The sequence below is a fragment of the Pagrus pagrus genome (assembly GCF_965226575.1).
Source record: "Pagrus pagrus genome assembly, chromosome: 8".
Classification (NCBI taxonomy): domain Eukaryota; kingdom Metazoa; phylum Chordata; class Actinopteri; order Spariformes; family Sparidae; genus Pagrus; species Pagrus pagrus.
This window is the reverse complement of record NC_140192.1, coordinates 21,945,260-22,015,245: the sequence shown is the minus strand read 5'-3', so window position 1 is coordinate 22,015,245 and position 69,986 is coordinate 21,945,260. Positions and strand designations below refer to the sequence as shown.

At 41.4% G+C, this 69,986-nt stretch overlaps 3 protein-coding genes across 5 annotated transcripts in view; 1 reads left to right on the top strand and 2 right to left on the bottom strand.

The window, feature by feature from the left end:
- Positions 1–9,900: 9,900 nt before the first annotated feature.
- On the bottom strand, positions 9,901–37,655 carry LOC311261342 (DNA repair protein XRCC4-like). Of its 3 annotated transcripts, XR_014623135.1 has the most exons (9): positions 37,555–37,655; positions 33,621–33,762; positions 32,525–32,727; positions 21,605–21,771; positions 20,838–21,002; positions 19,236–19,336; positions 15,811–15,943; positions 10,145–10,432; positions 9,901–9,979 (listed from the first exon to the last, which is right to left on the bottom strand). XR_014623135.1 is itself a non-coding variant. In XM_084359876.1 (8 exons), the coding sequence occupies exons 2-7, from the start codon at positions 33,757–33,759 to the stop codon at positions 15,819–15,821; spliced, it is 900 nt and encodes a 299-aa protein (XP_084216002.1). In that variant the 5' UTR covers positions 33,760–33,762; positions 37,555–37,655; the 3' UTR covers positions 10,082–10,432; positions 15,811–15,818. The 3 variants fall into 3 exon arrangements, 2 of the variants coding, with proteins under 2 accessions (XP_084216002.1, XP_084216001.1); XM_084359876.1 differs by lacking the exon at positions 9,901–9,979 and having other exon boundaries at positions 10,082–10,432; XM_084359875.1 differs by lacking the exons at positions 9,901–9,979; positions 10,145–10,432 and adding an exon at positions 11,789–12,354.
- A 35-nt stretch (positions 37,656–37,690) lies between these two features.
- On the top strand, positions 37,691–43,153 carry tmem167a (transmembrane protein 167A). The gene is made up of 4 exons (XM_084359877.1): positions 37,691–37,799; positions 39,250–39,359; positions 42,082–42,116; positions 42,197–43,153. Exons 1-4 carry the CDS (start codon positions 37,797–37,799, stop codon positions 42,265–42,267), a joined length of 219 nt encoding a protein of 72 aa, XP_084216003.1. The 5' UTR covers positions 37,691–37,796; the 3' UTR covers positions 42,268–43,153.
- A 26,117-nt stretch (positions 43,154–69,270) lies between these two features.
- LOC311260795 (arrestin domain-containing protein 3-like) overlaps positions 69,271–69,986 on the bottom strand; it is a gene marked incomplete at both ends in the record, with an annotated part of 2,700 nt that continues 1,984 nt past the window's right edge. The window contains one exon of the mRNA XM_084359014.1: positions 69,271–69,399. Within this exon, the coding sequence (XP_084215140.1) occupies positions 69,271–69,399 (129 nt within the window). The remainder of the gene's footprint in view (positions 69,400–69,986) is intronic.

The following is a 69,986-nucleotide window of genomic DNA, read 5'->3' as shown; positions in this document are numbered from 1 at the left end:
TTACATTGACAGGGTGTGACAACTACACCCAGCCTAATAAAAAAAAAAAAAACATGCATCATGGCCTGAAAATGACTCTTGGAAAGACAAACCTCATCCTTTAAATGGTGGGTGTGGGAACACATTTAACACTGCTCATAGTGTATGTGCAGCATGTTTTGCTTGCATGAAGTTAATTATCATTGGTTAAACAGTGGAGTCATGGTTGCTTGACTTCATGTCACGCCACTGCTGAATTCTGTGGATGTTTTCCTCTTCAAATGATCCCACTTTCACCTACATACCAACTAACTCACTGATGATAACAGGTAGGCCCACACACACAGGAGTCAAATATGTCATCAGCATGCTGCACACTGAAAAATGTCATGTACCTCCCATCTCATGACCTCCTACGCTACTCTCAGCTGAAAACCTACTACAACTGTTACACACCTAAACTGCAGCACAGGGTCAGGATGTTTGATTTAATCCAACGATACAAAACAACATTCTGTTGAAACTACTAAAGAATTGTACTATTGCTAAACAAGACAAGGTGAATAGTTTTATCAGGAGAGACTTCAGAAATATAGTCCAAAGTGTATTGGAGCACACAGATTTAGGCAACAAACTCTCCTGACACTAGATTGCCCTACTCTGAGAGCACCAGACAGGCTGTCACCTCCTTGAGAAGCAGTTGAAGTGTGTTAAACTTCTTCCTACAAGGTTAATAGTTAGAAAGCTTAATCCCCCTCCACCCTGAGGTCCGCCACAGTTCAAACTGTTGACTGTACCTCGTTCTCACTCCACTTCTATGTGATGAGGCAAAGCAAAGGGGGAGTCAGACAGGACGCCAGACACAAATGAATGGCAACTGGCTGAATCACCGCTGCCTGTGGAGGGGAAGCAGATTCACCTTTTTTTTTCTTTTTGGGGGGGGGTTGGGGGCACTCACAGGGAACAATGTGGGGAATGCTCTGGAAACAGTGGTGAGACAGCCCCCAAGGCATCAGTGTGTGTGCTTTAACAGGGGGCCTTATTAGGATGAGGGGTGAAACCAGCTGTTATTTCCAGACTGGGAGCCCAGTCTAATTGAAAGGTGTCCATCCATACCCTGAGACAAGGACAGGAACAAGGGGGCCAGGAGAGCCAGGGGGGCCAGAGGGGCCGAGATGCAAACCTCAGTGGCCAACACTGTCACCTTCACCACTGAGTGAAGTCTGGCCAGTTTCACAGGAAGAAGTACGGAAGTGGCTTATCGCAGTCTGCTACTCTACAGACAAAGTGAAGCCTTAATGCTGTGAGGTACCACTGACACTCAGTCAGTTGCAGATAATCTGTAGGGTACAGACATCAGCTAGATGTGACCATGTCAAATGACTTTGTGTGGGACGGAGGAGGAGAAAGAAGGAGGTGTAGGGAGAAGAAGCATTTAAAAACGTACCTGTTGCAGTAGCAGCTTCACAGAGGCAACATAACCACAGGATATGCTTTATATTTAGTAACATCTGTTGGAAAAATTAAAAGTTGCATTAGGAAATCATACAAGTCATACAAGTCAGATAGGGTGAACTTCTATTCCTCATCTACATTGTAAATATCTATAGACATTATTATCTATAGACACAGCCTGCAATCATTTTAACACTTGCACACTCAACTGGGATCATATTATCTAAAATGTTACAAATATCAATCAACTTTAATTAAGCAGTTTTATCTAGATTGATATGGATGGCTTACAGAAGCCCCTGAACACATTCATCACATCTCTCTCACATATCATACTACCTTGCAGAATACATTTGTCAGCCCCTTTATATAAGAAAAAAGTGTGATGTTGACAATTTATGACATGTTTTCAGTCAAGTTATGGGTGACAGGGCTGAGAGTTTAAGCTTCCTGAGTTCCTCGAAATGCAAAGTTTTTGGAGACAGAAGCAGAGAGCCCACCGCCCTCATTTCCACCCACTGTGTAAACAGGAGTGGTGGGTGGCTGTGGGAGTTGACTTACTCACTTATTAATGGCAATTGGCAATGACAAAAGATCATCTAAAATATTTCAGAGTGGGTATGACTGACTTAATGCCAGCACTCCCACAATCTATCCCAGTCACAGGACCCACCCTAATAGACTCAACTAAATGAGCCTTTGGGGAGACAATGAGAGAGAAAAAAAGTCCAGGACTAATAATGTTACTGCCCCACTGCATATTTGTTTTAAAAATTATTAAAAACATATAGATTTGCTCTGTGGTGTGCGTAAACTGCAGGCACCGGCAGATGGATTTCTAGGAAATCGAAGAAAAAAAGTCATTTCAAGGAACATCAGCACTAAAGATTTACACAGGCGTTTAATTGGAAGCAGATTTTTTGGACCCAGCGGTCCTTTGAGTTCAGCTCGAAGATGCTGCCCGATAGACTAAACAAAACATCTGCTACTGAGAGCTGAAACAATATATGGTCTGACATTGTCATACAGCGAGGAGTTGATTTAAACTGACTTTCGGTTTTGGTGCAGTTTGGTACACTTTCTTTCTTCACAGAAACACCTGTTGCTTGTGGATGCTCAGCGGAAATCATGACAGGATAAAATGGTATTTATTATGATCATTTCAAATTCTAAAGTGTGATTTGAGAAAAAGAAAGTGTATCCGCGGCGCTCCTTTTGTAAATTCACTTGGCTCACTCCGCAGCGGGACACACCAGTGTAGGTTATCTGAGGACAACGCGGCATCACTGGGCGCGCACTGTTAACTCACTACCAGACTGGAAAGTTCACTTAAATGTACTGGTTTGTGTTATTTGATAAAACATAATAATAATGTATGTGTTGAGCAGTAAGACAACATGCGTTAAAAGACAATTCTTTGGCTGAGAACAGTACTCACATCTAACAATTAAGTTCAAACACACAACAGAAAAACACTTACCTTTAAAGTTGTTTTATTCCATAAAATGCACAAATATCGATAAATGTCCTTAAATCCAGTTAGTCCCAGTGCGCAACATGCGTGCGTAAAAAGTGCCCAATATGTCCTATCCAAATCGGCGCAACAGCACTTATCTCCCCTCTGCGCCTTTCTCTTGTCCTTGATGCTCCAGAGTTGCAGGGTCCCACTCCGGGATGTTCCTAGTTCCGAACGCAGCGACAGAAACCGTGAAGTGCTTGCAAGCAACAACTTCAATTTTGCCTAACGCACGCTGTTATTTCGTCAGTGTTTGAGAGGAGGGGCAGAGTGCCCATCCGAAAAGTGAATGAGACACCTTGGGGAGGAGGGGAGGAAAAAAAAAAAAAAAACTGAATTTGGCTCTGTGCCTGAGAGGTATAATCTCATCCAATCACTGTGTTCCGAAATCACGCGGATCCTTTGTCATTTTAGACAGAGTGCGACTTCACTTCAGGTTGCCAAATCTGATTTAACAGTTAGAAATTAATCAAATGAGATACAAATTATACCAAATTCATATTTTCACTTTAGGTGTGTCATGTTTATAAAGACTACAGTGTAAGTTATCAATCAACTACCTCTGATTAATTAAGCTGATGCCTGAGAGCGCACGGGCCATATCCAAGGGTGCGCAATGGAAACAGGGTGGTGCAGACATGTCTCTGGTTGAAATTGAGTCACAACCTGTTTGTTCCAACAACATATTTCTGTCAATATCGTGAGGGAGTTGTCTGGTCCACCACACTGACGCTCTTCAGACAGTTTTTAGGGTCACGGGTCTCACACCTATTTGATTTCGAGATGAAATGCCATTACTAAACTCCGCCTTGAGAAGTTTTTATCAGACTGTGCTTCTGTGTCTACGTTATGAAGTTTGTGTTAGAAATTAAAGTTTTCCCTTAAGAAAATGATTATCTCAAATGGAAACAGATTAGGTCTCAACAACATGACTCTCTGGTTGAGGCAGGAGGGGAGATAGACGGTGATAATGGTAACCTCTGTGCTTGGCTTTTCCACACGGGGGTGAGGCTAGACCACAGTTTATCAACTCTTGACTAATAATCACTAGGATTGGCTACTGTTAGATAGGTAGGAGGGCTTAGCTGAGTGAGCTGAGTGTGTGTGTGTGTGTGTGTGTGTGTGCAGTGGGGACAATCTTCAGTCTGGCAGTGATTATAACTCTTAGCAGTGTGGATGTATCTACTGGTTTGTCTTAACAGAACAGCAAATAATTTGAATATGTTTAGTATAGAGTATTAAGCCGAGCAAAAAGTCTACATTCACTTGTGTGACATATCGGAGACAACATACAAAAATCCAGTTTGTTCTCCATCTGTTGTAGAACCAGACTGGTGGTAGTTCCAAACCAAACCCTTGTTCATATGCTAAATGTTTTAAATTTGGACAATATGCAGTCTGAAGGACCTGTTTCACCGCCGTTCGTTAGTATCCTGAGATAGTAACTTGTTCCTGGATGAATCAAACTGTAATGGGTCTAATGAAAATGCATTTGGTAAGTCAATAGATCAACAATAGAGATTGTGCAACGACACTACATAGCATAAGGCAATTGCCACGTATCATTAATTACTTTTTATCAATTTAAAAATGTTAAACTTTATATCTCAGCGGGATAGAAGAGTATTTTTTCCTCATATATACTTGACATAGGAGCCAGAATGACTTCAGCAGAGGGTTTCACAATGGTGTCATGTTTATAGTGTTTCTTAATGATAGCCTCAGCAGACATATAGGCTTCTGCATGGGAATCAGAACTGACAGGTAGGTCTGGTTGATGACTTTAGCGGGGCGGACTAATTGTTCAAAATCATGGTGTTGCCTTCTGAAGACACTCACCCCAGCTGAGAGTGGGAGCAGAGGTGATAAGGCTCTGACAGAGAATATTACCCTTGAAGCCCAGGGGGCCCTAGTAAAAAGTTGTAGGTGCCTTTTCCATACCTGCGTGCATTGTAATTATATCAGGGCTCAGCACCAGTTAGCCACAGTACACCTTTCCTCTGCAAGGCTGGACTGGTCTGGACAGCCCGACTCTGAGAAAGAGAAGAGGGGATGGAAGCACCAGGTGAGATGGAAAGGGAACGCTGGAGTGTATCTCCTATCTCACATGTCCGACCTGCCACTTACTGTGGCATTAAGTCTCTATTAGACAATTCAAATAGACAAAGTTTGAAAATGACACATCTTCAACATTAGAGAGTTGAGACATGTTCGAACTGAGTAGGTAGAGGAAACAAATATGCATGTACTGCAATCAATAATAGACTGACCAAGACAAATTGCATTCTGATGTCAAAGCTCCAGGAAACGGGCTTCCTTACTTGACAAAGAGCTCAAACTGACCTGATTCGGGGTGGAATTTGCCACATGACCCCAGCATGGTTAAAAGTAGGCTACTTCATTTTCGAGTTTCGGGAATCATTTAATCATTTTACTGCTTTACCTTCTTAACTGAGTCATCGTTAAGTTAAAAGTCACAAGTCACTTACTGCTGTGTAAAACGTCTCTACTGTATCTGTAACCAAAGAACTCCTGTTGGCTTTCAGCGCCCATAAATCAGTGAGTCAAAGAGCCAATCAAAGAGTGTTTGATCCTGGTGATCCGCTGTGCGGGCCCCAAGATGACCCACATATCACATGACCTGTAAAGGTGGTCTACCTCCGGCCCCATGCCACCTCAGACAGCATAAAAGGGGCGTTAAATTTCTCCCACCCCAAGGGATCTGTCCAGCTGAAACTCACAATATTAAAGGTTGAAGCCATTTTGATTTGAATGCGTTTGATCGATCACATACAGATCAATATGGGGTTTTTTTTCTGTAAAAGGAGATCAACCAGAATCTAACAAGTAAACATGGAATAATGAAAAGCTGGAATCACCTCAAAGTCACCTGATATGTTTGACAAGATGTTTGTTCCTGCATAAACAAACCAAACACAAACATCCAACAAGTGGTACACATCAAGATGAGAAAATTACTCTTCTGGGCATTGCTAGAAGATAAATAAATTAATAAGTAACAGTGTGACAAGCTGTTCAATTTAAGTGTCAAACAAAAGCCAAACCTGTGACACACAGAAAAAAAACAGCTTGCTGTGATTTCCCAAGATACAAAAAAACAAGCGTGTGATGTGTGCGTTGCGTGAGTGAACACCCTATTTAGAGCAGAAAATGTGGGAAAATGAAGTTGCCTCATGGACAGACGTGAACCATGATCCTTTGGAGCCAAGTGTGGAGGCCCAGACCACCGAGGATGATCCCTTCAGCTTTAGTGGGAGGCCAAGAGAGGCAAACGACAGCACAGTAACTGATGTTAATCATGTTTTCTCAGACCAAAATCAGGTCAATGTATGTTTTGCTTGTTTTATTAAAAACCATATTGAGTGATGTTGTTAAAGAAAAAGTTCTTTGAGGGAAACTTCATAAAAAAGTACTTGACTAGGTTAGAGTCTGACTAGTGATTCTTTTAAGGCTGACAATGATATCGGTATTGAAAAAAAAAAGACAGAAAGATACAATGCATCATCCAGTTTCCACTGCCAGCTGTTAAAATGCAGTTATTGTACAATTAGATTGCAGTTAATGATACACACTACTAAAAAAAACATGACATTAGCACTAAGATGACTGTATATTCATATTTTGTATAAAAGTAAACCGATAATCAAAAGTAAACACAAATAAAACAAACGAAACGAAAATGAAATGAAAGAGAATTCAGAAAAACAGGTCAAATAATGTAAAATTGCACACTATAAAAGTTTTACTTCAATTTGTACTAATTGCTTCACGGTGCGACTAAACATTTTCATTGGTCTGAGATTAAGAGGTTTATTTTTCAAACACTTTAGATTGTGATTAGTCGATTGATTGATTGATTGATTGATTGATTGATTGATTGATTGAATGAATGATTTAAATGAAGAAGAACATGTATTTCCACCTTTTTTTCCCTGTTTACAATTATTTACACAATGTGTTAAGAAATTACGTTAAAATGTACCCGGGCAACCAGTACGAAAAATTAGTCCGGTGCCCAGGGAATTTAATTAATTAACTGATACATCAGCCAGGTTCTAATTAGGCTACAACTGTCCCCTTGGCTTCTGAAATGTCCATCAATTTTTGCCGTATTTATTTTTCATATGCTAAAGGAAAACACAGACACATCTGCAGAAAACAGCGAGGACCTAACCTTGCTATCCATGTCAACTTTGTTTAGCTATAACATTTTAGACACGAAAACTTATAATTTCTGTTTTAATAATAGAAACACAAGCAGACAGCAGCAGCAGAGTGCCACTCTTCTTCCCAGCCAACCACACCCACCCGTTTCTACGACTTCCGAACAACATAAAAATAATTGGAAGGAAAAGGAAAGACGAGAAAAAACAGAAAAAGCTCCACACTGCCATTGTGAGGACGACCGCACAAGTGGCACAACTGTCTGCGGTCCTCGGTACCAGGTGTCAATCAGGTAGGCAACAGATGTCAATCAACAGGCAGGAGCCAGACATGGCGGTGACAGCTGGTGGACTGTCCGGCAGTCTGAGGGCTGTTACAGAGATACATAGGTTTGCTGGGTTGTAATCTTGTGAGGACTCGCTCTACCTTTTATTTCTTTATCCATCTGGTGCTACTTTCCATTCCTTCACACTTCTGTCTCTTTAATTGGGGATGGATCAAAGTGGGGATCAGCTTGCATGTTTTTCCCTCTGTCTCTGAGTCAATTTAATATGCACAGGTAAGCTCAGGTAAAATGTAACGCAGCTCGCAGTTATTCTAAACGTAAGCCATGCAAACACATTTGTTTGCAAAACTCCAGTTTCCATTGATTAGAAGATTTCATCACATCGTGATTCGACCGCCCAACCCAAACATCGGCGTCAACAAAGCCCCTGTGACAGGATCAAGTTCGAATGGGGACTGTTTAAGAGGCCAAAGCCAAAGCTGGAACTTCATGAATCACTGCATCTGCCACCTTCTAGGAAACCATTTTAATCTGAAAGGATGGCAGAGGAACAAAGACGGAGGAAGTGAGTGAAAGAGGGAGAGATGGGCAGGGGTGGGGGGGCAGAGCAAATGGTTTGATAACCAGAAACAGACTGTGCACGTCACAGCTTTGCAAATTGCATGTAACATAATGCAGCATTGTGGGAACCATTTAATTCTCTAACCTCATCCCTTCTGCTGTAATGTGCCTATACATGACCTCCGGGGACTCAGGATTACAATATTTCAATTTCAGTGCGTGTCATATTTGACAGCGATATTTAAAAATGTGTGATCTATGACATTTGCGCAGACAAAATGTGAAAATTCATTGAGGATTCCCGGAGCAGTCATGCTTCTCACTGTACTGGAACCACAGAAAGAAATGGGTGTGTGAGACAGTCAGTTATTAAGCCAGTCAGCAATTAGGCCTACACTAGAGAAGCCGATGTGGACAGCTCGTCGATCCTTTGGTCTCTGACCAAGAGGAAGTCGAGATAATAACATAATGCATTCCCAGCCATGAGAGAAAATCAACTCAACTGTAGAAAATAATTTTGGTTTCTATGGTTCCAATTACCACTCTGAATTATGTTTTGGTAAAACTGCAATAGAAATCCATTTTGGTCATCCATCAGAGTGCTTGGGTGGTATGCTGCATTTAGAAACGCTCGGTGGTTACTGTACATTACTGTACATTTATGAGGAGCAACTGGTCATGCAAAGTCATGTAAAAATGTTACATGACATGAGTCAACATGCAATCATCACAAGGCATCTTGACAAGCTAAATCTAAGTCAGAGCTCAACCTTCTCATACTTAAAGGGTCATAAAAAACAACATACAAATAAGCGGTAGACTTCATCGTTAAAGCTTTGTCGTATCTATGCATGACTAACTGTGGTAAAAGAAAGAACACATATAGGTTTATGTAGCTCCTTCCTTAACAAAGTCAGACACTGCTTCACAATGTGAAAAGGAGAAAGTCTCCCCTGAGCACACTCGGCAGCAGGTTGTCATTATCACACACTAAATGTTCAACTACCATCCCCTTAAAACCAGTAGAACATTTGGCTTAATTCAAATAATGAGACCAATCAGCTCACACAAGCATCTCAAAGAGAAACCACTCATTATTTGTAACGATCAAAAGGCTGCTTTAATGACTGGGTTGAAACAAAGCAGATACTCTTTGCCACTGGCAAAACTTGCAGTCAGTCCGGACAAGTCACTGCGAAATGTGGAGGGGAGATTTCTGTTTGGTTCTGCAGCAACAAAAGTTTTACCTGTAACATTTAGTTTATGGTTGCAATATCTATTTTATGTCATTAACGATATCTGTTGGCTGTGCTGCAGGGGGAACATGTATGTATACTTTGGTCCCACACACACAGTAGAAGCTTACACATCCACCTCAGAGTGGTCCAGCAGGAAGACTCACTGCTGTTTTTTTCTTGCCCTGAAATAAACTCCCTCAGTTTCAAACAGCATGCCCACTTCTTTACATCCATATGTGTGCTGCCCTCAGCAGAAACAACAATCCTGCCCACTGTGAGCACAAGGAGTAACAGGTAATGCAGTCTGACACCGCTGGCTCAATAAAAGTGATTTTATTTCTAGAGAATCCAGGTTGTACTTTTAACAGAAATTACTGCAACACAAAAAAGGACATCAGATGTGTATCAGTACTCAATCGTTTAAAAGTACATGTTCTGGGTTGTATGGCCACTGAGAGACATGGACAAGGAAATGCATTTAAAATATGTTCTGATTTCAGCAGGCGGATTTAGACAATTTGCTAAATATAGATAAACAGGTCCACGGAAGAGCAGATATATCCTAGAGTCTTAGGTCCACCACTACAAATTCTGCTTGACAAAGCAGTGACAGACACTACAGGGCCACAGTGTCTGCGCGAGTGACAGAGTGATGGCACGAATCCTTTGGAGCTCTAGATCCTCATCACCGAATTCAAGCTGCTGCTCCACCAGAGCTGCCATTGGTGTGTGGAAGAGCTGATGGCCTTCTGTCAATCCCTCCATTGAGTTTTGCCATGGCAGAACATCATAATTAATACACAATTATGTTTTGCAGCTGTTCACTTGTACTGATGCTGCCTCTCAAATTGTGCCCTGTGCTCCTCCTGCAACCATCACAGCATGTCTGCAACACTTTGCCCAAACCTGAAGAACTCCTCTCACCTCTCTCTGCTGCGGCTCCACCCTTTGTTCCTCTGCTTAGGCAACCTGCTTCTGAACCCAGTCGTCCAGTTTTTTCTTCATCCTCTCTGTGCCATCCTTACAGTGGAGGACATAGGAGATGGCTGAGCGATCTGGTGATGTTTGACCTCACCACTATGACAATGCTTCTGAACATGAGGATGGACATGAATGAGGAATGTCTGGTGGATGTCAGTTTTCCTCAGCAACTGTTACTGTATTTGCATCTTCAACTGCCGTGAACATACCTGAGGTCAATGCATTTCCATCCTGTGATTGTGAAAGAAAATTCCAAATAGTTTGTTAGTTTTTCTTAACAACACATATGGAGCTATGGAAATGGGAAAACTACATATAGCTACACTGTCATTGTGTTTGCATTATGAGCGGGCCAGATACAATTATTGCCTTTCATATATTACATTTTTGTTACACAGATGCCATGTTTACAACTTGACAGTACTGCTAGCTTGTATAAACACTTACAGCAGAAAGGTTTATAATACAAATACAAGATTTTATAGAACATGTTATTTCTACCTTTTTGTAATCATAATGACCTCTGTAAAGGAGGTTGTCTTTGGTTCATTACTGTACTGTGTATACTGTAAGTGTTTTAAGCTGTGACTATGTAATTGTAAATAGACATACAGTCTTCTAGTCTTATTTTGTGTCTTATATGCAGTGTACAGCCAGTACTTAGAAGTCCAAGTACCTGTCCCTCAATATCTTCCATCTCTTTGTACATTCAGTCTTGGCTACACCAAAATTTATGGAAATCCCTTTCCAAGAACAAGCCCCCAGCGAAGACAGTTGTACAAATGTACAAGTTTATAGACTTCCTCAGTCAACCCTAGCGTCTCTTTGGTCGATGTTCCTTCAGCTCATGTTCAACTCAATTAGAAAATGACTGAAATGCATCCGAAGAAATGCGTTACTACCAGCGGACCAATCACAGTTGTTGCATAGTTTGGTCAGCATCGCCACGCCGCGTACTTAAATTTCTGGGGAGGTGGATGTCAGGCTACAGCGTAAGAAGCGCGGTTACGCCAAATGAAAAACCATAAGCAGGTTTTAAGGCTGTGAGCAGTGAGAGCAGAGCACAGCCTCCAACAAAGACCGCTCTGTCTCGCTGCAGCTCTGTGGCGGGAAAGCAGGAAGACTCCCGTCATTTCCCTGGATGATGGGAGTCCTACAGGTGCACGAAGTAAGTGAATGACGATGATAAGCAAGTGACTGAACGTTTAATTTCAACCTGGCACAGCCATCATCGCTCCCTCACAAACCCTTTCAGCTGCACGGGCTGCGGTAAAGCCCGTTGATCTAGAATGCCCTTGTGAGAAGGCCAGGTGGTTGTAACTTCAAGGTTTGATTTTCAAACACTTAACCACTTTTAAACATACAATCAGTAAATCTATCTGTGATAGATAAACTATTCAATGACACGTCAACCTTATTTATCCGTTTACTCTTATTCACAAAATGGATGCTTGTATCTTGGGCAATGACGCGTGATTCAGAAAATAATGAAAAGGCAAAACTATTGCAAAGAAAAATGTTTATTTAAGCCAGGTTGAAATTAACATCTTGTGAGACAATTCACAAAGTTTATTTACCCAAAAAACAAAAGCATTTACAATAGTTCATATATTAAAATATGAGTTTATCTTTCCTGTATTTTTAATACATTTTCAATCAAATTTATTTCAAATGAAATCAAATAAAATGAAGACATTTGGAACGTCTTTAAAAAATAAAAATATCACAATGTTTTATACAAAATAATAACCAACAATTGATTGGTTACAGAATTTTGCATTTAACACCAGTGAGTGAAATTCTCAGTCCAATCTTTCACACCTTTTTTCTGTCCTCCATCACACTTTACCATGTGCTCATCTGTTATTTATTCTCAGAAGCTGATCTGGACTTCCCTTTAATGCCATATTGATGGGATGTATAGAGGAGAGAGTGTGACATTCCTGTGGGGATTACTAAACCAGCGAGCGCGTGTTGTGGGATTATCCTGGCGGCCGCCCGTTGACTTCGGCAGACATGTAGGTATCATCAGCATCACAAAAGACAGCATGAAGGTCCACAAGTCAAAGGTAGAATGGTCAGATAAAACCCTGTCTCCATGGGTTCATTACTGTCAGTGTGAAGACACACTGTGATGACCTCAGGACCTAAAGCTGGTAGCAGAGGTAAAGGAAGAGGTGAGGAGGTGAAGACGATGAGAGACAACATAACCCTATTAACCCTCTGCAAACACCCCTCAGGTAGTTTGGGCCACAGAACATCTACAGAACGAAGGGCAGCTGAAAATGAGAAAAACAAGGGGGGAGGTCAAATTATTTTTCACAAATTGCTAGTTTAGAGAAGGTAAATGAAAGAGATGGCGTATAGTTTATTTTCATAATGAAAAGAGGGAGGAAAACATCAGCGAGACATGATGAATAAGCAGCAACAAAGTGGCTTGGTTGGTGACACCCTGTTTTCTGGGTGTAGCCTGCTGTCCCTCAGTAGTTGTTACTCTTTCTCCACTCTCAAACAGAGCCAAGGCCAAGGGGCTTGGCAGACAAATTTGAGCTTAGGGCGAACTCTTCCTGGAAATTGATTCCACAGTCCTGGTCCAGATTCTCAAACATCCAAGTTTTTAGCAGCAACACTTCCTGAGAAAACACTGGAGGGCGTTAAGTGTCTGTTATCACATAACCACTAACGCATCAGGGCAAAGTCTTGACGGCAGCGCTGACGGAAACATCCATTTGGCGGCAATTGGGAAAAAATAGCGCCATTATTTGTTCGTCTTTTGATTTATGGAAGCTGAGAGACAAGCACCAAGTCTCCCATGAGAGCTGTGGCAGGTAATTGTCACAACTAAAGCAAACCAGATGGCAGTAACATGCTCTGGCTTTCTGAAAAACTTCTTTCACAATCTGGGACAAAATCTGGCATCAAATCTGGGGATACCTCCAGGACACTGTTGCCTGGTTGTCACTGTTTTGGTTGTGTGTATCGAGGTGAGGGTTGACTAGCTGAGAGTCGCTTGCCCCGTAGCTGGACAGGGATCAAGAAAACCTGCTGATCATAAAAGCTTTAGGTTTAGGAATCTAATCATGCTCACGATGAGTTCTGGACGTCATCTATTCGTTGAGGAGGGTTGAGACAAGGCAGGGACAACGCAGGGTGAAGAAAGAAGGGAATTGGGAACGGAGAGAGGGAAAAAGTTACATGTAATACAAAATTTGCACTAATACAACAATATTTTATCCCTCAATATGAAGACATTCTTTATGAAATAAAGTTCAACTGACACGAACCAAGGCGAGTGGCAATATTTTTCTTTATTACTGTATATAGGTTGGTGACCCAAAACGCCCAAAATGTCTGTAAATTATTCTTACTCACCAAAAGTTTTGTGATCTGTCTTGTAGATTGTTATAGCTGTCAGCCGTAACACGTATGCAATGGCTGTAACATAATCCTTTAGGGCAACACTAATAGCGCTTTTCTGTTACCAGAAACACAATCCTGCTCAAGAAGAAGTCTCGCTCTGAAATCTTGCGTGATGTGAGTTAGTGGAAACGTGAGTCAGAGCTGGAGAGAGGAGTTGTAGTTTACCTACAGGAACCGCCGGCAAGAATACATTTTTAAAGTCATGGCTGAATGACTGTAACAACTCACCTTCCCCGACATTTCAGAGTACGGTAAGACTTTTTGAGCACAACTTGTGTTCGTGGTTACAAAAAGGATCTTACTCTTAAATGAAAAAGGTCAAACTCTATAGGAAGCTTCCGCTCCCTTATTGTCAGAAACTTAGACTAACGAACTCAGACTGTGAGTGGCAAAACAAGAACTTTATAATGGATGTAGTTTTGATGGTCAGAGTTGCCCCTAAGTATTACCTGTATACTGCAACCATTGTTGCATGTTACAGCTGCCAGCTGAGGTCATCTACTGGACCAATTCCAACACTTTTGGTAGGTATGAATCATTGACCAAATTGGCCCAGGTTGAAAGATACAGTAACCTCCGTTTTAGTACGCTTTCTGAAGCACAGCTTGTCATTGAGCCAGAATCCAAGATGTTTAGGAAAATACTTGGTATTCAATGAATATCAAACATTCCACCCAGTAAGTTTTTGTTAGGTGTTAAGAGAGAGAAAAAATGTTGTACATGTTTTTTTTGGAACTCAAAAGTTGTTGCTGTCACGGTGAGTGGGACCAAGCAACACTAGACAATGCAGTAATTTTCAGTTTTGTTTAAGAGCAGGCCAACGCCCACATGAAAGCTGTTGGCAGATGTTATGAGGTTTGAAAGAATTGTCACTAAAGTTCATCAACTCACCAAAAGTAGCACACATTGACTGGAAACAAGATTAAAAACTGAAGGTTCATATTACTGTCCCGATGCAAGCACTGAATCTGGAGCTTTTACTGTTACTGTGGTGTGAAACATGCAGATTTTAGTATTTTCTGACCGTAGGTACCTACATGTAGTGTAATATTGCTTTTCAGACTTTTCTTTTACAACAGTAGCATACAAACAAGATGCAATGTAGTCCATCTGAAGTCATAAGAAGAAGTAGCCCAAGAAACTCTAGCAGTGAGTCAGTACAGTATGAGAAAACGTGCAGCTGTTGAATGTAGACAGACCTCACAACATTGTATGTTTGAGCCGGATGCTCAGGAGACAACTCTGAAAATCCAAACATTAACAGAAGCTGATTAATCTCCTAAACTCTGTCAGACCCACCAGTGAGTCCATTTATAAAATCATGTTCACACTCATAGAAATATATTCTAAATTCTCCCAACGGTTAAAAGGCAGAAGATATAATATGAAAAATCATTATGTTTGTTGAATTTGTCACGACATACATTTTTTAAAAAGCCTTGTGCTTGGCCCAACCTATTTATTAGCAGGAGAGTATTTTTCAGTATTTTTCAGCATCTGGAGACCATCTCCACATCTAAGACCATTGCTGCGGTCAGGGCAGCAGGAGGAGTCCTGTATGTCCCTGATGAGTAATGCAATCAATACTATAAGATGAAGAAAACCAGTGAATTAATTGCGCAGAAATGTGAGGAGCCCAGAGCGGACTGTGTCGGATGCTGGGAAGTGTGCATGTGTGGTTTTGTCTGTGACACCAATGATGACGACAAATTGATGATTCAGCCTTTTTTAATGGGAGGAATGGAAGATCAAAATTCAGTAGGCCGCCACACATCTGTTACTGTGGTGGTTTTTAGAGGTTTGAATGCAGAAACTAAAACGAAGACATGAATGAAATTTGTGGGAAATTCGAAAAAATGTTTCCCAGGCCCATAAAACTAAGCTTGAAATGATTTTCCTAGCATTGTTGTGAGACTCTGGTTTGGGGCCACATGGAACAGCTTTTTATTGAACTGAAAGAATACTGAATACATTACAGATCTAAATCTGCAATGTCATATTCTCTTAATTTCTCTTAAATTTGCATCTTGTAAGTTATATATAAGTTTTGTCCTTCAGCTGCTGCTGTATGTGACTCCAAAAAACAGCATCAGCAACTAAAAATGTAAACAATCCAGGGAAAGCAGTGGGAGGAACAGCTATGATACCAAATATGGTGATACATTGCTTGCATTGGTTATCCGACTAACCTGCGATTTTAATCCCGCTCACAAGACTCTGGGCTGAGGGTGTGAAGTAACTTCCGCTTCCGTCTCGGTTGCTCATCTTCATCATCAGAAAAAGTCCGGTCCAAAGAGATGCCCTGGCACACCAGATTACGACCTGCGTACAATATATACAGCACAAACAGACAAACAAACACAGAACTGTTCAGAAAACCACCTAGACTCCATTTACATGGACCCTAACATTTCTCTAATAAGTGGAATAATAACCCAATGACCATAAATTTGCTGCAGGTAACCAAGCTCAATTACAATGTATTTTAAATGGGATTGAGAGGGGTGCTGTACATCTTAGATAATCCGTTCAATAGGAAAATATGACCACCTAATAACCATGTAAAGGCTTAATCCAGTTGTTTCTGGCTGGATAAAAATACTACTGTGAGTTTTTTCCCCATGTGAGGGTAACGTTAGGTGTTGTTAATGTATTTCCAGAAGGGACAGAAACATGACGGTAGCAAACAAAACTGGTCTGTGGATGACACGCCTTAAAGACATTAAAAGGTTCACATGTCAATAAAGTTAAATCCTGATTCACTGCTTCGGGGACATTCTCTTCACAATGACCTCTGACTGTTGGACTGCAAGTTTTTCAAATACCTCTAAACAAATGCTTGCACGCCGGTGCCTTGTGTTGTTCCACATTTTTGGCAATTAGGTGGTTCTGTCACCGAAGCCCAAACCCTCCATCTTCATTGCTTCTCCGTCAGTGTCATTTGTGGCACATTTGTGGCAGTTTCAGGGTTCGCATTGCCTCAGATTGACCTCTGTTAACCCTGAACAAGTCCACACCGAACGTCATGTGATTAGATATCTGGCATTCCACACAAGCCCGGTCACACTCGGATGCAATCATTTATTTATGGACAGATGTACCAACACACCTGTTTGCCCCTTAACACTGCTGCTAGCCTATTTCAAAGATCAACAGATTGAGCAGCTATGATAAAAAGAAACACTTAAAAGACTTGATCAGTTGTCAGATCAGAAGATAAAACTTTTACTTTAAATGGTGAAATGACTGCTACTATGGATATTTAGAGGATAATGAATGAAGAGCAAATGGAGTCTGTCATTTTTATCCACCTATTTCTTTTGTCTTAGCATTGACACCTTCTCAGATACCCCCTTGTCCCTTCAATCACACTGCCTCTCTCCTCTAATTTCATTCTTCCATCACTATCTCCTTTATCTTCAGTCACCTCACTGTGAGTGATATGCTTCCTATGTTGTCACGATCAGATGTTAAACCTGGAGGGAACAAGTCAAAGGAGAGAGTCTCTTCTTTTGTCTCCGATTCTGCTGTCATTACTCTCTCTTATCTGGCCTCGGCAATATGAAAACACACCCCGAGGCACAGGGGTTAACTGAGGCCAAGCATGTCAAAGGGGAAATGTATATCCCACTATGTCAGCCAAGTTTGGGTGGGTTTTCTAAATGCAAATACAGTATCAATTTGCTATTGTGCACACCGTTTCTGATCTAGGTCAACCATTGTAAAAGCCAAAATGGTGCAGACTCAGACTGAACACAACAAATGTCAGTGAGGTCTCAAATTCACTGAAGTTTACTGACTATATGTTTACTTAATTAGCAAACACAAAAGATTGTTGTGGCACATACCACATGTTTCATGTCATCTAAGGATTATGAAGGTGGCTATGAATTAATTGGCTGCTATGGTGACCAGACTAAGGCTGCACAATATAAACAAGAAGGCGTAACTATCCATTAGACTTCCATTAGCCTTCGTAACAGCCATTGACATGAATATATGGCTTGTTTCCACTACAGTGCTTAAGGCCAAGAGAGAAACACCCAGAGATTTGTTGGAAAGCTGAATTATTGTAAATACAACTACATCCCTAATGTTAAAAAGCTCAGAATATGGAGGGAATAGGGGGACAAATTTATTAAGACAGGAAGATAGGAGATAAGTGCCAGGTGATTTTCACAGACAATCGGAAAACACAAGAAAGCATTGTACTGTAAAACCCTTCTGGACTGCAAACAACAAAGTGTGTGAGCCAAGACCCCTACTGCTTAATCTAGAACCTCCATCCATCTTTACTGAGGCCAGGTTGGGAGAAAGGGCATGACGAGGAGGGAGTCCATCCTGCGTAAGTGACTGAGAGAAAGTGCTGAGAATGAGAGCCAAACAAACAGAACCTGCCGAAGACACTATAACGTCAACTTGTTTTCCAACTGTATTATCCCATTGTGGGGGCTTGAGTTTGGATCTGAGCACAAACACAGCCATTGAGAGAGTGATCAGTGGGTTATCCCAGCAGATTGCAGCACTGTAGCAGAAAGACGGGGGGGTCTGACTCAGCAGATGTGACATCACACGTGCGCTGCATGATGCAGGAAGGGGAAGACCACCTCAAGGCGGGCTGTGTTGAAGCAATCACAGCAGACTTCGCTGGGTGGGTTTATGACTCAATGGCGAGTGTTTCCCAGAACCCGTCTACCCGAGGGTATACTCTCTGCTTGTGTACGCTTTTAAGTTTATGTTAAAACCCCCCTGCTTACATAATCAATTACACTCAACTGTCAAGTTTATTGGACAGTAAAATCGGTTCGAGGAAAGCTAAAACTCAAGAGTTTCACTTAAGAGTCCGCATCAATACTGAGTCACATCTTGACCTATGACATCACGACTACCGGGAATGGGTGAAAATATGCCATGTTCAAGGCATGCACGCCCTGCTCCACCAAATCATGGTGCATGTGCAAGTAAGTGTAATTATTGGAGCACAGCGTGTGTGTGATGGTGTGTTCTTGTAATAGTAAATCTTTATAAAGGTGATCTATGAGAAAGTCCCAAATCAATGACATCAAGAGAGAAAGCCTCTGAAGACTCATTGCAAAGTTTTGAATTACTTTTTGAAACTCTCACATCTCTAATGTGTTCAACATTGAGCTTATCTGGCCTCATCTTCTACTCTTTACATGTCTTATCTTGTAGCTTTGTGTTTGAGCTTTGATAAGCAGCACTAGAATCATAATAATGTTGACACCTAATCACAAATTGTAAACGGGCTTACACAGAGATCAAATACGTGTTCGTTCACTAACACAAAACAGAACTATTCTCATCATATTATGAACAGCACTAATTAGGTTCTGCCTTACCCCTTGAGAAAAGTTTGTTATTTCATAAGAGGGCAATGAAATGTTCTTGGTTATCATTATTAATACTGCTGTTGCATCATATTCTGACACAGGCCAAGATGAAAACATGTCAACTTTTATTATTCTTAATGATTTATTTAAAATACCCAATAATTGACTCTAAACTGATTGTTCACGGTTTATATAATGGGCTTAGGAGCATTGTTCCCTCTGATGAAAATGTGGGCTCACATTACACACACACACACACACACCTGTGATGAGGATAGTTGGCTCCTGAGATGGATGGAAGCTCTGAACGCTCTCCTCTTCTCTGTCCTGGCTGTCGTCTTCACCATGAGTTGTGTCACTGTCACTAAAGGAAATGACACAAGTTTGAGAGAAGAAGAAGAGAAAGTTTTAACATGTGAATATGCTTTAGAAAATACAGCCTCTCCTTTTACAATACTGGCAAAACCTTTGGGTAGTCATCTTTCAATATTTTATTTTATTGACCACAAGGGATGGTGGCAAAGCCAGACACAAGTAGCCATTATGAATAAAATATTCCATCCATACACTGTGGCCTGCAATGATGGAAGATATAACACAGGCCTGTAAAAAAACAAACTAATTAGCCAAGGTCTGTGTTCTGCAGAAGCCAAAGTGTGGGACACACACACACATGCAGACATGACAACACTGTGCTGACCTGCTTGGAAACAAAACTTGCAAGTGTGCAACTAAAGGATTGACCTGAATAGTTTGATTTAATATGTACACAAATTCTAAGTGCTACACAGTAAGTTGTAAAATTTCAAGACTAAACTACATTTTAGACTAAAAAAGACATCTGATGATATCACCTTGGACTGACTGATGGGCATTGCCAAGTTTTCTGACACTGTATAGACCAAAAAATGAATCAAGCAAATAAGTGGAAGATTAAAGGTGCAATATGAAGCATATCATCAGAGGAACTGCTACTTGCAACTACAGTTAGTAGCAATTAGCTTCTAACTGTAGCTGTGCTTAGCTAGTTAGCTCAGTTAGCCATGCAGCTAGAGATACTGGGAGCTCAGGGACCAGGGGAACGTTAGTTTTTAAAGCTTTGTACTGGGATGGGTCAGGTTTGCATGCTATCTTCTGTAGATATCTCTGCAACACAATACATAGACATCATAATGTCAAAACTGCTATTTCCTCACATTCTGTTGATGGTTTTAGTTATTGTTTGAACATTTGCAACTAAAATTCTTACATATTGCCCCTTTAATCGATATCGCCAATAATCCCTTACCCACTGACTGTTGCTTTGGTTTTCTGTTTATTTTCAGGTAACATGCTTGTGTTGTTTTTTGGGGGGATATCTTATAATCAAATTATACGAGTTAAAATGTAAATTACTCTAATACACTGTGCCTTGTAAATATTTAACATTTATCCCTCAATTCCCTCAAGCTAGCACCTGGTAGCTAAGATCTCATCAGACCCAGAAGTTCTTGTAATGACCACATATGTTTATGAGCAGATGATATCTAAGCAACATGCAACTTTTTTACCTTAAAATAACAGCTTTAAAATCATGTTGATGGTACAGTATCTTGTAACAGGGTGAATGGTGTCTCTGTCTCAGCCACTCTGTCCCTCTATCACTTGTTTCTGCACTATGTAACTTCAGTGAGAGGGTAGGATCACAGCGTTACATACATGTTTACGTCAAGTTTTCATCACATAACATTGTTGTGTTTGTAATTAGCAGCTACATTACAGGCCCGGGATTTGTATTCACGACAGCGGCGTTGCTCTCAGAAACTGTATGGAGCAAAATGCCAATTCCTACATAACGTTTTAAAGGAAGCCATGGCATGCCTGACCGTTGTCTCCCCTCCTCCTCCCTCTGCTGGTCATCCGTCTGCTGGAGATCGCGGAGAACATCCTGCAAGCCTCTGATCTTGGCCTTCTTCTCGTTCAGCACCATGACAAAACGCGAGTACAGCTCCCTCTCCGACATCTCCTTATCCTGAACCTGCTTCTCCAGGCTGGTGAGAAGAACACACAGACACCACTGTATGTACAAAAACATACATGCAAGAAATGCATTTCCACTTGTACACAGACAGATAGACAAATGTTTGTTTTAAAAGCCGAGTATTCTTGTTTGTGTGTCTTCTAAGAGTCTGGCTTCTATGAGTGCCAAGAGGAATGATTCTGATGCCTCCACCCTGTGCAACCATAAGTCAGTGAACAATGAACAATCAGATAAAACACTGTACAGAAAATGTTATTTGAGAAGAAGCATCAGGGATACATAAAATTAAGGACATACAAGTGAATCAGTTTGAAGTTAGTTCCAGAAATCACAAGCCTGGGTTGCAACATTGGGTGGAACCCTCAATACTCTCAAAGGGGCGACCACTGATGATGTCATACGGGTGATTGCTGTGCGTAAGAACAGCTGGCAGCGTGACTTAAAAAGCAAAGAGAGCTTGCATGCAAACAAGACAATTAAAAAATAAAATACCGGCACTGAACATCTTAAGACAATTTTCCATTTCAGCTTGACATTTGCTCTCCATTCTTTTATAAACACATTTTAATCCATAAGCACGAAACACAGGGCTCTTCTCCTCCTCATCCTTACTCTCGGAGGATTCTCTGGTGCTCCTCTTTCAGGCTGCGGTTTTCCTTCAACAGCTCGCAGTTATCCGTCTCCAGATCCTTGCTGCGCTTCAGGGACTGGCCAATCATCTCCCTGTTCAGCTCAAGAGGGTCTGGAGCTGGCTGGAGCTCCACAGAACCCAAGTGCACCTGAAGAAAGGAGGAAAAGAAGAATAGAAAAAGGAGAGGGAGGATCAAATAAGACTGGTCTGTTACGTTATAAATTAAATGAGCGTCAGTTCATATTTAAGGCATTTTCGCCGCAGGTTGGCTGGCTTCACTGTTCATCAGAAGTTGACAAGCTCAGCAATGCAGGAAGATATCAGTAATCAACTGTTTTTCCTCTGCATTGACAAGTGACAGTTAAGGTTGTTCATGACATATGGTAAGCATAACCTCTGGGTGCCTCTCTTTGAGCATGCCCGACTGGGAGGAGACATCAGGACAGATTTAAGACTACATCTCCAGGCTGCTTCTAGAGTTCCTGAAGTTCTCCTCGAGGAGAAGCTGGGCGAAGTAACAGATCTGACACCACAATCCTCACTAGATTAAGGGGTGAGAAAACTGAAGCATAGTTTAATGGATTTAATAACCTGATGCCTCACTTCTTAAGCAGCTCCCAAAAGCTGTTTACAGTGAAAAATGAGTAATAATTTGCACTTTAACGTCATCCTGAGAAGCTCTGCAATATAGAGGTGCAAAAAAACCATTACATCACGTTTTCTTTGAAGAAGGAGACTTTTTAAGATGATGAGGTGTTTTCTTCTGTCTGCGAGAAATACAGGTTGAGTTCACTGGTCAACAGTAAACTATGCAAGTGAGCACACAGTTTCCTCTGTTGATTCTTGTCAGTGACTCTTTGGAATCGCAAGCAGGCTTCAGATGAAATCAAACATTCCTCATTCGGTTTGCATTTTGGCACAAAGTCACAGAGCAGGGCTGAGGCTGTACAGTGGACGACATTTTTTAACATTTAGTCGATGTGTTAAATTTTCTAAATTCCACTGTCGGCTTCCAATTTTTCTGAATTCCACTGTTGCCCTCAAATTTTAAATAACCCAAACAGGATTAAATCCACAGAAAACAGCTATAATAAAATATATCCCCAGGCAGAGAGATACCATTTGACCTGGACTAAGTGTCTGCCCATCAAAGCTGCCACACTAAACATATTTTCAAATAGCCGCACAATCTTCCTTTGCCTGTTGCTACGGAGATGCTCCCATGCGCACACACAAACACGTGCACACAGAGGCACTGCTCATGATGCACTGGGAAACCAGAAGGTGATGAGGTGCTAAATCTTCACTGGGCTGCGTCGAGGTCGCAGACCCACTGTAATAAAGCCGCCATCTTCAAAAGCTCTCATAAAATACTTGTCATTTTTGTCCTGGGCTGATGCTGTCCTGGCAGGCCACACAGCTGTTTTCCCCTCCACTGGTGAACCTGAACATGTTTCAATGAGTGGACATTGGTTGCACATCGCTCTCACAGCTTTACTACCTGAGCCTACCTGTCTGTTTCAATCAATCCTCTGTTCTGTGATAGGCTCTTTCCCTAAATGATAAAGTTTGTGTTCTCTCTTCTCACTCACTTTTTCTCTGACAATACTAACTTTTCTGCAATGTTTTGTGCATGAAAATGGGCAGATCTAAGTTTCCAGTTAATCTCCCCAGACTCCAATAAAAATGAGTTTTAAAATTAGGAGAAACTTAAACTTTGCAAAACAGCTACCTCAAATTCTGAATAATTTGTGCCTTTTTGTAACTTCAGCATTTAACGCAAATCATTGAGTGGTTTCTTTACTTGTCAGCTTGTCACAGTCATCTGCTACTCTGTGTCCCCAGTGTGTCTCACCTGCCAACATTCAGCAGATGTTGGAACACACTATTTCAAATGATTTCATCAGTTACACTGAATTTCTGAAAGAAGACAACATTTTATCAATGGTTAGCATGTCAAATTTTACAAACAGAGTAAATAATCCGGGAGAAGAAAGTCGCCAGACTTCCTTAAAAAGCATCATGTCCATTCATCCCAGCAACCTATGTGTCCAATTGCATATAGAGCGAGGAAGCATAATCAGATCACCAAAGACGCATGTTAACGTATACAGCCTATTTGACTCAAAGGGGGTTGCTAATCAACGAAATGAATATCGTTAAAAAATAATGACTCCCTTTGATGTCACTCCACAGTAAAACTGATATCGATTAAGAGATTATTCTGTAAAAATCTATTTACACAGCTACAGGCTTATTCGGTTCCAGTGCTGCCAATAATGCCCCATTGGATCACAACAAGGAACACAATGGTTTAACAAAAGTCCACTTAATGGGATCAGGACACAGATGAGACCACCCAGAAGCTAAAGAGGTTCAGGTTCCCAAGAACTCGTAAAAATCTAGAGCAACATCAGGATGTCACCGTGATCCGATGCAGGCTCCTCTCAGGGATTTAGAGGAAATTTGTGACACTGAGCTTCATAAGGCTCAACAAGTTGACGTAGCCATAATTCAATGTTTGTGCAAGATGGTCCACCATTAATAAGAAACAGTGAGACTACTGCAGGAAGGGGCTCAGTGAGAATGGCTGATGTTTGACTTGGTCATTATTGTGAATTTAAACAGTGTGAATGTCATCATGTCCACAAAGATATTACAGATAAACGTGTAAAAATGTGCATACTACAGTAGACTACACATTAGTATCTACATGCACACATGCAGAGCTGCACAATTACTGAGGTTTGACAATTGTAAAAGCTTTGATCCTTCCTCAAACCTCCCATCCATCTGCTCCTCTAACCCTTCCTCAACCTCCTGCTACCTGTGTCTAAATCTCCGCTGTACTTCCAGAGGAAAGTCGTTTGGCAATAAATCAGCCACATGAGAAAAGATAATGTGAAGGTGTTGGACATGCTGAGTGCACTAATATTTGCACACTTTAAAGAATGCTATAATGTCCTACATTATGTACATGTCTCACTCCATTATAAAGACTGAGACTTTGTCTTCAAAGTTTTACCCACTGACACGGTTTAAGACCATAAATCTTCCTGACCAGCATGTTAACATGGTATTACTGGTGTAAGACACCAGATACAGAGATCTAAACTGCTGGGAGCAAAACCCTTATTTACTGGATTAACATTGGAAATGACACTCAGCTGCTGTTTATGTCTTCTGCTCCTTCCTTTAAATACCAACGGTTGCGTGTTTCACTGTCTTTACTTTCAGGGTTTCTGAGACTTACTGCAGTAAACATGAAATTCCAGATCGACAAAAGTTTACCTTTAGTTCACAGCGCAGCGTGGAAAGAGGAAGGATTCACCAAACAAGACATAAATCTGAAAATGTGGGCAAGCAGCATGCACGTTTTCTACACATCAGTGACGGGCAGTAATGAGTGTTTTTCTATTGATTTAAGTTCCTTCTTGAAAGACAGAAAAAGGCTCAAAAGCTCCCTTTATTTTCCTGCTTCTCCACTGAGACACAGAGATAAATTTAAAGGTCAGTGTGCACAGTGCTGCCAGCCTCTGCCAAGGTGTGGGAGGTCAGACTGTTTGTCTGTGATCCCCGACCCACTGCACATTTTTCTGCTATGCTACCTAAATCAACAATAAATAACTAAATCGTTCATAGCTGTTGTTTAAGCCTCCAACAGCATTTGACATATGCCTTTTTATATGAAAGGGTGGGCTAATTCCACTGAGACATTAATACGGTTACATGACAGCACACAACAGAAAGGAGAGTAAAAGTCATCTTAGGTAAAGTTCATCAAGGTTTTCGGGATGAAACGTAAACAACATCAACAACAGAGACTAAACAAATTGAGGTTAGAGAGATTTAGCAAAATATGTGACTGTAAAATCCTCAGGATAAGTTTGTCCGACCTTACAACATGGCCATGTTGATGTGTGTGTGTGGTCCAACTGTTTGTTTGTGTGTGTGTCTCCAGACAGCTAGCCAGACCATAAGGTCGAACCCGTGGAGAAGGGGGGACGTAGGTGTGTCAGGACAGAGCAGAAAGAACACAGTCCCAGTGAAAATGATACCATAACACACTGTGGGCACAGAGGACACAAAGCTTTCCTTATGACCCTGTCCAACACATTGTTTGGAGACCAAACCCACTTTTTATTCCCATGAAGCGAAGGACAATAACCCCCTTAATTTATAGCCAGTAATCAATAAAAATTACATTAAGTTAAGATCTCTGGCAAACATTTATCTCCAGCTCATAATTTTCAAGTTTATATTGCTTATATTTCATATGAGGGGGAAAATAATGAACATGTCAGTGGTCCAATCCATGTTTTCTACCCCTTTTCTACTTCAAAATCATCATTGTGTCCAAAGGAACAGGGAAGTGAGTGGGCGAGCACTGTGTGCATGATGACAAAGAGACAAGTGTTCAAGGTTGGGCGAGGGTGCTCTGTATGGGAAGTGTAGGCACTGAGCAGAGATCAGCTTGTACAGCACCATCATCTCCCTCGTCCGCCGTGCAGAGGCGTGAGCCCAGATAAAGAGCAGGAAGTGAGGGGCGACAGCAGGCAGTACATCACCGATAACATGAATGTTCCCATAAACACTGGGAATCCACGGTACGGTAACAACTTGAGACAAGATAAAATACCTAAATTCACTTTGGTATCTGCCTTTAGTCGTGGGTTCAGAGATGTTTGTAGCGAGGCGAGGCTGCATTGTCAAGGTTGACTCACATTAATATTGTAAAACAGCAACCATGGAGACAAACTACAACTCAGTGAAAAGCTACTGTGAGTTGGACCGCGCTGCTGGTGACAGCAGGAGAGATGCGTCGGTGGATCAGACTCTTCAATGCGGTAAGGAAAGAAATCTGGTGTCCAGTTGTAGCACAATTTCTCAGACTTGAAAAGCAGAACAAAAACTTAACAACTCAAACATGTAACCAATTTGTCCTAATTTTTGCTTTTGATGTTTGGATGATTGCAAATGTTATTTTATTTATTTCCAAAACCACAATACAAGTGTGTTGGCCACTTCAATGGTCTGAAGATTTTGACTGCCTTTGCATTTCTGTTTGGGCGTACCAGAACATGACCACTGTTAACATTAACTAATGCCATTAAAAAGATCAATCTCACTATGTAGGCTGATGATGCTCTTTGTGGCATGACCTTACAGATGATTCAGTGAAAATCACAGACCATTACAGTGGTTTCAAAGCACAGAAACAATAAGTTAATTAGCTTCCTGCTTTTATCCGTTTTATTTGATTGTAGATTGATTATCTTTGGATTTGTTGACTATTGTTCAGAAAAAGAAAAAAAAACAAAGAGCTGTCAATATAAGCGCTCGATTTCTCTGAAATACAGATGTTGTGTGCACACATTGTGGCGATTGACTGCCTTTCCACTGCAGCACAAGAAGTCTGAAGTCATCTTTGGGCAGAGAACGTTTTTGCTGATTGCTTGAATTAAGACGGGGTCAAGACATGTTCGCCAAACTTCATGGGCAGATTGCAACCAAAGCAATCACAGCCTATTACTGCCATTAACTTGATGAAATTTTTTAATCAATTGACAGGACTATTTTTTTTTAATCAATAAATGAATGAAAATAATCATTAGTTGCAGTCCTACAGGCCGCTATCACAACTACTTACTGTTCAAAACTGTTCAGGCTGAACGTCATTACGCTGGGAATACATCCGTTCTGTATAAGCAGAAGGAAACACAGATGAAGGATAATTTATGCTGTCATTTATCTCCAGTTGTCACTTTATTCTAGTTCTTTGCAAAGAAATCCCTATGGCAAATTATAAGGACAGTAAACTGGACATCTGCACTTAAAATCGCTGCAGAGGTTTGCTATTAGATATATTGCTTGATGGTGTTTGGTATATATATATACACTCACCGGCCACTTTATTAGGTACACCTGTCCAACTGCTCGTTAACACAAATTTCTAATCAGCCAATCACATGGCAGCAACTCAATGCATTTAGGCATGTAGACATGGTCAAGACGATCTGCTGCAGTTCAAACCGAGCATCAGAATGGGGAAGAAAGGTGATTTAAGTGACTTTGAACGTGGCATGGTTGTTGGTGCCAGACGGGCTGGTCTGAGTATTTCAGAAACTGCTGATCTACTGGGATTTTCACGCACAACCATCTCTAGGGTTTACAGAGAATGGTCCGAAAAAGAGAAAATATCCAGTGAGCGGCAGTTCTGTGGGCGCAAATGCCTTGTTGATGCCAGAGGTCAGAGGAAGATGGCCAGACTGGTTCGAGCTGATAGAAAGGCAACAGTAACTCAAATAACCACTCGTTACAACCGAGGTATGCAGAAGAGCATCTCTGAACGCACAACACGTCGAACCTTGAGGCGGATGGGCTACAGCAGCAGAAGACCACACCGGGTGCCACTCCTGTCAGCTAAGAACAGGAAACTGAGGCTACAATTCGCACAGGCTCACCAAAATTGGACAATAGAAGATTTGAAAAACGTTGCCTGGTCTGATGAGTCTCGATTTCTGCTGCGACATTCGGATGGTAGGGTCAGAATTTGGCGTCAACAACATGAAAGCATGGATCCATCCTGCCTTGTATCAACGGTTCAGGCTGGTGGTGGTGGTGTAATGGTGTGGGGGATATTTTCTTGGCACACTTTGGGCCCATTAGTACCAATTGAGCATCGTGTCAACGCCACAGCCTACCTGAGTATTGTTGCTGACCATGTCCATCCCTTTATGACCACAGTGTACCCATCTTCTGATGGCTACTTCCAGCAGGATAATGCGCCATGTCATAAAGTGCGAATCATCTCAGACTGCAATGAGTTCACTGTACTCAAATGGCCTCCACAGTCACCAGATCTCAATCCAATAGAGCACCTTTGGGATGTGGTGGAACGGGAGATTCGCATCATGGATGTGCAGCCGACAAATCTGCAGCAACTGCGTGATGCTATCATGTCAATATGGACCAAACTCTCTGAGGAATGTTTCCAGTACCTTGTTGAATCTATGCCACAAAGGATTAAAGCAGTTCTGAAGGCAAAAGGGGGTCCAACCTGGTACTAGCAAGGTGTACCTAATAAAGTGGCCGGTGAGTGTATACAAAAAAATTGAGAACCAAGCTTCAGATACTCAACAAATTAGAACTCAAAGACAGGAGGGAAAGGATAACACTAAGAAAGAAATAGGTCACCTATTATTGTGTTATCATTTTATTTGTAATGTTTTTGCCATCGGCCTATTATTTCAAATCCTTTCTCTTTTTTGGTATATTGTATTTCAGTTGCCGTTCCAAACACCCGACACGGAAAAACTATAATATGCAAGATTTTTTACAAATACAGTATTTGTGTTAAGATGAAAATATGACAACTACAGTGAATTATGTCATGACTCATGAGGCATCGTGTTGTGCAGCTGCAGTCCCCAATGAACTATAACACAATTTCTATTCGACAAACATAAAACATGGAATAATCAATGTCACATTCATCCACCCAAACTCATCCATAATCCTGTGGCTTCAACTACCACAACTATGAAGAGTAAGAATCCCTTTTCTCACTGGATCGAAGCTGTTCTTAAACTGAGCTGTCAGTGTTACTCAAAGACAAACTAACAGTTGTTTTAAAACAACAGGAAGCAGCTGGAAAACTGATCAAACATTTGTGACAATCATGCAGCTTGTCACAGCAGTACATCACACATTTCAGAAAATCCTGCACTTTTGATCAAGCAAAAAGAGAGGCAACTAAGAGAATTACTGATTAAAGCAGAAATAATGAAAGCTGCACTAAAGTCTAAAGTACCTCACTACATTTAGTGAAGGTACAATTTGGCTTAAAAACCTAGAGCTGCGTTTTTTAGGCAAAGATGTCAAACATTTACTGGTTCCTGCTTCTGAAATGTAAGGATTTGCTGCTTTTCTTCATCATTTAAGATGGTAAATGAAGAGTCTTTGGTTTTTGGACCGTTTGTTTGACAGATAACAATTGTTAACTGCAGCACTAAAAACACTAAACTAAATAATACATATAGTTCAAGTTAATTGTGTCATATTTGGGAGCAGAATCGAGGCAGTCCTAAACAGATGTACAGGATTGTTTGACTCCACTTCAGTGTGCCAGAGTCCTAAATCTGAGCAAACATTACACGTCTGTAATGTCAAGTGTTGGTACTGGAATATTTATTTTCCACAAATGACAGATTGGTACTTAAACAGACATTAAGGAGGAGATAATGTCTGACTAAGTCATGTAAAACACCTGCTTAGTAGTAGTTTTAAGAACAAACATCCAAATTACCTTCATCATTACAACTTCTGGGGTCATATTCGTAAAATATTAATGTCAGGTTAAGTTCACCACCTGTTTCGTCTCCAGCCTCCTTTCTTCTATCCCCAAAGGAAACCTGCCTAATTTTTGGTCATTTCTGCACCCTGAAATTATCTGGCTGGGAAAATATGTTCCACTTTTTACCTCTGTCAAAAAAAAAAAGGCAAACGAGGGAGCGGGAGAAAGAAAAGAAAAAAAGAAGAAAAGAAGCAGGTGTTCAACAAGAGTGGTAGTTTGCACTTAATGCAAATAGTCCCCCAGGATTCTTACATTTGCGTCTACCACACACATGCTGCACACACAGTGATGATTACTGTCGACAACAATGTGAGCATGGATTACATTTTTTAAAAGCACACTTGAGGCTGAAAGGATTTGGGCCACCGTCAATCATTTTGTGTGGTCTAGTTGCTCCTTTTGGCAACAACTTTTTCCTGTCTGAAACAGCAAAAGAAAAACACCACCACCTGCACAAATGAGGGAAATCATTTCTGCCATATTGAAATCAGTGAAATGTTTAATTTCTGAATATTAATTTAGGAATACAAAAATTAATGTTGCTGGTGATGCCATCTATTTGGTATACCTTCAGGTGACAGAGCACATGTGTCAAAAACACAAAGTGCATGTGAGTAATAGATGATTAATATTGGAAGAATAATCACTCATTTAAAACATGGAAGTAAGTGTAAGTAAGTGGAAATAACCATTAAGTCATGTATTGCACCCAAAAGCTGATGGCCCCCTATAACCAACAATATATCCGCACGCGTCCAGACACAGTCGCATGCACACATAGGCACACTTGTATAGAAGGCCCACACTTACACAGACAAAGAAAACCAGAGACAGAAAAGAAACGGGCTCCAATCAACAGTTGTTTCACATTGTTAGATGGGGACGGCCCTGTCCATAAATCAAGGTTTTACGGTCTCTACAGTGTTCCTAACCCCCTGGCCTTTTCCTCCTGGTGTCCTCTACCTGCATGGCAGTCCCAGGACCCCGAGTGACCTGTTCCCTTCAGGCAACAGCATCGGCTCGCTGTTTGAAAAAATAACACAGAAATCCACGAAAGCACCATGACCTGTACTCCATCAAACCTGTCACTCAAGAATCGCCTTTTGCGCAGTATTTAATATACGTCTCTGTCCAAACATTTCCAGGTTTGTTGCTGACTGCTGCATAAATTCAGAAAGAGGTGCGCTTTCATCTGGGGAACTGATTGTTTACGTTTACACAAGCCAGCTCCACCTTACCATTCAACAAACTTTCAGTCAGCGAACCTTTTCCCAAGATGTTTATTAGCTGTGGCCGTTAGACAACTACCTCTTTGCTGTTAGATGACCGAACAAACAAAATGATTCCTATCTGTGGCTCTTTCCACTGCGGCCTGCAGGCAACAGAGCCTTTCTAATTCTGCTGTAATGTCAGGAGACTATAAACCTTATCTTTTTAACAGCCCCCTGTAAAATATAAGACTTCCTTTCTATTTTGTTGTATGTCGTTAGATGCATTTATCCCGAGGGAGCAGTGAGGGAAGTATATGATGATGTGGAATTCAAGGGTGAGTTACTGATAGATCTTCATGGAATGACAACTTTCTGAGCTGATCTTTAACAACAGATTCTTCAACACTTAAGTTTTAACCTATGCACTTTATTAATTGAGTTTGCCTCTTACTGTATAGATGGTTAATTACTTGAAGGATATTCCCTGGCCAATGATGCAAAGCACCAAACAACAGGTCCATGACATATCATCCAACTCCAGAATCACAGTACAAGCTGTTTCAGATCTGCAGTTCCAGTCCAACCTTATGCCACATGCCGGCAGAGGTTGATGTGATTCATCTACAGGCCAGGAAAGCCAATAACTGATGCCATTTTGATTCTTGTGCCACCTGCAGGCGATGTTGATGGCCTTGGTGGTTGTTTCAGGTACTGGTGACACAATGAAATTCAGTCCAGAAGGCCGGATTAAAAATAAATTCATGAGCTTGAGGAATGTCTGTTGTCAAAATGTTAAAACAGTGACAGACATCACATCACAACAATGGCAAGGTAAAAAGTAGAACTACAGTATGGCTGAACAGTATGCAAAATTAATGCATTTTAACTTTAAAAAAACCTATAATGATGATTTTTGTTGGGGTCTGTTTCAAACAAGCATATTCTCTTACTTCTGGGGAGTACGATTTTTAACATTAGAGCGGGGCATCCCAGTAGCACCACAATGCTATATTTTGTAATGAAATTAATATATTATATGTTGTGATACATCAAAACAGCCTTAAAGTATGGCATTCATATCACAACACAATCAAACAGAGTGTGCAGTGGCATGTCCAGACAACCCTGCATTTTTTTCCAGGAGCCCACTGCGTTGGCACTACCAACTGTTCATGTCCAAACACAGCCTTAACACTGCTGCTTCTTGTATCTGTTTATAGTCTGATACATTAAAGTTAAAACTGTAAACTGTAAAGGTTTTGTTTCCAAGTCCATTCTGTTAACAGTGAAGATTTCACAACCAGTGTGATAATCTACCCAAAGTTTTTGCTCACCGAGATGTCATTACAGATCTTCTGATATGAGAGATGACAGTGATCAGGGGTCAGGTGGAAGGAATACACCTCGTCCTCGCCTTGTCTCCTTCTTCCTCCTCGTCCTCCTCCACCTCCTGTTAGAGCTTGAAGAAGGTCCTCAACATATTTTACCCTCGTGACTCCCATATCATCAGCTTCCTTTGTCACCTCATCTTCTGAAACTGAACACAAAGACATTTTTCTCATTTTTGCATCATTTTAGAGCCGTACAGTTGAGAGAAAACGGACACGGGGCAAAGAGGTGTTAGCAGACTGAAGAGCAAAAACTATAAACATTAATTATGTAGTGATGCATGAATGCATGTGAAAGCAGATTTAGAAGGAAGCATGCAGAGAAACCAAGGGGAATGTCATCAGCTGTTGCACAGCTGCTCACACGGGGCTGAGGGTCCCAATTAACACATCAAACACAAACACTGACGACCCAGAAGCCTGCACATAGCTGTCACAACCCCATCTCTGCCTGTCAACTCTGCAGATGGACAGCAATAGAAAACTAGGGAGCAGTTATGTTCCAGGTGTCCTTCAAGAGAAAATGTACTCGTGCATAGGTAACCACACACACACACACACACACACACACACACGTACACAGACCACTGACATGCACATACAAAGACAAGCCTTGTAGAGTTTAATCTCATTTATACACCTGTAAGCTGCAGCACAGGAGTGAAGAGGGATGATGAAACAAGGTCACCGCTGTCCCTTTGGTTAGCAACAGTTACATTATTATGAGATGAGGTTCAGCCAGGTGCCGACACACTTTGGAAAGTCTGATGAATGGCAGACCTGGTGACAACCAAGTGGAGTTCATTGGTTCTCAACCCAGGGGTCGGGACCACCACTGTACCAGTAATACAATTAGTCTTTCATTTAGTGTGTTTGTAAGAGTGAAAAGGTGTGTGCACATAGATTTGAGTCTTTTTAGGACATAAATCCCAGAAATTGTGTGTTCAATTGCCTTCTATGGCCTGAGATTGTAATGTTGGATCATTTGAGTGGTTCTCAATTGTTTGTCTTTTTATTATGTTTGCATATCAGAACTCTTTACCTTCTCCAATCCATGCGGAGCTGCCATCGGTGAGAGCTAACGTGAACCCAGCACCCAGGTCTACAGCCCAGTCCACTCGCAGGAAGTAGGGGGTTTCTGGGTCAGTAGTTACAGTGATCTGTCGGACTATACCACTCATGACCTGTAGAAAATCAAAGATTGGAATTAACAAACTTTTAACAAGGCATCATTATGATTAATTCTTCCAGCATCATGCTCTCTGCGTTGTGTTGAGGATATTTTTTAGGCTCGCTGTTAGTATTCAGTCCTCGGACCCCCTTCAAAGACAGCCCTCCAGTCAATTCTTTTTGATGTTGTAAAGTTGTGTTAGTCCCCCAGTTGCACCAATGCACCTCATTGTTTTACTACTTGGATTTGGTAATAAATGTCTGTGTGTGTGTCTTTAATGGGGGTCTCTCTGAGTCAGTGGAACCACATGGAGTTTAACAGGTTTTGGCAACTTTTTTGTGCAGGAGTGTGGGCTCCCTGACCACCAGCAAAGTGACAGATGAATAGAAGGACATTAAAAACTGAAAAAGCACAGTTGTTGTTGTTGTTGTTGTTATTAAGTGTGTTCATTCATCTAAAAATCTACAGTACATATAGGTGAGTATGAATATCCTGACCTCACACAGCTAAACTGCATCTCTATGAGTATGCTAAAGAATTAAGTCTAGAAACATCCACTCGAGAACAGATTACACCCAATTATACTTTTTAAACTCACAAATCTTTTAACAACCCTAAAAATGACATGTTACACTGTAGATGATAAAAAATGAACCATGACTCTTCAGCTGCAAGGACGATTTCTCTCCTCAAACTCATAGATTTCAGTGGATAGTTTGGGAGAAATACAACATTTCCAGATAGACATCATGTTTGATAATAGGAAACCCTGCAAGTCATGAGTTCACTCACATGTAAGGGGTCACACTGATGTGAATGAAGGCCAGAACTTTCTATCATTTACTACGGTTAACACATCTCAGGCAAATTCATGTTTGCCAATACTGCACTGTTCAAAAAGTGTACTCAGCAAGCTTGTTTGGTAATGTCACCTTGCCCTCAGGCTAATGTCTTGGCTAACTGACTGACTGCTGCAGTTAAAGTTAAGTCTCCTGCCAGACACAGATCAGTTCAACAGATCACTTACAAAACTTGTTTAGCTAAGGCTTACAATATGATCCAGGTTCCTTAAATGTCCTTTTGGTTTACTGGCTATGCATCATTTTTCTTCTCAAACAGCTTGAGAAACTTTTACTTGATTACGGATGTCCAGGCCAGAACATGTGATTACTGCTTCCACGTGAAGTGAGAGGTGAGTTGGATGTCTTCCCCACTTAAATATAGGGCAAAGTGTGTGTAGATGGAGGGAAAAGGACAGCTAAATTGGCAGTTAGCCAAGCTGGACATGTTTGAAAAAATGAAAATGACTGCCTTCGGACACTGTGCCATAACTTAGGACCTGACAGCACGTTTCTTTTTAGTATTCTTTCTTTTTGTCCCCCACCATATACACTGACAGAGCAGGTGGTCAAGGTTATTCAAAGTGGGACATATAGCTGAGATCTGACAGAGGCATACACATGTGCCCTCTCCACACACGCACCAGTAAAGAACCTTGCAACAGATTAAAGTTGACCCTTTGTGCTTCGAGAAGGGGTGTGGCTGGACGAAGGAGCTGAACAAGATGAGGGAGCTGAAGGGTTCAACTTTAACCTCATAAAATGAGCCCAGCTACTCATTAGTTACTGTAACATCTGTTGTGCAGAGACGATGACCCTGTGGTAATGACAGAAGGACACTCCAATTAAATAAACAGGGCTGTCTGTCAGGAATGGAGAACTGCGCAAAACCTTCAAAGTCAATAGTTACTTGATCGACAGACACAATCGCTGGAATGCCTAAATCATCAACCAACGCTACCCGACAGCTTTGACACACAGCCTTTATCCTCTTCTCTTACTCCCTCTGTAATTTTTTGCTCAACCTTTTCATTGTCATTTCTTCAGCATTGCCTCATATGAAAACTGGAAGACATAACTGTTTGCAGGAAGTGCTAGGCAAATGAGTCACAAAGAGAACCTCTAATTATGCATCCAGTGTCTTAAATGAGGAGCAGAAAAGGCGAAGGCAGTTAACGGTCTCTTTAATGGGCTCTGACAATTAGGTCAGTCCTCTCTCTGTCCTTTCACTGGACTTTCCTCTCATGCTTTCTCCAATATATTGGTTTCAAAATGAGAAGCAGAACTCTTCGGCTTTTCCACAGTTATCATGATTAGTCAGCGACAGAAGCAGTGCCGCCCTAAACAGCAGCAACCTGTGCCATAGCCTTTTGTTAATTATTATTTCCAGATATTTGCTATGTTGAATCACTTGACAAATAGAAAGCAAACAACTACTAAAATAATTCAAGGCCTGAAGGCCTAAACCATCGTCATGTCAGAGGTCATGTCAGATGGAAAATTATTAAAGACTGATGCAAGAGAAGACAGGTTTTCAATTTTGGCTTTGATGAGTCAGAAGAATTAACCCTGTCGGTGGCGGATAGGATATACATACCCATTAATACATGGTCCAGAAAATGTAAAGCTAACAGATTAACACTGTTATACTGTTACACTGTTACACTGAACATAACTTCCATTCCCATCTGCTCTATAGTTATGCAGAAGTAATATTTTGTTTGAGTGTCACAACTGTGTACAAACCAAGTGACTATTGTCCCTGCGGCACTTGTATCTCTTTCCCTACCATCAAAACTCCAAACAAACATATCATATTCCAGTGCTTGCATAAAGTTTAACTCTTAACATTGAACTATTAATGTTATACAAAAGAGTTTGACCTGATGTAACCTCTCATACACAAAGAGAAAGATTGCACATACTGAGAGGCTACATCAAACCTTGATTTGACAGTAATCAGGCACGCATGCACTGTACTGTAGCCTAAACTGGTTTAGAGCTCTGTAACCTATAAAGTTTAATCGCATTAAGAGAAATGTGAGTCTGTTTAAAATTACACTTTCTCATGTATTGTTCTTAAAAAAAAAACAGCCTCCTCATTCGTTTACTTTTTACAACAAGTTGTCATTTGCACTCTTGTAGTAAAATACGCAAGACATTATTTATTAGTGGTTCACAATCTGACAGATTTCTTCTCACAAGAAGAGCTCTCTAGGAGCGTCTGTGAAGGAAAGGTCGACGGGGATTTGTGAAACATGGTTTAAATGCAATCAAGATGCTGCTGGGCTGGTTTAAGGGAGGGGACTTCATTGTGAAAACTCTGGAGGAAAAGTGGACCACAAAAATGTCAGTCTTACAGCACTATGACATACAGGATAGGATCTTTACGTCTATCAACCTAGAAATATCAGTCACATTTCTCTATATGATTAAACTAAGGATTGCATTTAAAACGGTGAAGTCTGTAACATGTCAAAAAATTACATTTTTAGCTACTAATTCCCAGTTCTGTCTGATCAACGCTAAAAAATCATAAAGAATTCAAACTACATTTTGAAAAATAGACCAGTTCAAGCAGAAGCTGTACTAATTTGTGTATTTTTGATGATTCATTTACTGGTAAACAAATGTTTTTATTTCTTTGAGCACTATATTTGCTTTATGATACCTGTATAGTAATATTCACAGCCTATTTACACTTATATGAACGTATAACACCTCCTCGAACTTCTGTCTAATTAGCTAAGCTATCTTACTACTATCTTCACAACGTAGCTGTGCTACTGTCAGTGCGGATAATTCTCCTTTAACAGCAAGGCGCCCACTCTTGTGTGTCCACAGTGGTTCCGCCCTTCTTGAATATTACAGTGGTTTCCTGATACTGACAGTCGGACTGACCAGACTCACTCAAATTTCGGTGTGGATAGCATACGTTACGTACATTTTTTCCTCAAAACACTTACTGTATAGTAAGGGCTAACTACTGCGATGTCCAACCGAAGAAATGAAACTCAGCTCATTGCCGCTCTCTCTGTCTGTTGGCAGCTTTTGACTGAAGCTTCAACCTTCACCTCTGGTGCTCTCAGCCAATCAGAGACGCGAAACATTGCGGAGCAGCGCGTGCGTACGTACGTAAACGTCTTGGGTTACGTTACGTAAATTCCAGAGAGCAGGAAGTGTGATGTGGCTTTGACTCACAACAAAAATGGTAAGCTTGTTTTTATGAAGAAAAGGTGCTTCTGCTCTTTTACAGCGTCGTTTAGGCACTGTCTACAACACATGCGGTTCTCCTAACCTGTGTGCAAAACACTGTGACAACACCTTAAGCTAGCCTTCGTGCTAAAGCAGGACGTATGGTAAATGCTAAACTACCTAGCTAGCAGTGGCTAACTAAGATTCGCTAAACTTTTAGCCTGTCTAGCTATCACAGTATGTTTCTGGTCGTAAACATCGTTATATACAATATTTATATCACTGTATAAGTTGCGGTCTTCTATCATCGCGTGTCGTTTGATCCCCAATGCTAAAGTTATTACTGATTTATCAATACGAAAAAAGCGAGCGTCGCAATGTTTAGAGGTGTGTGCCACGTAGCTGCAGTAAAATTCAGGGAGCATGTAGTTGTGTTCGTGTGTGGTTGATCTACTCACTGTGGATTGGCATTGCGCTGTTGTTTATAAACGTGCAATAATGGGCGAAAAACATTGAAACGAAAGCTTAAAAGTGAGCTAGTTTGAACGTAGCGTAATTATTCCTTAATTGAAATGTAAAGGACAAGCGGACCATTCATTCAGATGTTTTGTTTTTATCTTTATCAAAACATTTAGGGAGAAGGATAAAGCCCGCATGCAGAATTAAGTTATATAAGTTTTTCGGTTGAATCCATGTGGTTTAGTATTGTAAGTCATTTTGGATAATAGTGTCAGCTTAATAAATGTAATGTAAATTACTTGGGAAACAAGTGATTAAAACTATGAGCATCCATGATCGTAGTGTCCAGTATTGCTCACCAGACAAGTTACACGCCAGTGTAGTAGATTGTAGTAGATTAACCGCATTTTCTTGTGCTACATGTCTGTTTAATCACTGATAAATTCCCCACCATGGAAGGACTAACTTAACCAGTATACTCAGAACTATGATTTCATCATCATCCTAAGTCAGAATTGCATACCATGTCAGGAGCATCAGCAGACAGACAGGTGGTGAAAAGCTTGATAGTTTTGCTTTTATTACACGCAAAACAAACAGTAAATCTCAAATTTTCAATTCAATCTGATGTTCTAAGTATTGTAAGTGTGATAAAATTGGGTCCCTGTTCATTATATCATACAAATAATCCACATAGCTTGAAGCCAGGCGGAGCTGTCTTGGTTCTTCATTTTGGGTGAAGGCAGTATGAGATTTGGGAGCTAGTATATGTACCCACTTAAAGTGGTAATCTTAACCAAGTCTGTCCCTCATTCTGGTCTCCCAATCTTTGACAATTATGTGACTGAATAGTGGGTACAACAACATTCCTCCTTCCAACTATCATATCATCAGTCTCAGAAAATGTAATTAAGTGAAATCAGTTGTTTTAATTGTTATGATGGTTTGCTGGTAAGATGCACTTGATCATGTTTGTACTAAACATATTATTCTCTTTCATCTTGCAGTCGGCCATTTTCAACTTCCAGTCACTGCTAACAGTGATCCTCCTCCTGATCTGTACCTGTGCCTACATCAGAGCGATGGCTCCCAGCCTGCTAGACAAGAACAAGACTGGGTATGATCACATGCTAGTCCAGATATATAAATAAGTATTTCACTGCTGGAAAATGGCCTTTGCATAAAACTGAGCTAAGTATGCAGTAGAAAGCAAATGGGGTCTGAAATTGGTGCAACAAGACAAGGGAAAAACAGAGAAAATGGGCAGTGATATTCCCATTTGCTAAAAGGTAGAAAACCTACAACACCCAGAATGCACTGCACTGCACAGGACCATTAAACACTTGCGCTGATTGGTGACATACTGCGAGTTAGGCGCTGCATGGTTTTGGCTCGTCATCCGTTTTGAAACCGGAAACAGTAATGCGGCCGGCTGGTAGCAAACAATATCATACTGCAGCTAAACTGCTAGCTGTTTAGGCAAGAATTAGACAATTAGAATTTTTTTTCAGCCTTCTTTATTCACAATGCAGGAACAATATGGTGGCCACTTCTGGCTCACAATCTTTCTCTATTGCAGCCAAATGGTTTGCCCAAAATGTTTTTTTAAAAATATTTTAGGCAAGACATAGGCAGTGCAGTAACAGAAATCTTGGTTTGTGGTTTATCAGCACTGTATAGTTCAATCAGCGTTTGATGATGATATGAGAGGTGGCTCTTTCCCTAGCCCCTTTTAGTTAGAAAATGCGCCACATTTGCAGCCAGGTAAAGGCTGCAATCCGCCGTCTTGTCTATGTGAAACGGAGGTGTAATATTCCTCCTTTTCAAAAAAGCCGTCACTGGGGTAGGCTTAAACAAGTGACGTGACGTGAAGCACAAAGTTGGGCGTGAACAGTGACGAGTGATCTGGTTATAGACGATTCTCTCGGCTGTGATTGTTAGCATCTCCCGTATCTCAGCGGCTTTCCAGTTGCTCATCTTGACGTCCGTGGATGAAGTGATGAACTGACTGCTGTGATCAGCTGTTTCCTGCTTTTAAAACTCCCAGCTGTGGGTCACACAACAGTGCACGTCATCGACACCTCCGCCCATGTCACGCAATTGCCGGGACATCGACGACTTAGATTTACACAGCAATGGAGGTGGCAAAAAGTGTACCCTCCTGGGCGTCATATTGGCAGACCAAAACAAACCCCCAATATACCGCCATCTGCCTAAATTCACGGACCTAGCCGCAAAAAGGACAGCCAAATTGGTGGGTTGCTGTCCAGTATAAAAACGCTTCCTGTCTCTCTCGATCCGACTACATTGTTTGTATCTATGGATGCGCTCAGAAAATAAAAAACAACAATCTGTAGTTAATACAACAGCCCTAAAATCTGGCAGATATCATGTTTTACATTACTTGGAAGATTTTTTTTGGCAATGTTCCCATGTAACACTGTGGGTGTTATTTGACCCCTAACAAATTCCGGTCTTTGTCCCATTCATAGAGACAAAGATCTTTAACCACATGTCCTAACTTTACCAAACTGCATTGCCACATTATTGGAGTGCTACTGCACTTGTTCATTTAATGTAAGTTTAATGCATTATTATGATTTAGTAAGGTATATACAGTGCCAAATGAGCAAGCTCTATTAATCTTATGACCCCTATAATTTCAGCCAGTATTTGATGTCGGCACTCGCTGACACTGCTCAGGCCAATAACACCAATAATTGTATTTGATGTAAGTGGTATACCCTTGCTCTGTCCTTCAAGGTCCCGTCACCATCAACTTTTCAAATTTTAACAGTTGATTCCAAGTTGTTTACCAGAGCAGCTTTTTTTCTTTCACTGGTTAAAAATCTCTCATTTTAACCAACATGAAATGGTCTGAGATGAAGCTCATTCTGCTCTGTGTAATGTGATACATTATCCATCCCTGTGTCACTCACTGGAGCTTCTAAGGACACTTGCTTATTTTTTTAACCAATAAGAAGAAGCTCCTCATCTAGGCGAGCAAAGTAGCAGAAGGCCTTAATTTTCAGCATTACTGAGTCATTATTATTCTTGGATGTACAAACTTTATGATTCACTTCGAATAAGTCTGGCACAGCCCAGGAACAGCCGCACACGTTCTCAGACACTCGTCACACAAACACACACACCATTGGAGCAGGGAGGGACATCTCCTTCAGAAAAACAGTTGAGCCTGAGAGTGGCAGGTGGCATGATTTAATAGTTTCCCCACTTGATTGATGGCATGGGAGATTATTTGTATTGATTTGGAGCCACGGTTTATGGAAACAATTCTCATGTGGTAGAATCTCAGGGGAAAGCAAATTCTATGAATTTGTTTTTTTTTTAACAGAAAAACATTAAAACATAATTTTTAAAAAATGTTTGCACAAATTGTAAAAAATGCAACTTTAAAACCAGGGCTATTCTAAGTGAAAAGAAACTCACAATGGGACGCTGACACCATCTGGTCAGTTTGAAAGTTGAAGGAATTAGTCCACATATCCTTGCAGACACACACATCCTTACACAGTCCAACAGACACATCAGAAAAGTGCCACATTTGCCTCAGCTGTCACTAGAGATAATACGACTTGCCTGCTGTCGCTCTCTTCTGCTGTGCACATTCCTTACATGGAAATAGACATCTGATGGCTGCCTGTAGAAGGGGGATCTCAGTCCTCATGTAAAGTTGTGACAGGTCTGACAAGCAGTTATCCACGACATATCATCACAGCAGGCAGCCTCTTTTTTAAAATACATTTTAATGTTACAGCAGATTGATTCCTGCCTTTTTGTTTTGTTAATTTACATTTTTGTTTTATTTTATCTTCTAGGCTTCTAGGAATTTTCTGGAAGTGCGCCAGAATAGGTAAGCCTACATTAAGTCAAATTTTTCTTACATAGCCAAACGGTGTATCTCTGAGCTTAACATTTATTTATTTTCTCCAGGTGAGCGGAAGAGTCCCTGGGTGGCTTGCTGTTGTGTCATCATGGCTTTTAGTATACTGTTTCTACAGTAGCAGTCCAAAGAAAACTACAAATGGAAACATTGGGGAAATAAACAGACAACAAGGCATGGACAGTACGATCCAAGAAGCACAACAGGACCTCCAGTGGTTGTCTGTAAGATAATGTAAAAACAGAGACCCGTCATCACTCACTGTAACCACGGCGAGAGAAAGTGTGTCTGTGTAGGGGGAGGGATGGGAGCTGATAGCACCAGAGTGTGTCTAGATCCCTCCATGGACTTCCAGGTCTATCCTTGTGTTTGCTTATGTGGAATGTTTACACCGGATGTGTGTGGGGGGGGCAATCCTTTCTGTTATCTGCCATTAAGTTAGAAGGAAAGAATTCATATTCTGGCATCATCTGTGGGATCAAATAATACATTGTTTGTCCAGACATTTCAGAGTTTTTTTTTCCCCTTTGATTGTATCGACCTGTTTGAAAATCCCAACAAAACAGAAACTTCATAAGTGTTCATAATTGTTATGCAATTCACATGGAGGCTTATATTTGTAAACTGAGTTATAACAAGGTGTGACTTTGAATCATCTCAGCACCTTCTTTGTATTCTGTGCCCAGTTTGTTGTATCTAGCAGTGCTGATCAGATTCCACAGCAAACAAAATGATAGTATAGCTCTTCAAGTGTCTAATTGTCCGACATGTTTGCCTCAAAGAGCTACTGATGTTTTTAAAGCCAGTCAGTTTGCCGCTATTTATTAAAGAACCTTTTTGGAAATGTGGTCTGAGAAGGTTGATTGTTGTCATTTGAACTCAACCATTTTGATAAGTGTTTGCTGTTGACACCTGTTTACGTCTGTTGTATGAATGCCACACTGTACAATGAAGGGTCATTAATATGACTTCAAACATGCAAAATACACATTGATGATACAACCTTTTGTCAGTCTTCTCTCTTTCAGGGACTTGATTACACATACTTTGCATATACGATTACAGCAACTGTTAGACACAAAGTTTCTCAGGTTAAGAGGAGACTATGACATTAAGTATTGCTGCATGAGGTCACATGTGAAGTGTAGTCCTCAAGATTCCTCATGGAGCGAGATGGACAGTGAAGAGTTTGCGATAACCTCCTCTATAACCTCGCAGTCAACGCTCATCTTCACAGGGTTTGCTGCAAAGAGCTGTCAGCTGATTGCACAACATCATATGACACTGTAGATACGTCTAGTAATTAGTCCCAGATGAGTATGTAGTTGAGACATTTAAAGTAATTCCTTGAAGTATTGGACATAATTGACTGTGGAGGAAATCCAGAACCTTTTCGGGAAGTTATGACCTTGTGTTTAATTGCCAGTTTAGCTGACAAAGCCTCTCAATGTTATTTTTAACCACGGGCAACTGGCAGCATGAAAGCATAATTCTAGGACATGTGACAACATTATTCCATCATCTTAAATGTCATAAAGTTAAATGATATGATCCTTGAGTTGTGCGCAAAACATCTGACTTAATTTATGTTGTCAGCCAAAAGGTTTGACCAATTTATCAAATCGTAACAAGGCAGTAGTAAAATTGCAGGGTTTGAAAGTAACAAAGTACATGCTGTTGCCATTACATGATCAGATATAAGTTTACACTTATATTATAAGTGTAATCACCCCAGATTAGATTTTGAAAAAATCGAATCTTTTACAATAGTTCTAATGTGTTTTTTTGAAGTAATCCTAAAGTATTCAGATTAGATTACCTTTTTGTCATCCAATGTATTATGGTACTATTTACAAAAAATGTGACGTAATTTGTATTCACTGACTACATTTCAATGAAATCGGACACAACTGTGGTCATGACATTTTGAAAGAGAGGGGAACATCAAAATCATACATCATACAAAGTTATAGTGGTTACTAACAAGCCCACACACATTTTGGTCTTGTGTGTGGTGCAGAGGATTTAAATAAAGGAGGAGACTTGTTGACACACTCACCTTTGATACTCTGAACACTGCTGAGTGTCCAGATCCCAACACTCCCACACACAGTCCCTTGTTAGGGAACGTGGCTCCAATGTTGGTGTGCATCCGTTTTGGGTGAGATAAAGCATCAAGTGAAGCCTGCCGGTAAAGTCATGATTATCAGTCAGTGACGCAGATACAGGAGACACTGGAGCAGGAAGCTCTCAGTCATCTGCTTCTATCTTGGGATGCAGAGATACTGGTAGGCTTGGGGAAACATATAGTTGGAAACTACAGACGCCTGGGCCTGGCAAGAAGGTATTCTGAGGACAAAGTCAAATGTATTTTTTTAACTGTTTGAATCAAGGATTACTCGTAATCTCCCGTAAAACTGTGGGCACAGTTGTAATGACGAAGACGAATATCTGGCGGTTTCTCTGTGACTGGATGCCTAAAACAACATTTGAGCTCCTCTTATTTCTAAAGTGACTTAATGCTTGCCCTTTTTTCTATGTTTGAATTGGCTGACCAAAATTTACTGCAGTGAGGCCAAATGGCTAGGGACCTTATTCTTTGTATGTCATCTGTTGAGCATAATAACCTTCATCCTACGAGTTCTTGTTTCTTCCCCAACTCCTCCAGCCCTGCACAAACCAGGCAAAAAAAAAAAAAATGTGTAGTCTAACTACACTAAAGTGAGTGTGAAGCTTTTTTTTTTTGTTCTCATGTACAAGTAAAACTGTATCAAACACTTGATGTTAGTGTGTTATCATAAAGAATATTTCTGTCTGGCTGCACAAAAGGTTCAAGAATGTTAAAGCAGACCTATAATGGCTTTTCATTTTATTTCCATAAAGAGACAGGAGCTAAAACAGAGTGTTTCTTAAGGAGGGGGAATAAAGAGCTGCAGCACTGGACAATATGAGAAAACTGATGTGTTTTCTGAGCAAGTATGTAAACCTATTCTAGTAATAACCCAAAATAATTGTATGAACCTGACAATTAACCTTATATGTCTCCTATTAGATAACCCCAATGATTATATTACAACACTTGAATCATGTCAAGTACTGATTCTCCCTCACATTTAAGCCTATATTCATTTTATTTACAAAAATAAAGCTAACTTGCCCCAAGTTTTGAAGTTTGTGAAAGTCTGAAATACACAGCCGATGTTAAAATCAATGAAAATAACAATTTGTTGATACATCTAAAGTCATGCCAGTACTTTTTAAACTTAAGGTAGGCTACGTATTGTATTATATCAGATTTACATTCGATTCTTACTTTTTCTCAGACAAATGAAAATAACAAAATTCCAGCCACCAGGACTGTATTCCCAGCAGTCTGAAGAAGGGTTAGAAACAGCATTTAGGCCTCAGTTTAGGATAGTAGTACACACAGTTAACCGAACAAGTAAAATATGCTAACTTTAAAAAAAATGCAAAAGTAAGAGACTATTTTTTGTGCTGGTTCTGTAGTTGGGTCTAATGACTTCAGTATTTCTGCAAATGGAATTGCTATTTTAATGCATATTCTGCGCAAAATGTGTATCGTCTTTCATAAATGAGGCCGACTTCACGCTCACCAGAGAGAGTTCTCCATGAACCCTCTTGCCTTTTATTACAAATGGGTTGGAGCAGCAGCCAAAGATATGACAGCATGAGGTGGCATGAAATTTAGCCATCTAATCCAGACCACCTCATTGAATACAGTGGTGCTTCACGCATCATTAATTTGCATGAATAATTATGGTAAATGTCAGCTGTGATGCAGGGAGGTGATAGTCAGGATTCATGTTGGCCTCAGTGGTTGGAACAATACTGAGCTCATTCTGTTTGATTTCCAAATTCTTATTTCTTTTACATTTTCCTACAGTAATGGTGGAGAATTATTCTCAGACCACTGATAAGGATATTTACTTTAATTGCTCTTGAATCGTTCACTACATTTGCAAATTTTCCCTCAGCAGATAATTGGAAGTTTGCAATGTTCTTTGTTCAACTCTAAGCTGTAAATTATAATAATGTCTAATAATAAAATGAGTCATATCTAAAGTTGTTATGCTTTATACGTCTTCATCCATAAAGCTCCAGCAGAAGAGTACCCGAAGCACTTCATTCTAATCTCCTTGTGTCTTTCCTCCTTTGATCAGGCAGGAGAGTTTCCTGCACTCGTTTTTGAAGACTTCAAAGGCAATCAGGCTAATAAAGTCTCTACCAGCTCCTGCTGAGCACATCAGAGTGCCCAAACGGACCTTGACCCTTTAAATAATCAGTGGAGCCTGTTCGAATCACTGCACTGACTGCTGTTGGAGGGGGTAAAAGATGAACGGAGGGAAAGAAACCTGCAAAAGAGATGCCCGGATTGTGAGGATGTGAGAGAGATAATGACAGGGAGACAGAAAAACACGAATCGAGTGGATCTGTCCTTATTATACAACTGGTGTATCTCAGTGATCAGCTCCCAATGACCCCATATTTTGCTCTTTGGTTATTTATTTATTTAAAAGCTTGTGGCTTCTTAGTTTTCTGATACCTAGGAGGGCAACTCTCTGTTGTGGCTGCTTGCTGCTTTCAGCAACAACCCAAACTCCTCTTTAGATATAGAGGATTACAAAGGCCACAGTATGATAGATTGAAACTGCCTGACATCACATTCATACTGTAAAGCCTTTGTTCTGTCCTCACTTCCTCATTAGGAATGTGCAACCTTTGTTTTCAGCCTTTGAGGGAACAAACGACAAGGATAACGTCGCCAGCTGTAAGACGCCAATATCCTCCATGTAGGGCAAGTCTGGGTCGGCAGGCCTGATGACAGTGCGGGTGAATGACTTTATAATAGACTCTGGATAGTTTTAATAAACATTGTGCTTTAGCTTGTACTAGCTCATCCTGAAACCCAGGCCTTCAAGGTCTCTCTAACTCCTTCCACATGTAATCTTTTACCAGAAATTTTATGGTAACAAGAGAAAATTTTAAACTTAGTCCCGGCAGACAGCTCCCCGCGGCCACAAAAACTGGGGCACTGCACGTCTCCTTTGAAGGTGGCATTCGCAGTTTGTTCAGAGGACATCTCACTCCATGCTCATTAGCCCGAGGCGGGAGCTGTCTCTGCGTAACAAGGCAGTTCCACAAAGCTGGAGAGTCCAAGGTCTGCGCCAGTGGGGATTTGTCAGTGGTAGAAATATATATGAAGGAACTGGGATCTGAATTAATGATGACGCTGAGTGAAAACTTAGACACCTTCAAATTTGACTTTGTACCAACACAAATGAGACAATGGGTGGTCGAGGTGTTATGGTCCTGAAGTGGCAATTTGTCTCCACATGTTTTAATCAGCGTAGTCCGGCTCCAGCAGCTGTCTCAGGGCCAGCGGTGGTCACCAGCCGCATGTGGTAGTGTGCCAGCATGTTAAAAGTCAGGATGCAACCCTGATTAAGATATAAGTATAACTTAAATGCTGCAAAGTCTCTATTATGTAGGGCAGCCTGGATGGCATACTGGGCCACGGCAGAGGGCACTTTATGTTTAATCTACCATAGGGGCATCCAAGAAGAGGCTGCTTTTGCTGCAGAGACATGTAGGTCAGATGCAAATTAGTAATGACTGACTTGTCATTTGTCAAACACAGGTGAAAATGATAACAGTAACAATCAAGTCTATATTTAAATCAGCTGGATTCTGCATGGACTTTCATTAGCATCTAATTGAACTCACTCACAGATATCACCCACCTAAAAATGTTTGAAAAATGCATTATTGAGAAATTTACGAAAATGTTGAAAAAAAGCCATATCTTGCAATGTTAACAAAACTTAAGCCAAGTTTTGTGGATATCCGTACAGTAGTTTCATTTTAATCCAGCTGACAAACCAACCAACCAACCAACAGACAGACACAGGCAAAAACAGCTGTTCTGCATTAAGGTATGCAAGTGCCATGTATATGCAGTCATCGCTGTTATTGTAATAATTGTAAAATGTAATAATCTCTTTTACTCTTTTACCGTTGTGTTCTGATAAAACTGTCATGCATATAAACATATACATAAAGATATTACTGAGTAGGTTAATAAAGGAAGACTGTTGAGGTTATCGGCTCCTTATGTGTTTTTTTAAGACAACAATTAAACCAGCAACAAACCAGTCAGGACAATGATCAGCAGTTGTGAGAAGGCAGGTAAGAAACACTCACACCACAAGTTACATGTTTTGGCGTATTTACTACTACTTACTACTTTGTAACAAAGCTACACAGCCCAATTACATTATTTACATGCAGAAGTCAAGATGTGCTATAGTATTATTCTCATTACAGTCTCAACCAGGAATTAAGTCTCGAGTTGCAGCTCTAGAATAAAGAAAAAAAACATTTGACAGGAAAGGTTCGTTTGACGTCAAGATCTGACGTGTTCTGGCTATCAGATGTCATCAGTAATGGGAAAGTAGACACTCATTGACATTAAAGTCCGGTTGGGTCTGTACAGGTCCTCTACCTGTCTGTGAACACAGTCACAGTTTCTGTAAACTCTTTGATAAAAATGCCGTCATTTGACACAACAATTCATGTGAAACTACATTGTCTAACGATAAACTGATGATGTGTACGATTGTGCAATGACCGTGAATTCTGAACCTCAAACTAGTTTTTGCTTGTGTCTGAATTATTACTGTGATTCTGGCTTCGGTTAACATCCTTGTCTTTTACAAAGTTTCCTACGTATTTTATGCCTGTGCTGACACACAAACAGACGCCATCAAAGGATGTGTTGCTGGCCATCTCCAGCTGACATCTGTACAGTATTTTCTGGGGAATAAAACAGACTGTGTATTTCTGCTGAATAAACACAGACAATTCTCCTGTAAATGAAGATAAAAATCACTTTTATTTTAATCCGAGTACTCCTCAGTATAACTGGGGCCTCGTAGGAGTCCTCTTTAACAGGATTTTTTTTTGCACATGGTTCACAAAAGTACTCTAAACTGTATTAGTGTTTGCCATGTATGGGTTCAACCTCCCAGCGTCCACGTGTGAGTCTTCGACTACCAGACTTTTAAGTTCCTCTATCACTTCCAGGAAGACCCAGGACTGTTTCCACTTCAGCTCAGATGTTCCACTTGAGTTCGGCCGGCAGGTTTCCAGACATGAGCTAGGACGTGTACTCCTCCACTTCATCTCTCAGAACTGCCATTACTGTAGCAACAGCTTGGACTCTACAGCTGAGAGAAGACAGCTGATGAAGAACAGAAATATCAGACTTCAGTAATGAGCATGTTGAGATCCTTACACAATTCACAGACACCACATGTGGGCATATGCAGGTATGTTGTCAGCACAGACATCTTGACCCAGAAAATACGACAGAGCTTCATGGATGGATATGTGGCGGTCACGCTGATGTTTATTTCACACGAGCAGGTGACAAAAGCATTAAAATCACGCCTGAATCCATCAAGTCGATCATGCAGCATCTTATTAGTAGCATGAACTCATATAAGCTCTGTCAGATATTAATAGGGAGTGGTCTGGTTTGAAAAGACAAGGCTCATTTAGGAAATGTGAGCCTGCCAAACATTAGATGGCCAGGCACCAGTGGAGTCTTAAACAACCCATTGTTTCTGCAGGCGTTCTCCCCCTTTTCTCTGCAAAATAAGTTTAATGCATCTGATTAGCATAGAACATTTTCCCTCTATTGGATAGTTCATTAGTTAGTCATGTGGACATTCTGTATTCTCTGTTAATCACTATTAAATTGCAATGCCTTTTCGATCTAATGCTGCATAACGCCGAGAGGCAACCCGGGCTTGTGTCATGTGGAAAAAAGACTAATTCAATAATCATCACATTTCACAGTCTTAACCGTGCACTACAGAAATCCTCTAACCATCACTACAGGGATTCTGTCAGTATGTTCACACAGTGCAATGAAGGCAGTCCAACATCATCTGTTCAGCGCAATTAGCTTTTTCCTTTCCTCTGTAAACATCTTTGATTCATCACGACTCTCCCACATAACCATAACTCACTTTATTAGGCTATGATTCTCTCTGCAGGAGCACGTCGCTCTCAATCTTCTCCTCTTACTTTGAATGACTTGTAGTGTTTCATCTGTTTTATTGGCCTCAAAATGCAGAGGCAGTACAGTATTGGAGGTGGTGTTGGACCGCGGTACCCGCAGTTGTAGACTTTGCAAGGCGCGTCCTGGCACAATAACACTAAAGTATGACAGCAGCGCTACTCACAGAGCTGTGGTGATGCACATCTGGGCCAACGTAAACATGCCAACTAGCTTGAAATCATTAGTTTGAAAATTCTGTCAGATGCCCGTCTTCGCGTCACTCTCATGGGTGTAGCCTCGAATTGGGAAACAACGACAGTGAATAATCACTTGTATGAGATACTGCGCACAATGCAGCAGGTCTGCAGGGATTTAGAGCACAAACATCCACACAAGATGGATTAAAACTTTAACACAAAAGAAATGTTTCTCGTTAGTCTGCAAGTTTGTTTTTATTCACATTTTGACATTTTGAAACAGCAGTGATGCAACAGAACTGTGAAGTTGTAGGGCTACAAACAGACCATTTTCACACTCTCACCACAGGATTTAGTGCTGTGAAAAGAAAGGAACACTGCTCTCTGTTGAGTAACAATAGCTGTGAAAACGGGGACGCGGTGGTGCTACCCTGGTACCAATAGATGTGACTCTACAATAGACTTGCTTTGCTTTTGGTGGGAGAACTGTGAAAAAGGTTTGAATAACATGTAGTGGGTGGTGCTATCCTCATACTCAATCATTTGTTTACAGTATGCCACAGTTAATGCAGTCAGCATGTTCATGTACAGTGTTGGCCAATGAGACCTCAGTTGACTTTCGGGTAATATCAGAGCCCTGCGCTGGTATAGGCTGCACTGGTCCTGCTGATGAAAGATATCTGATGGAAAAACAAACAGGAATGTGCAAAACACTTAAGGACATGAGACTCCTCAATAAATAAGCTTTTCTATTCGGGGCCTCCCTAAAATCTGTCCAGTTTGTTTGGTTTTGATAGTTCCGAGTTGCTGCTCTTCAACCCAGACGCCAGCATAAATGTTCGCTAAATACGTGCAAAACCAATGATGGGTTAAAATTGTGTTTTTTATGTTGCAACTTGACGTGTGTTTAAGTTAAATTTTCTCTGGTCACAATGCTGTGCTTACGCTTTAGGAACAAAACCACTTAGGATCAGGAAAACCTCTTGGTTTTGGCTTAAAATACCTGTTTTGGTCACCACAAAAGTCAGATTTTCCAGGAAAAAAGATGCAGATGGTCTGACATCTTCTGAAAGAAGCCAGTTTTGGTCATCACGTATACAGCCAGAGATGGTCCTACTTCCCGTGAGGAAAAGCAAGGTTATGGTCCCCACAATATGGCTGCAGATGGCGGTCCGATTTCCCCTGAAAAATAGCCAGCTTTGTTCACCACAAAACGACTGCAGATGGTTCGACTTCCTGTGAAAAATAAGCTTTGGTCACCTCAAACACGGCTGGAAAGTGCGATCGTCCGTTGTGCAGCCTTGTGGCTTATAATAATGCCACCACCTTCCCCTACACCTCTGGATGTCAAAGCTAATAAGCACATAATGTGAATGTGACATGCTAAGTTTGGTACAAATGTCATCCTCGGACATATCTGTGTCACCTGTTATATCCTGGTGACTGGGCTGTGCTCTTACTGAAGGTAATAATAGAGACATCATGATGTCATCGTTCCTTTATTTTCCATTACCAATGATAACCTGAATTGTACTTCTGTATGTTTCAGAGTTGCAGCCTAAGCCGGAAGCACAGAGAATTACAAGGGCACCTTTTTCCTCCCTCATTACCTCAGACACTTTCACTGATGAGTACAGCTTCTTGTGGGGGGTTGTCATATCTAGACAAGTCTGATGGTGTACACTAAAGCAGTGTCATAATGTTAAGATGAGCACAGTGGCTGGATCAATGGGGTGAAATTTGGCACAGTGGAGTTTAGGGGGGTGCAGATAAGGACTCATTGACTCACCACCTGCGAGTCATTGGCTGGCTTTGCTCATCTTGGTGAGTCGGTGACATGAAAGGAAAAGCTTCAGGTTTGTTTATGAAGGTATTGGGCTGAAACTGTGGTGGGAGTGTTATGGCTTGAATGCAGAGAGCACAGATTTGCTGTAATATATTGGCTGTGATTTTTATACATTAGAATATTCCAGAACAGAAAGGCAATACGCCACTTGGACACTCGACTCTGGCTCGTGCTGTTTTTCTTTCTCCAGCTTTTTTCTTTCTCTCAGTGTCTGAGGAATTAAATCAGTCACTCTTAACTTTTATTGTTTCAACGTTTCTTTTAAAAGGAGAGCTCTTGATCCCACGCTAAATATCTGTACACTATTATTCTTCAGTGAGAATTGTCTATCCTTACATATAAATAGATTTATGAACTACTTACAGTGTGACTGAGCAACCTAATTCAGTTCTTCTCATTCCAATCCATGCACACAAATGAGTCTCCAAATATCACTCACACTCTGACAACTTCATTTCCTTAAACTGTTTATCCACGCAGAACAAATTATCGACAATACCAATCCTGACTTCATGAACTTTCAGCATGTGCCTGTCAGGTCACACAAACAAGAGAATGAGTTATCACCGCAAACCTGAACTGTATTTGTGTCTTATTTATTTATTTTCTTAAGATTATCGTCCAAATGCAAAATGATCTCTCTTAAGCCTATAAGCAAAGAGCAAATCAATCACAGATATGGAGGACGAAGCGCTGATGGCTAAGTGTTTCCCTTGAACCGAAGCCAAATGAGTCACAAAGGCTTCTGCGTCCTCTGTTTCAGTTGTGACTGTTGAAACATGTTTCAGTAAACAGAGCAGTGATGTGCAGCTGCTTCAAGAATATGTGATTTAAAAAGAGTAGCTGCCCTATTCATCCACACCTTTAGAGGAAGTTAAATGTGTTAAAGCAATACAATATAAGGCGTAATTATGTAAGAACCAACGTTAAACTATCATTTTTAAGCCTATCGGGTTTACACAGAGACATTACAGCTCTGGGAACTTTCACTTTAAATTGAAAGAGCAGTAATGGCAGTGATCAGGTTTTCAAATTTTGTCATTATCTACTCACCCCTGTCTGCTGGAAGGTTGGGTGAAGTTTTGTAATAACATAACATCTCTGGAGCTTCACAGTAAAACAGTATATGACTAAACAACTCAAAACAATTATTTCTTGGACATGTTCTTTAATCTAAGCTTTTTACTTATTCATTATTATGTATATTTAAGGAGTATACTTTATTTGATTCATACATATATACATTATACTTCAGACGTATTAAGTAAATCTATTATTAAGTTTAAGTAATCTGAAACACGACAAGGGGCCCCAAATAGACGCTGTTTTTTCTTGAGGTCACAGGCCAAAGAGCTTGGAAGCATAACATTTAACAGCGCAGTGATTATAATTGCATGTTTTATATGTAAAATCTGAATCTTAAGAGTAACTAACAGTTATTACAAAGATAAGTATAGTGGTGTCAATCTGAAATGAAGTAGAGTAGAAGTGTAAAGGAGTATCAGATGGAAATAAGCCAGTAAAGATCAAGTACCTTCTCACCACTGTAAAAGAGTTACTATTAGTTAAATGCAAAGGTCATAGGTCAGCCTGAGACAACATTATAACAAAGATGCAGAGCTGACGTTTGATAGGTGTGATTAAGTGCCCTTTGTAATCAGACTGCTGGTAGATAAGAAATCACTAGTGAAGACTGAGACAACACTTAGATTCCAGCTGCTGTACACAGTACGCAGGCAGGAGATTAGCTAAATTGAGACAAATTTAGGATGTCCAATGTTCCCGTGGCATCACAGATAAAGCATTTCTTTGTTATGATCCAATACATCCTCAGTCTTCAGTGGGTTAAGAGATTAGTTCAGTTCCGCACTGTTACCAACCTAATTTGTTCTTGTTCGTTACCCCAGTTGCTCTGCTGAATATCATAACCACCATTAAGTATTCTCTCTGTCCATGGGCGTGACTGGTATGTGATGTTATGACGGAGACGAGGTTAAAATCGCTGAGAGAGGAGGAAAATCCAATCCATAATGGTTGATCACAAAGTGTCACAGCGGTCTTTCAGATATTTGTTTCGAGCCTCTGCGTGTGGAAAAGTCTCATATTCTAAATGTTTTCTGATTTCCAGATTGCATGACAGCTGACAGAGAACCCCTCATCTTTTATGTCTATAAAGCCTTTACTTATTATTATTATGAATCATTCAGCTAATACTGCATGTTCTCAAGCGAGGAGAAAATATTTTTTGGGAACTGAGAGGGCTACAAAGGCTCCTCTGTCCCCTCAGACATGACTCAGGCTGAGAGAGGGAGATGATGTCTCGTCCTAACAGGCTTCCCTGTGACACCACCAAAGCAACAGTAAGGGAACAAATATGTATCTTTACTTTAGTTATATATATTTAAAATGACAGTGGTAACTTTTTGGAAATAGCTTGTAAAGTTATTGAGAAACGTACATGAAATACATCCCCTGTTGTCATTTGTCACTTATGAAAGTGCTGCTTGACACTTTGAAACAAACAGTGCCACATGCAGATGTATTATTCACTCTCCCACCCTTAACACGTTGCACTCATGATAACTCGTGAAAATAATCACCTACAGTTTACAGAGAGCTCAGGAAATAGTTTGTGTTCAACCCAAACACTTGCAGAGGGATGTTAGTTTCCTCACTTTGAAATACTTTTCCCGTCTCGGTTTTGTTTGCCAAAGTCGTGAGAATGTTTAGGTTCAGGTTCACAGCAGATTGCTCATTAGTCATTTCCATGTAAAGGGATGGGTCCTCTTCACCTTAAGGCAACTGTCTTCAAACAGCTGAATATTTAGTTGAATAGAAACCTTTTCATTTAAGGTTTGTCACTTGTGCGAATCTTTCACAATCTAACCTTCCTGTTCAAACTCGTCCTTCACAGCCATCTAGTTCAGCAACACAAACATTATAAAGGTTTTAAAAAAGAACAATACATATGGTTCTTTTAATTTGAACATTAAATATACTGTACAAGCTGTGGCCACACTAGGTACTTACCAATAGAAGGTACCAATTACAGTGGTAAATACCCAGAAATACCACTTTAGAAGGATTACAGACATTTGTACAGTGTCCCTCTGTCAGACACACATGCGCCACCCCACGCACCCCCTTCTTGGGTGACCTGAAATGCGCATCAAGGGATGGTAACAAGGTCCATATGTGGTCACTTCCTCCCTCAACATGAGGGGGCAGCATTAACATGGCTGCAGAATCCATTGATTTACTCTCCAGAGAGAAGGAGAGACTTACAAGCTTCCTTGGGCAATAACTTTCTCTGACACCAGGATGTGCACGAAGCAAAGCTTGGCAGATCGTGTAAATGGTCAGAAGGCTCTGAAGTGTACTCAAAGTATAAAAGTAAAAAGTATCCCTCTGAAGGACAGTTCTACCAAACATTTCTGTGCAAAGCTAACTGCACCTCACGTCATATTAATACAGTTCAAAGAAACTATTAAACTCAAAGGTAGAATCAGTATATATTTGCAGCATTTGTCCAAGCTGTTTGTTAATGCACCAGAAAGATATCTGATTGTTGAGTCTCCTTCCCAGGACGTCAGATACTGACATTTTGGGTTGGTGTCCAGAGCACAGCAAAATTTGAGAAAATACGAAAATCCAGGCAGAGGGCTGCAGGGTCTCTGCAGATTCTAGACACTAACACGCCTTTTCTCCTCATTCTAGTCCCCCTCTCTGTCTGTTTCCGTCTTGTTACATTGTTTTGCGTCGCTACATCTGCCATGCGTGCCTGCAATCAGGCAAAATAAAACTAAAATGCATTAAAACTAAAGTAACTAGTCTGTTTTGAAAATGTACAGATATTTGTGTTAATATGTAGGGAGTAAAAGTAAAAAGGTGGCAGAACAAGTAAATATTCAAGTAAAGTACAGATACCTGAGAAATCTGCTGAAGGACAGTGACGTATATGTGATTTCAATAGTTTTTCTAAAGAAAGGACAACTAGACGATTTCATACAAGGAAGAACTGCCAAACAGGCACATTCTTGTAAGAAGATGTCATTTACAGTATTTTGCATATTGTAGGTCAACTTGTTCCTGGTAGTACGATGCCTCACCATCCTTGTTGCAGATACATGCGCTCAAGCTCCCACAAGTCAGATTTTTGGCTAGAGGGAGCATTTCAAATAAAAAAAGGCATGAATGCGTCTGAGAAAACATTTGAAACAAAGGCTCAGGTAGCATAGTGGTTTTGTCACGTCAGCCAAGTGTTGAGAAATTCATTTGTCACAGGGATGAATGTGCGTCTTTTGAAGTTCGAGGGAAGTACTTTTTCCCCAAGTATCCCAGATATTATCAGTTAGATGATTGGTCATAGTCGTAATTCATTAGGGAGTGCTGAACCACAGGAACACAAAGAGTGAAACATCAACCCATGGAGTTTAGGCCCAAGAAAAATGTAATAATGTAGGCAGTCGCTATGTGTTTTACAGACACTTCTCCGATGGCCCTGGATGGCCTTAGTTACAGCCTTGGCTTTCTGTTGTTTAGACCTGTTGGTAAATAACTACAGTGATTGACTCTTGGATGCCTAGTTAGTACAGTGTGTTGAGCGGCAACCATCTGCCAGGGAAATGAATGCATTGTTTGTTTCTTTCACCAATGACAAATAATTGCGCACAACACCCGCAATCCATTTGTTGAGAGGTTTCCCATCCAGGCCATTTGGATCTAATTAAAAGCAACATGTAAACAGTTCTTGTAATCCGGGAGACTCCGACGCAACAAGGGATGATTTATTGTTAATAATAAAAACACAGCAGAGCATGAAACCGGAGGGGAAATCCAATGATCAGTACTCTGCGTCGACTGTCCCCCTATATAAAACATTAATTATAGGTTTGGAACCAATAGCAATGCTGTTTTCCATGAATGCAAACAAAGGGTGACATGAATTATTCACATATGTTTGAGGACAAGTGACACATCCCCCAAAGCGATTGTTTTGTTTGTTTATTACAGTCTGAAAATGGTTCCGGTCATTCGCTGTATGCAGAGCAGACAAAACACCCTTTTGCACAATCCTCGAATGGGCCATATATTGTGGTCTTGGATGTGTCACCCTGGGAACATGTCACATGTCAACAATAACAACACCCATATGCTGTGCCAGGGGAAGATAAAAAAAAATAGGATTCACTGACGCAGCATTTATTTCTTAAAACATTAAAAGACTTTCTGCATGGGAGACATTTCACAAGGGACAATAATTCACAACTCGTAAAATAATATCATTCTGAGCTTGGAAATTAACAGTTTCCCACACTGGACTCTGTAGACTCTTAATCCTCAGTCCTATTGATAAGATAGTTTCTATTAAAATACATCACGATGTCTATTTTAATGCACAGGATGCTTTGAGGATAAAGTCAGGCATTAAAGAAACAAATACATATTTCATATTTTCTCTGTAGCGCAATTTATTAATCTCCATTGGATTGGTGTGGGTTTTGGCGTTTGGAGATGTCAGTTGTAGACGTGCCCGCCTTCTGTCAAATATGATGGAACTAGATGGCACAGGCCTGCATCTACTCATGAACAAGAGGCTGGCTACCTAAGCTGGCTAATGTTACAGCTCAGCTGAGGTGGATGCTGTTAAAAGTGCATTGCGTAAGAATTGACCACCTTTCAAATTCATACTGAAAACAACTAGGGGGCCGCATATCACTGGAGTAACCGCTAACTGCTCCTAACTGTAGCTGCTGTTAGCTGGTTAGCACAGTTAGCTGTGCAGCTAGCAGTCCAGACTGGGAGCTCAGAGCAGTGGGGAAGTGTTGGTGTCTGAAAGCCAAGGAGCTTTTGACCAGGACAGGCCGGGGTTAGCTGGGTAGCATGTTAACTTCAGTAGATGTCTCTGCAAGACAAATCATAGACGTCTTAATGATAAAACTTGTTCTGTTGATAACTTTAGTGCATTTTTTAATGTTTTCAACTAAATCCTTACATATTGTGCCTGTAATGTTCACGTCCCATGATGTCACGAGCCCGTGCCTCTCATCCATTAACAGATTCATGCTTCTTTGTGTGCAGTGATTCAAATGTTGTTAGGGTAAACACAAAATAGTCTCCTTTAAGAAACTGCTCACAATTTGGATCACCTTAAGTGACCGACTAATGATTTCTGGAAAGAGTACAAGTACTTACAACAAGTAAGAGGAAACATGCATTTTCATTTTGGGGTGAATTGTCCCTTTTTAAGTAGTCACAAAATGCTCTATCAGAATGTAATGCCTTCCGACAGACTTTTGAACCTTAAATCATAGAAAGCAACACGTGAAGAGAAGGCAAACATGTTTCCAAGGTGGCATATAGCCATCTGAATCAAACAGAAATGTGTTCACAGTGTATCCATATGCCGATGAACTCATGAAACATGCTGACAAGAGCAGTTCAGGTTGTAGAAAAATGGAGAAACTCTCAAATTCAACAAAGGATACTTGAATACTAAGATTTTGGGCTATTCAACTTTTGTATACTTACATTCTTCACATCGATAAACTCACCTACCTTACCTCCCCTTTCTCAGACCAGTAAATCTGCGCTTTGATTTGAAAAGTTTTCTCTCAGGGCCTTTAAATAAGAAGGATTTAAAACGTTTGTGACTAAAAATGATTAATTACTCTAATATTCAGGATGCATCATTTATTGAATTTGGCGTTGACCAGATCCAGCAGAGCCTAAGAGACAAGAGACCAGAGCCAAGGCCTCCCTGACCAGCTCTATTAGTCCTGATCCAGCACTACAGGCTTAAAGAGAAACACATTGTCCGGCAACCAGGGACCAAGTCAGACCTGAGGTAGGTGTGCGAGAGGCAGAATCAAAGAGGTATACTCTCATCTAGTGTTGTGACGTTCACGAACGAACCGATTCTTTTGAACGGCTCGTTAACATGAACGATGGGAACCGAGTCGCAGCTGAGAATCGTTCTTTTTTTTTTCCTCTTTTCTTTTTTTTATATATCACTGTGTGTTTCACGCAGATGCACACAAAAGCTCCTCCCCTGAGTGGGACGGAGGGAAAAAAAGTTACATGGGGAGGAGCGCAGCCCAGCTGCACGGTGCTTATTAGATATGCAAATGTAGCATGACGCCACCTGAGTTGTGCACGCTGCCTTTGCGTAAAAAAAAATCAGTCAAATGAGCCAGTTTTTTGAACGGCTCTTTGAAAGGAACGGCTCACCAAGATCCGGCTCCCCTCAAAGAGCCATAAATCCCATCTCTACTCTCATCAAAAGCACAGCACAACTTTCCTCCTCCCTCTGTATTTTGTCATCTACCTCCATCTAGTGGTCAAAAGCAAATAAAGTTCTAAGGGCAGCTTCTTTTGCTTTATAGCATAACCTGTTGCCTTCCACCAAGTATCTCAAAATCTCTATATGCAGGGTTTAAATATAATCTGTTTGCTTGTATAGCTTTTTGATATGCAGCAGACAAACACTGTAGAAGGCTTGACTGCTTTTCAAAAAACTGTTAAATCACAGTTTGCTCCCTTTAATCATTCAACAAATGTTAATTATCATACATTCTGGGTTATATGTATAATTAACATTAACAAACAAGAACAGTGGGGAGGAGATTGCTGGCCCAGATTGCGTACAGTACACCTCACGCCTACTTTAAAGCAAAATATGGAATATATGCTGTATGGCACAGATTATCTTCATCCATGCTCTTCTTTGATATCACTGGATCGTCCAAAGTATCTGACTTAAACTCTATATATAATAAAATACACACTATGAAACATTTTGATCATGTGCTGATGAGTGGTTAGTTCTCTCCTCACACCACAAGAGGGCAGTGTGCCACTGTTGCTAAAGGTAGGGGGCAACCAGGTGAGTGTTTTTCAAGGTCAGTGTTACACATCGCATTATTTAGGCAGGTGATATAGTTCTCTATGGTTCTCTAGATGTACGTGGTTTTCCTTAAAAATGCTTGTGAATTTATTTAGATAGCACTCGAAGGTCGATCATGATCACTCCTCTGTTTAAATGAGTTGATGAGTTACTTACAAATCCACCACACTGCTTACTATGTGCTTCCACGTCAGCTAAGTCTCAGGATGCTACCGGCAGTGGAAGAAGACATCACTATTAATAAGCCTCTCACCAACACACGCACGCACACACAGCACACACTGTCAGGGAATGACAGAGAGAAGGGTTGGTCTGTCTTTAACGGGGCTGCAGTGGTTGCACCATTTGCTCACACGCTGGCAGATGCACACACACACACACACGCACAGAGAGAGAGAGAGAGAGAGAGAGAGAGAGAGAGAGAGAGAGAGACACACACACACACACACACACACACACACACAGAAACCATCCATGAACTCATCCATGAGAAAAAGATCAGAGCCGTGGAGGAGCTGAGTTAGCCGCACGCACACACACACACACACACACACACACACAAAGCTACACACATACACACACTGCACGCCTGAGCCCCCATTGGTCGGCGTCTCTCCACCCCACCGCGGGAGTCTCTGAGGGGTCTGCTGCAGTACTCTGCTCCAGGGGCCTGGAAACGCTGGAGTGAGCCATTTTTTTCTCTCCTTACTTCTATTTTTGGGCTGGATATCGGAGGTCCACAGCCTCCCTCATTTTCCACTGTTTTCCAACATACTGGTTCCCAGTGTGCAGCGCTTGTACAGTGGCGCTTTAATGCCTACTCTGCAGATAGAAAACAGCAATAAGGCCCGTAGCTCAGAGAGGCAATATGATACCACTGAGACAACAAGAATCTGTGCAATAAGCTGGTGAGGAAGGACACATAAATTGTGCCTCCGTTGCAGGGCCCAGGGGCAGCAACCCAGTGCTCAGCCAGCCATGTACTCAGGCCACGGCTAAAAGAATTTGGAAAGGACCCTTCCTGTAGCCCATCCCCCCATACGAGAAGACACGACTTAACTAGTCTCCTCCCAAGCGAGCAAGGAATCCACGACCAGAGGTTTGTTGTTTTTCAGCCCAAAGGTCGTGTTGTAGGGAAACTAACTGACTGGTTTATAACACTAGTGTCAATCAGTGGGCAAAACAGGCTGCATTGCATTTAACTTGCACTCACACTGTGATGGTAGGAGCAAATCTAATACATCCTGGATCAGACAATCCACTCATATCACATATCACAGTCTATTTAGAGCTTTCCGCGCTGATCACAGGGGTGTTACACCTGAGGGAGAACACTGAAAAACAAAGGCAGGGGATAATATGTGGCTTGTTTATTAATTAATAAACACAGGTATGACTCGGCCTACAGGTCATAAGCAGAACTACATTGTTTTGTTGGCCTGACAGCTGGCAAATGTTACAGGTACTTAAAAGACTCCGGCAACATAAAATACTTTTTAGTACACATAAAATACAATTTCAAAAGGCGGTCACACAGAAAATGCCTGCACACTGTCGGCAGCGGAGGATCAATGTTATCAGGCAGAGCTCTTCACCCCTGTGTCCTGGAATAAAACACAAGAGTATCTGCCCACATTCAGAAAATAGAGGGAGGTCCCTAATTCCACAATAGCCTATAGGGCTTCAGATTCATGTAGGAACCTGTCAGAGGAAAGAAGCATGTTTATGAATGAACAAGCTGCTTCTCTGCCCGAGTTCAGTGTGTAGTCTGTTTAGGAAGAGGGAGGAGAAGGAGCCCTGTGTGGTGTGGAAGCATCCATCAGTGTGTTTTAATGGTGTGTGTGTGTGTGTGTTTTTACGCATGATGATTATGAGAAAGCCTTAATAAAGTGTCTAATCATGACAGGATGTGCAGTTTGTGAGCCGTGTGCAGTGGCTGTGAGAAAGTTTCCCCCACATCTCCAGCTGTTAGGTGAGACGCTTGATTGACAGTTTGTGATTTCTGATGTTTGGGCTTTTACGCAGTGGTTTGTGTCTCTCCGCGGCCTCAGAGATGGGTATCCGGCTTATTGATAGTGCTGAATGCCAGCGGGCATTAGAACAGCAAGCGGCCATCTGCCAGCCTAGCGAACTAGCAACCCCACCAGCTGCAGTCGCAAAACGCCCTACAAAGCAGGACATGCATGCAGCTTCTGACGTCTGCGGCCACACTGCGCTACAAAGCCCAGAAAAACCAGGAGCGGAAACAATGAGAATCAAGCTTATAGACGCCGCATAGGTCCACGACCAGCAAGTTTTTGGGAAGAGGCTGCCGTTAAGTGCACATCAGTTCATTTCGGATGACCGGTTCGTGCGATTATTTCCCCACGTTGAAAAAATATATATGAAAAGACTCATGCAGGGGCACTTTAATACCCCGACATGGCGACGGCAAGAAAAGGGAGAGAGCTTTTTACTATTTTGGAAACTAGCGCGGACACAGAAAGTAGCACGGTGTGCGACAGTCAAGACTCTCCGCTTAATCTTTCGGCCGATGTGAAGTGGTTCGAAATTCCGTACAGAAAGCCAGACTCGGACGAGGAAGACGAAGTGCGGGAGGAGGAGGAGGACGGCGGCGGCGAGGGGGAGAATGGATTCACGAGCACAGCGGCAGCCGCGGCGGAGACTGCGGACGCGGCCAGCTTCATCGCGGGAGGAGGCTGCAACATAATTTTGGTCACTGGCAGTAATGGGATCAAGCACGACGAGGAGGAGTACGCAGAGGACTGTTATTATTCTACCTCCACTAACTGCTCCGACACCACCTCAAACGATTCGGATATTGATTTCTCCGATTTGGAGGAGGAGGAGCGCAGGAGTTTTTTCAGCTTCCAAGATGACTTGGACGATGACTGCACTTCTCCCGACTTCTGGGGTGAACCTGACCAGGTGATTTCAATCGAACCTTTCTCCGCTGTCAGCGGCCCTCAGCACTCGCTGGGGGACGATGCCGACACCCGTGACTATTTCCGGATACTCTTCCCAGATTCTCTTTTTGAACACATGGTAGAACAAACAAACAAATACGCCCTCTATCGGCAAAGGAGGAGTGGAAAATCAGACCCCCACTGGCACCCCACTGATGTGAGGGAGATGAAGGCTTATGTAGGTCTGAACATTCTTATGGGCATCAATCAGCTTCCAGACACTGGCATGTACTGGGCCAGTGACATTTTCATAGGCAATGCAGGCTTTAAAAAAACAATGACTGCCAGGCGCTTTGAGAAACTCACCCAGTACCTCCAGCTGTGTGACCGCGAGTCCGAGCCTGTGCGTGGAGAGCGTGGGTACGATGCCCTCTTCAAAGTCAGGCCTCTCCTTGATGTGGTGGAGAACACCATGTGGGATGCCTACACGCCCAACCGCTGTTTGACCGTGGACAAGTGTGCCATTGTCATGAAGGGACGTTTCTCCCCCACCCAGTACATGCCCTCCAAGCCCCTGAGGAAGGGGCTGACAGTGTGGATGCTGTGTGACTCACGCTCAGGCTACTGCCACCGGGCCAAGATCTATGTAGGCAAGCCCGATGAAGACGAGGCGGCGGCCTCGCTGGGTTACAGGGTGGTGACGTCACTAGTGCGTGGCCTTGAGGGTCAGTACCACCACCTCTTCATGGACAGCTTCTTCACCTCAGTGCCCCTACTCCAGCGGCTGCTGAGGGACGGACTGTACGCCTGCGGGCCCACCCAGCCGGGGCGCAAAGGTTACCCAGAGGTCCTCCGCCCCCGTAATGTCGGCAAGCTGTCCCAGGGGGAGTTCTACCAGTGCCAGCGTGGCAACCTGGTTGCCACGGTGACACGGGATGCCAAGGTGGTTAGCTGCCTCTCCACCAACTCTGCTCCAGGCATTGTGGGTATCAGTCCAGGCCGGCAGCTGCGTGAAGCAGACGGGGATGTTGAGAGCGACAGCATGGAGAGCTCAGGTTTGTCCTTCGGTGTCCCTCGACCTCTGCCCCTGCTGTTATACCAGGAGAACATGAGGGGTGTGGACCTGTGTGACCAGCTGAGGGAATGCTACCAGGTTGGCAGGCCATGCAAGAAGTGGTGGCGCTACTTCCTGTGGTTCTACGTCAATCTGTGCATCGTCAACGCTTACATCATCCTGAGGGAGAGCAGAGGGGGGACGCCACCAGCGGGCTTTAACGGCAAGCAGTTCACCCAGCGCCACTTCCGGGTGCGCCTGGCGCAGCAGCTGATTGGAGACTACCAGGGGGCGAGGGGCATGGAGCGGGCAGCACGCAAGAGACACGCAGATTCACCCATAGAGTACGGACACCGCCTGGAGCGCATGTCAGAGCGCTCTCGTCGCTGCAGGAACTGCACCAACAAGGGACTGCGACATGAAAGTGTCTTCGGCTGCAAGATATGCAATGTCCACCTATGCAGGGGAGGATGCTTCTCTGAGTTTCATAAATAAAATTGAACTGATTTTTGTTTTTATATCCTTTGTGTAATCAAACAACTTGTGTCAAGGGAGTTTTTTAAACATTGAAAAACTATTTGTAATTCCAAAGGTTACCACTACAAGTGCACAATATAGTCACACACTTTATGTAGAGCTAGTTTTAGGATAGAAGTATTACTGCACGTATCATAGAGAAAATAAACGGAGAAACTGTAGATTATTTGAATTAGTATAGAATGTTTTGGCAACTTGCCTTCTGTAACACTGACAGAATTGCCTTGTGTCACTTTTTATACGTTTAAAATAATGAGAAGGATTTTATATGAAAAAGAAGAAATCAAACTTTTCTGCACTTAAGATAGATCAGAAAATGTTTACTATGGGAAGTTTATCTCTCTGCTTTTCCAAAATAAAAACTTCATTACGATGTACTTTTACTGAATCACCTGTTTCTTTCTGTGCTATTAAAGCAAACGAGGAAAAACAATGTGAATGAAATCCGAGCTTTAAATGAATCGCTGGTTCAGTTTTGGATGTTTCTGTTCCCTTAGCGCACATGAGAATCTGTGTGTCTCTGGGCCTTCAAGGGGACACAGCTTGGAGCAATTAGAGAGTAGAAAAAGCCCCTCAGTACTCTCCAGCCAGCGGACCAAGTGATGCCATTTCTTTCTCCAACCGCACTACAGACACACAGCCATCTGTGGCTCTATTACACTGGGTCCAAACCGAAAAAGTGGTACTTGTTACTGACATGATTGAAAAAATGGAAGAAAGATGAAAGAGGCACGCTTTTTTTTTTTCCTTGGGAAGAAGAATCTTAATGCGTGCTCGGTTAAAGTAAGACGAGTATGAGGATGTTCATTTAAATCAGCATGTACACGATAGCTAAATGAGGGTGTGCTGGATCAAAGCTGTTCTCAAGAGAGGAGGACAATTTAATTAAGAGATATTTGTGACCAGTGTGAAACCTGATGTTGTGTAGTTTCGTCAAATCTTTACTGTCCGCGCTGTTATCAGGCTAACAGGCTAAAGGCGGTATGTGGGCAGAGATAGTCCGCTTCAGCAGGTCAGACTAGCCGTCTCCTGTGTCTCCTTCTGAGGTCTCTCTCTCTCTCTGCTTCCTCTCTCTCCTTCTCTAGCACACTGTGTATCTCTCTCTCTCTCTCTCTCTCTCTCTCTCTCCCTCCTCAGGCTCTTCTGTGCCATCCTACACACAGCACACACACACACACACACTACACACACACCCTCCCTTCCCCTTCACTCTGCTCTCGCTCTCCCTCAGCCGCTCCCCAGCTGGGAGAGGGTTAGTCAACTGGACGGCCATCCCGCTGATCTGCGGGAGCCCCTTTGGGGAGTTACCATGGCAACCGTGGCCGATGAAGACAGGGAGTCGCCAGCAGGCCCGCATGGTTGTCATGGTACTCGCTCTGGCTACGGAGGTGGGAGGTGCCAGAGGCCACACCTCCCTACCCCTTCTCCAAAACCAGGCAAGGCTGTGGTGTGTGTGTGTGTGTGTGTGTGTGTGTGTGTGTGTGTGGGGAGCTGGCTGGTTGACAGCCTGCACACTGTACACGGAGCCAGACTGGTTACCAGGCAGGCTTTGCTACAGCATAGCCAACACCACGACTGCTGCCAAAAATGAACTGAATGACATGAAACTGCTGCTCTGGAGACGTCTTAATGCAGGTGTAGGATTCAGGGATTAGAAGAATCTGTCACGGTCTGTTCTGCTTCATACCAAACCAAAGTCAAGGCTCCAATTCCAGTGTATTGAAGAACATGAAGCACGCTGCTGCTCTGCAGATATCTTCATGCAGGTGTGGGAGGCTCAATTAGCTAAATCGTCACTGTGCTCTGTGCTTCATAAAACCACACTGCACATTTATATTCTTCTACTCAGTCATACAGCATTAAGACCCTGTTGTTTTCCCATTGTTCTAACATTTTCTGAGTTATGTCAATGGCTGTCAGTCTTCCTCTCCCAACATAGTCATTACACTATCAAAGTTATAACAATAATTGTTAAATCAAAAGTGGTTTTCAGGCAGTTTCGACATGTTATTTGAATCACGGTTTGCGTGTTTCCACTTAAATATTAATACATGTTCTAATAGACTCTGGTGACACATGATGACAAGTCCGTTGCAGCAGACGCGAGCTGAAATATGAGTTTAATTTCCAGATTCCCACAAAGCATTGCAGAGGACAGTGGAATGTGAAGCCCGTGTTGGTCACTCTCGTGCTTTTTCTGTTGAACACAGTCAATTTTCTTCTCTGTTTCGTGAGCTGAACGTGAAATCTTGAATCCCTGTTTGTGTGTCAGAGCCAGCAGTCTCTGTCACTCTCTCTCTGGGTAGGTGGGTGTGCTGTATGTGGTGTCACAATAGCCAGATCTAATGCTTCCAGGATGGATCCCAACCATAAAATGCTCAGCTCTCAACATGTTTCCCCTCCTGGGCAGGGAGAGATCTCTGAGTCTCTGCTCAAGAACTTGGGCCTGGTTCCACTTAAGAACCGCTGGTTGGGTAACACATGTAGTTAGAATCATGAATGTGCCTTTGTTCAATACTTTCCTCTGTTGCAAAACGAGTCCGTGGACGAGGATGAGCGTGAGAATCCCCTAACATCTAATCCTCCAGCTCTTACTGATTCATTCTTTGTCCTTCTGCTGCGGTGTATGAATGTTCGTTCCCAACAGTGGTGCTTTGAGAGGAGACAGTGTACGACTTCTTAAATGTAAACTGGTTATATCTGTTCAAATTAAAGAGGGTCTAATAGAGAAGAAATTCTTTACCTTTACAAATGTATCTTATTAAAGGACTAGTTTATCCTAAAAATCAAAATTCAGCTTTTTACATACTAGTGCTGTTTTGGAGAGGTACATTTACACAACTGCTGCATTTAAGAACAGTTTTGAGGTACTTGTACAATACCTTATACTACCTTATTTCAACTCCACAATAATTCAGAGGAAAATATTGTGCTTTTTACTCTATTACACAGTGGTGTAAAAAGTACTCAAAAGTCATTCTTGAGTTAAAGTAAAGATAATGTGTTAAAATATTACTTTGGTAAAAGTGAAAGTCACCAATATGAGTAGTAGTTGAGTAAAAGTCTTCTGATATCATCTGATAGTATCTGATATCAAATGTACAAGTCAAAGTCCATTTTATAGATATTTGCATGCATGTATCCACTGTATACTGTAGGTGGACGATTGCTGGATCCAATACTCAGCATATTTTCTGATTACTGAAATCAGTCTACTTTTTAATCTGACTGCCAATAATAAAAAACAAAAACAAAAAGTGCTACTTTGACTCTGATGCAGTATGGTATCTGCAAAGTAACAAGTAACTAAAATTATAAAAAATAAATGTAATGGAGTAAAAGTAAAATATTTGTCTCCAAAATGTAGTGGAGTGGAAGTATAAATTAGCAGAGAAGGGAAATACTCAAGTAAAGTGCAAGTACCTCAAAATATACTTAAGTACAACTTAGTTACAGTCCAATTTTGAATTTAAAAACATAGTGAGTCTGTACAATATAATGTACGATTAAAGCATAACCAGGGACTCAGAAATGCTTTGGCCTGTGGCCTCTTGTCATGGTTCAGATGTCTATGAGTTGTTAGCAGCTCCACCAAAGAGACGTTTATCCCATAAACTTTTCACATGGTTCCATTTAACTGACTGTTTGAGGCTTAACAATCCAAAACTCCCTAATAGTTTACGGAAATGAAAACAGATTTGTGTAGCAGAACTTTGTCTTTTCTCACTCAACTAAACTACCAAACTGTGTATAAAGTAGTTAAAACTAGCTCCACCTCATTGATGCATCAGTATTAACAATCTGGTAATGTAACACAGGAATGTCAGTTACAGGGGTTATTTTTCAAGGAGTACTTTTATTTTGGATATTTTAAGTACATCAAGTTAATAATACGTCTGTATTTTCAGAGGTGCGAAAAGTACACACATTCTTTACTCAAGCAAAAGTACAGATACCGACGTAAAAAAAAAGACTGGTAAAAGTAGAAGTACTGATTCAACTTCTTTACTGTACAGTTACTCTACAGGCTCTGAAAAGTATAAAAGCAAAAAGTATCCCTCTGTGCATTTCTGTGCAAAGCTAACCTGACCTCATGTCATAATAATATAATGCAAAGACTATTAAACTTAAAGGTAGAATCAGTAGGATTAGTATGGGCGGTTCATAAATGCACCAGAAAGATAGTCTCATTCCCAGGAAGTCAAATACAGATATTTTGGGTCGTTAAGGAGTCATAAATAATCAATAATCCCCTAAAATGCATTAAAACTAAAGTAACAAGCCTGTTCTGTACAAAGTACAGATATGTGTGTTAAAATGTACAGAGTGGAAGTAAAAAGTTGTCAGATGTGCAATTTAAATGCAGGACTTTTATTTGTAATGGAGTATTTTCACATCCATGTATTGGTACTTTTACTAAAGTAAAGAATGTGAGTCACTCAAATTAGTCAACTGGTACTAACAGACTTAGTGACACACATCTCCATCTAGTGGACAAAAGAGCACACAGTGAACACATTTTCAAGCACTTGAGGTAGTTTTTTTTTGTGTGTACTTTTCAAAGAATCATTCAGCAGCATACTTTTTTTTTTTTATCCAGGAAGCTTTCTAAACCAGATTGATCTCTTTGGCTTTTGTTGGTTTGGTTTTGGTGAACCCAGCAGAATGACCAGAGGAAGTCTGATCTCTGCGTCTCTTGCCAGTGGGACATCAAGAGTGACCTGTAACCAAAGAAACACAACTTCTGATAGTGTTTCAAGCTCATGCATACACAATTTGGATATACTCATTTGTATTACTCAAGTTTATATAAATTGCACTATTTAAAAAAGCATGATAATGGTGATATGACCAAAAATCTTCTACCACACTGTTCATTGGGGTTAGTGATTTCCTCTCTCTGGCTCTACACCAGTGTTTACTGAAAACACACGGACCCTAAACCTTTTGAGCTGATCGTCGGTCAGAACAGGTTGGGCTGTAATTTGACACCTTCTCCTACATGTATGCTCACCAGTGTGTAGACAAGCCATGAGGGCTGTCCCCTTTAACCCCTCCTCCTCCTCCTCCTCCTCCCTGCCTTCTCTCTCTCTGCCTTTCTCCTCTCTCATACAGCCACAGTGTGGCGCTGTTATCATCATGCATACTCCTTGTCAGCCTTACTGAAGGTAGATGTGTTTGTGCAACCAGCTATATCCAAGTGTATTTTTCAACAAGCAAATCATGGACAGTTTGTAAACTGTGATTTTGGTGTTCTGTTCTGTACATGCGTCATCTATCGCATGTCTGTCCGTCCTGGGAGAAGGAT

Coding starts and splice junctions, on each gene's coding strand:
- LOC311261342 (XM_084359876.1), bottom strand. CDS start 33,759: ATGAGTGGTATAGTCCGACAGATCACTGTAACTACTGACCCAGAAACC. Junction 21,772..32,524: donor AGATCTGTAATGACATCTCG/GTGAGCAAAAAC, acceptor TCCTTTCTTCAG/GTGCACTTGGGTTCTGTGGA. Junction 19,337..20,837: donor GAGGAGGAGGGGAGACAACG/GTCAGGCATGCC, acceptor CATTTCCTTTAG/TGACAGTGACACAACTCATG.
- tmem167a (XM_084359877.1), top strand. Junction 39,360..42,081: donor CTAGACAAGAACAAGACTGG/GTATGATCACAT, acceptor TTTATCTTCTAG/GCTTCTAGGAATTTTCTGGA. Junction 42,117..42,196: donor CTGGAAGTGCGCCAGAATAG/GTAAGCCTACAT, acceptor TATTTTCTCCAG/GTGAGCGGAAGAGTCCCTGG.